The 72,089-nt window shown below is 42.9% G+C and overlaps 1 protein-coding gene across 4 annotated transcripts; it reads right to left on the bottom strand.

Moving 5' to 3' along the window:
* Positions 1–12,700: 12,700 nt before the first annotated feature.
* On the bottom strand, positions 12,701–59,700 carry MFAP3L (microfibril associated protein 3 like). 4 transcript variants are annotated; one of them, XM_066387890.1, is made up of 3 exons: positions 59,475–59,700; positions 33,208–33,642; positions 12,701–18,349 (listed from the first exon to the last, which is right to left on the bottom strand). In XM_066387890.1, the coding sequence occupies exons 2-3, from the start codon at positions 33,509–33,511 to the stop codon at positions 17,418–17,420; spliced, it is 1,236 nt and encodes a 411-aa protein (XP_066243987.1). In that variant the 5' UTR covers positions 33,512–33,642; positions 59,475–59,700; the 3' UTR covers positions 12,701–17,417. The 4 variants fall into 4 exon arrangements, with proteins under 4 accessions (XP_066243987.1, XP_066243986.1, XP_066243989.1 ...); XM_066387889.1 differs by having other exon boundaries at positions 33,202–33,642; XM_066387892.1 differs by lacking the exon at positions 59,475–59,700 and adding an exon at positions 32,167–32,296 and having other exon boundaries at positions 33,208–33,340.
* Between the last annotated feature and the right edge of the window lie 12,389 nt (positions 59,701–72,089).

The raw sequence follows: 72,089 nt of genomic DNA on the forward strand, positions 1-72,089 counted from the left end.
GCCTGCATTTTATTTTTAAATCTACAAAATGCCATTGCATATTTTCTTATTATAGCAGGCTCTTAAGGTCCTAATATATAAGGGAGTCCAAGGAAAAGAGGATAGTTAGTAATTCCAAATGTACTGAAAGAAAACATTTGTTACGTTATATGATTATATACAGAGCTATGTCAATCTTGAGCTAAAAAGAACTTTTAAAAATTGCAACATTAATAATGAGAATTGTTCTGAATGTTCTGTTTTCTTTATGTTCTTCTTCCTGTTTCTGCTAATACCACTGTAATTCTCTTAGTCATCTGGGCTTAAAATGTACATTTTATTTTTGGTTCCTCCTACTCTCTTGCTCCAGAAGCAGTCTGTTGCCAAGCCCCTGATGATGCCATCTTGGAAAGCTCTCTTGCATCCCTTCCGTATGACATCCCGTGACGGCCTCTAACCTAGTTCAGACCATCACCAAAGGCTCTGGCTGCTCTACAGAGAGCCTCTACCTTCTCTCCCCTCATCTTTCTAAAGCACAGAGCTGTCATGCTCACTCTCTCCTCAGTGAGTCCACGTCACCCAAGGATAAAGCCTGAGCTGTGCACCCTGGCATTCAAGGCCCCGAGAGCTGGCTCCAACCAGCCTCCCAACCTTTTCACTCCTGCTGCCTCGTGTTCTACATGGCAGTCCGGGAGAAGGCCCTTCATTACCTCTCCTCTCACATCTTCATCTGTTCAAATACTATTTTTCACAGGTTATCTGAAGTTATCTTTTTCTTCACAAAGGTGTCCTGATTTCTCCAAGTCAAAAAGTATGCTATTCCTCCCCTGAATTTTACTAGGATTTCATCTATCCTTGAAGGCATTTCTTAATTTTCAACCATCTATTAGAGTTATTTCCTAATATATTACATACTTTCTAAAAAGGTGAAGTTCTGGAGGACAGGAACCAGGTCTTATTCATTTTGCATTCTTGAAGCCTAACACTTCCTTGAGTATTAGAAACACCCAGTAAATAAAGTTGAATTACTAAAGTGTGATGAGCTTTCTTCTTTTTTTCCCTTTAAACAAAATTTTTATTTTTTTGATTTTATTTTGAAATTAAATTTAATGGGATGACATTGATCAACAAGAGTACATAGGGTTTCGGGAAACACCTCTATAGCCTTTAAGGAGCTGAGTGTGCTGCGTGCCCACCACCCAGAGTCACATGTCTTTCCGTCACGGTATATTTGTCCCTCTTTTTTCCCCTCCCCCAACCCTCTCCCCCTAGTGACCATTTCACTTTTATCTATGTCCATGAGTCTCAGTTTTATGTCCCACCCATGTGTGAAATGATATAGTTCTTAGCTTTTTCTGATTTACTTATTTCACTCAGTATAATGTTATCAAGGTCCATCCATGTTGTCATAAATGATCTGATGCCATCATTTCTTATGGCGAGTAGTATTCCATAGTGTATATGTGCCACATCTTCTTTATCCAATCCTCTATTGAAGGACATTTTGTTCTTTCTTATGTCTTGGCCACTGTGAACAATGCTGCAATGAACATGGGGGTGCATGTGTCTTTGTGTACCAGTGTTTTCAAGTTTTTTGGGTGGATACCCAGTAGAGGGATTGCTAGGTTATATGGTAATTCTAGTCTTAATTTTTTGAGGAACCATCATTGTTTCTTCCATAATGGTTGTACTACTTTACATTCCCACCAACAGTGGATGAGGGTTCTTTTTTCTCCACCGCCTCTCCAACACTTGTTATTACCTGTCTTGTTAACAGCCAGTCTAACAGGTGTGAGGTGGTATCTCAATGAATCCTGTTTTGTGTGTCCAAACCTTATCATCATCTGATTAATTAAAATGTAATACAGTTTTGTAAAAAGGGAAATTCCTTGGTTCAGTTGGGCAAGGGCAGTGAATTCAGAATCACATTAACTACAAGATGGTATAGATACCTTAGTTTTGTATTTCAGAGATATTCTTAATATGAAAGGCTTTGAATATAGCAGGTCTTCGAATTACATAATTTTTTTTCAATTTTGTTTTATGATAACATTGACTGGATGCTGTAGGAACTAAACTCTTATTTATATCAATTAGCCTATGGTAAAATTGATTTTGTTCTGTTATATGTCATTTTGCTTAAAGTCACAGTCTATTGACAATGTTAAATGAGGACTTACTATAACATGTATACTTTAGTATTATTCTCCAAATTTGTAAGTACTTTTTGGTCTTGCATTTGAAGATTATTATTGAACTTTACAAAGGAATGATTGTTTTACTTTGCAGAAAAACACCGCTTTTCAGTGAGCCCAGAGATTGTGTGCATCAATATCAAGACGAAGGACACAGATGCCCGTTTCTTCCCTGGGCAGACCTCTGCTTGTCAAGGTAGTGAAGTGTGGGTCACCTGCAAGTATCACGATGATAGGTACAATTAGCTAGTTCTAGTTACACATTAGCACAAGGGAGATCCTGTTGAACCTTAGGAATCTCTAATCAGCTCGTCTGCAGAAAAACAATGCAACACATGCCCGTGTGTGGGGGAGTTCTGAGAAATACCAAGGATTACTTTCCACATTGTCTTGCCCTTAATTTTTCCCCTGCTATTTAGCTCAAGGTTAGTACATAGTGTAGAATAGAAGTAGATCAGAGGTTATTAAATTAGGAAAACTGTATAGTAAATATATCCTATTCATTTCCATGAACTTTTTTTTTTTTAAGTGAGAGGCAGGGAGGCAGAGAGACAGACTCCTGCATGCACCCCGATTAGAAGTCCACCTGGCAACCCCTGTCTGGGGCTGATGCTCTGCCCGTCTAGGGCCACTGCTTTGTTGCTGGCAACTGAGCTATTTTAGCACCTGAGGTGAGGCCATGGAGCCATCCTCAGCACCCAGGGCCAAATTGCTGGAACCATTTGAGCCATGGCTATGGGAGGGGGAGAGAGAGATAAAGAGAAAGAGAGAAAGGAGGGGAGGGATGGAGAAGCAGATGGTCACTTCTCCTGTGTACTCTAACCGGCAATCAAACCTGGGACTTCCACACGCAGGGCTGACGCTCTACCACTGAGCCAAAAGGCCAGGGCCTCATTTCCATGAACTATTACTTATTGGGTAAGAAGATAATGTAACTTTGCACTACAGTAGGATTACAAAGTAAGACAGATTACAAAGTAAGCATTTCATAATTGGGAAAATTAAATTCCTGAGGGCTTAGCAATAAAAATTAAAATTTTATTACAAAATATTTTTATAAAAGAAAAAAAAAACAACTGGTCCCACTTTCAATCAATATCTGTATCTAACCATTCCTTTATCAGGTGGTGATAAAGAGGTCAAAGAGAGCTCAGAGAAACACAGCAAATAAATAGAGACGAGTGATTTACAAAAAGCACTGTGAAGGATTTCTACCACGTAGTTAAGTGTACCTCGTGCCCAGCCTCTCATGACTCTGCAAATGCTGGCAGAGAGGATTTACAGTGAGGTGGGGAGGGCTGAGTTACATAAGAGAGCAGCAGCTGAGCCACGTGGCCTGGTGCCGGGGCAGCGGACAGCTCCGGGACCCTTCTCAGATCTGTGTAGCTGCCGTGGCTGCATTAGCCCGTTCAGGGGAGTACAGCCCAGAGGCTGCAAAGTGGCTCTAGTAGAAATGTTTGAAATCTGGCGATGAGCTCCACCCTCACCATTGCCTCTGCAATGTAATCTAAACGATAGGATGGGAGGGTAGTATCAGAACCAAGACAGAACTGGATGAGCTGGTTGAATGAGCTTCTGTTTGCACAGTGTCCTGGAGGACGTGAGAGGGGACCAGTAGATTTTATAGCAGATTTCTAATTGTAGAAAATTGTCTCACCGTGACCCAGCTAGAGAGGACAAAAGACTTTGAAACAGCCTGTTCAAACATTAGGTTAAAATACAAAAGAAAAATAATAGGAAGAGATTTGTATTTTATTCTTGAAAAAAGAATTCCACCCAGAAAATACATCCTGAAAATGAGAGGCTTTGTATAAGTAGGGTTTTAAGTTCAAGGGGACTCTTCAAACTGCACTTCTTACCCTTCAGTGGGCCCTATGAGTGAAGACATTTAGTTCCAACAAATCCTATTTAGCTAGAGGACATATTTATTTTCATTCAATCAACTAAAGGCCAGTCATTTTTATGATTCCTTAGAAAGCACTGTGATGACACAGATGTGATTCCTGTCTGTATAGAACTTAACCACCTAGGAGCTGGAGAGGGTCTGGGGAAAATCCCTTAACATTTTGTTCTTTAGGACATGGGATTATTTTTTAGGCTAAACTGCCTATAAAACAAGGAGGAAGAAGGGTGTGTATTGTTAGAAAGAGGAAACCAAAGAAAATGCTTCTGGGTTTACCTGGACTTATCTAAATTCTCTAAAAAATGACAGGAAGTATTACATCCAACTGCTGATAAACAACTGTAACAATCTTGTTAGACTGAAATACAGCACATACAGAGAAAATAGTCTAGCAAAACTTAGGGCATATAAAATAAAATTTGAACATCAGAGTTAGAGATGGTGTAGGTCTTATGCTTACTCCTGACTTTTGAGTGGACAAAACAGAACAACATTACTAATTTGACAATTATGAAGAACATTTTTGAACTTGATAGAGATAAAGTATCCTGGTTAATGTATCATGCTCAAACAAGTATTTAATCTGACTGGTGGTTAGAATGTAGACCTGGAACTCTGAGGTCCCAGATTTGAAACCCCGAGATCTCCGCGTTGAGTTTGGGGTTGCTAGCTTGAGCGTGGATCATTGACATGATCTCATGGTGGCTGACTTGAAGCAAGGTCATTGGCTTGAGCAAGGGGTCACTGGTTGGGAGTCCCTCAATCAAGGCATATATGAGAAGCCGTCAATGAACAATGAAGTGATGCAACTGTGAGTTGATGCTTCTCATCTCTCTCTTTTCCTGTCTATCTCTCTTTCTCTCACAAAAACAAAAACAAAAAAACCCCCAAAGCGCAAGTATTTAAAAGATGCTTCAGTGTTGCTACTTATCAGTCAGTCCTCCACTATCACTGGGAATCACTTCTTAGAAATGATTTAGGCCCTGGCTGGTTGGCTCAGTGGTAGGGTGTTGGCCTGGCATGTGGAAGTCCCAGGTTTAATTCCCAGCCAGAGCACACATGGGAAGCGCCCATTTGCTTCTCTACCCTTCCCCGTCTCCTTCCTCTCTGTCTCTCTCTTCCCCTCCCGCAGCCAAGGCTCCATTGGAGCAAAGTTGGTCCAGGTGCTGAGGATGGCTCCATGGCCTTTGCCTCAGGTGCTAGAATAGCTCCAGTTGCAACTGAGCAATGCCCCAGATGGGCAGAGCATTTCCCCCTAGTGGGCATGCAGGTGGATCCCGGTAGGCGCATGTGGGCATCTGTCTCTCTACCTCCCCGCTTCTCACTTCAGAAAAAAAAAAGATAACTTGATTTTTATAACAAGACACTGCTAATTAGCTTAGACCAAAATGCTCTGGACACTGAGGTTATGTCATTGAAGAGAGAACAAGGACTAAAACTGAAGGAGTTTCTTGACAAGATATTAGATAATGAGTATAATTTTTTGTAATTCCAGTGATTGATTCCCATAAACTAATGATTGAGTCCCACAACCCATATACTATTCTCTGTACTTTTAAAATTCACTGATAACTGAGCACAGCTGGTCCTAGGTGACAGTATGGAGAAGTTGTTTTCTAATACTTCCTTATTAGGCACCTGCTCTTATGCTTCTACATGATCACCATACATGATGCTTTCTGGCTGCTTGGGACCTCCGTCCAGGCCTGCCCTCCAGAAAGTCTTGGAGTAAACCAGTGGTTCTCAAAGTGTGCACCGGGGTGCACTGGTGCACCCTAGAAGATTTCCGGGTGCGCCCTATGGTATTCCAGAGAAATATGTGCCTGTTGGGGACCAAAAAACCAACAGGGTTTTTGGAGTTTAGATTGTTGGGGGACAGAGGTGTGGGGAATTGGCTGTAAACTGACAGTCTGCCCAATCCCCCACCTCACTTGCCTGATTAGGTTGCCAAAGGCTGTGAAGCTGTGGTGCTGGATTGTTTACACTACCCCCCATGTTCCCCGAAAAGACTGGAGGCAAGTTTCTTCTATCCTTTGTTTGGTGTCAAGTTAAGATGATATGTATTGTGGGGGTTTTGGATCAATGATGAACCATTAGGAATGGTCTCTTGAAGCCTTTTGGATTTCTATAAAAGAAGAACATGTGGCAGTATCTAAAAAAATTTTGAACATTTTACTACAATTTTCAACATCCTATTTATGTGAATTAGGATTTTCTACCCTCAACACAATTAAGAGTAGAAAGAGAGGAATTCTTCAACGTATTGATGAGAAAATGAGAGTTTGCTTTTCAAGTGTATGTCCAAACATTGAAGAAATCACTAGGACACATCAGGCTCATGTTTCCCATAAACACAAGAATGAAAAAATTTAACACATTTGTGCTGGGACCTGCCGAATTTACTAAATCTTACTAAGAATATATCTATATATATATAAAAAGATAACATTTTTGTCATTTTTTAATTTTTTAACCCCTCTTTTTTACGAATTCTAAAAAGTGTAACTCAAAAAATGTAACATAAAAATGTTTTTTAATAAATTTAATTATTAAAATTATCAGAATAAATTTAATTTTATTGTATTTGTTTTGTTTAATTACCTTAAAAGCACACTTGGATTATATATTTTTTCTTTAATATTTAACTTACTTATTGTAACATATTTCTCAGAAATTTGTATATAGTGTGTCTACAATTATTTGTAGGATTTTAAATGTGCCCTGGCTTCAGAAAGTTTGAGAACCACTGGAATAAACATTAGTCTCCTCCCTCTCAATGCTCTAGGATGATCAGATTTCAGCCAGTTGTCAGGTAGTCATAGGATTAAACCAGTTCATACTCCGAAATAACAATGCCTGACAAAGGCTAGTTGTGATGACAAGTCTAGTGTATTTGCATAATAAGAGAAAAATGTTCCTCTGAAAGAAGGAATCTTTCTTGGTTTTGTGAGGCCCTTTCCAGACACCTGAGGTGACCCTGTTAAGGAATCTGCCTCCTGCACCTCCCCTTGTGTTGAGGCTCTTTCCCTCCACATTGTGTCTAGTTGTCTTAATTTTTATTTTTGAGATGGTAACTGGCATTAGGTCTTTACTAGAGATTTAATGCTTTTGTAATAGGACATCAGAATTGATAGATACTTGATTATTGCCTAGGTACTGGGCACTTAATTCTAAGTTCTATATATTAAGGGAGAAGAATGCAAGGGTAAGAAAATCACCCGTATCCCAGAGGTGGCTGTTGGAGCCTTTACTCATGATTCTCTACCACTCTGTGCCCTTAGTTTTGGCACTTCTGGATGGGTGGAGAGGTAGTGGGGGAGTGCACTGTCTTCCCTTGAGACTTCTGTAGGCATGTAGAAGACACACCTTTGTTCTATGCTTTGCATCTTTTGGCTGCAAGTGTGATCTGAACATCCAAGACTTCCACCACCAAAACACTATGCCCTCTTGCTCCCTCAGCCCCTCCCTTCTCCAGGGCTGTGTAGGATTTCAGATAGGTGGCTGTACCTCAAGTTTCAGAAATCATCTCTGTCTTCACAGTGTAAGTCCTTCTAAAGTGACAGGAAACCAGACATCAAGAAACTGATAGATTTGTGCATATTTCTATAAAAAACACACTTATTATAGCTGGTTCCAGACAAGCTTCATTTATCTAAGGAGAGTTTACTGATTCAAAAAAACCAAAAGTGTTTTGGGGCAGGAGGTAGGTAGTAGGTGTGTTTATAAAGGAACAACGTGTGGGATCCTTGTGGTGATGGAACTTTTCTGTATCTTGACCGTGGCAGAGGGAACACAAACCTACATGTGATTAAACCATACAGAATGAATTAGACACGTGCAAATGAGTACCGTACATGTGAAACCGGGGAAATCCGATTGAGAATGGGAAATTCTATCAGTGTTGATACCCTGATTATGATTGTGGACTATAGTTCTGTAAGATATTTCCATTGAGGGAGATTGGGTAAAGGGTTCAGGGGATCCCTGTGCTATTTCTGACAACTGCATCTGAATCAACAATTATCTTGAAATAAAAATTCTAATTCGAAATGTTCTAGGCTCAGAGTATCTAGAAAGATAAAATTCATACATGCATATTAGCAAACACATATATTCACCCACAAGTAGTTAAGTTTCAGCCTATGATACACATTTTGAGTACTTATTAGAGTGAGACAATTTTATGTTTAGGTAATGCACTGAAGTCTAAATCCGATGTCATAAAGCACAGCCATCCTCTTGAGGTTACACATATACAGGACAATTGTGACTATAATTTTTCTATGCTGGTGAATGTAAATGTTTAATGAAGAAAAATAATTCAAAGGTTTACAATTCTGATTTTGTATTGATTTTCATATTGAGGTTTTAAAAAAAATCTCCTAAGGAAAATGTTTTAAAAGGCACTCCAAATCTTCATGTAAGGAGGTAGAGCAAACATGTTGCATGTTTGACGTGTCCTTGTGCCATTCTCCACTATATAGCCTGTCATAGTCTATATGGGTAGCTATGACAAGAATACTATAGACTGAGTGGCTTAAATAACAAAGGTTTATTTACTACTATTCTGGAGGTTGGAAATTCAAGATCAAGGATGTTGAAAGATTTAATCTGGTGAGAGCTGCTTCCTGGTTCAGAGTGAGCTGTCTTCTTGCTGTGTCCTCATATGGCAGAATGTGCCAGGGATCTGTGAGGCCTTTGTAAAAAGGGCACTACTCCCATTCATTACAGCTCCGCCTTCATGACCTAATCACCTACCAAGGCTTGCCTCCAAATACAATCAGGTTGAGGATTAGGATTTCAACATGAATTTTAAATGGACACATACATTCAGTATCTTTGTGAGCATAGAATAATAACAACATCTTACCTTGTGTTAGAGCATAGGGCTTCATTTTTAGCTATAGATAAAAACATTTATAGATCACCCAGCTGGTTTTTTTTATAATCGTACTGTAAATCTCTCATCCATTCAGAAAGAGTAAAATGTTTAATAAAGTGGAGCATGAACTTGAATGCAGCATAGCAATTACCAATTTCAGAGGATCCATAGAGAGTAAAATATAATTTAATCCAACCATCTCAATTACTTTGAATGAGACATTAATATAAAGTAGGTAGCAAGACAAAGAATAATATATATTTAAATTTGGGGTTAAATTTTTTAAAATATTAATATGTATCAATAATTACTGCAATAACAAAAATAGGTAGTTATATTTTGCACATTAAAATTTTTAAGCCCTGGCTGGTTGGCTCAACGGTAGAGCATTAGCCCAGTGTATGGATGTTCTGTGTTCGATTCTTGGTCAGGGCACACAGTAAGCGACCATCTGCTTCTCCACTCCTTCCCCTCTTCCTTCTCTCTATCTCTTCTCCTTCCATAGCCATGAGTCTTTTGGAGCTAGTTGGCTCCGGGCACTGAGGATGGCTCCATGGCCTTGCCTCAGGTGTTAGAATAGCTCAGTTGCCAAGCAACAGAGCAGCGTCTCCAGATGGGCAGAGCATCGCCCTATAGGGGGCTTGCAAGGTGGATCCCAATTGGGGCGCATGTGGGAGTCTGTCTCTCTTTGCCTCCTGCTTCTCACTTAAAAATAAAAAACATAAAACTTTTTATCACAGATTCCCATACCTACTATCATTTTTCCCCTCTACAAATAGAGTGTATTTAAATTTTTTACATTTTCTGTCTTAACACTTCCAATTTCTTCTTTAGATGAAGACATTTCTACCAATATGATGCCAGGTCATAACTTGTATAATGTTTTAGGGAATTTTTTTTCTTTTTTTGTGTGAGAGAAGCAGGGAGAGAGAGAGAGAGAGACAGAGAGAGAGAGAGAGAGAGAGAGACCGGAACATCAAGCTGTTTCTGTATGTGCCCTACCAGGGATCAAACTGGCAACCCCTGTGCTTCCAGATGATGCTCCAACCAACCAAGCTATCCAGGCAGAGCTATAATAAGTTTAAACACCACCAGCATTAAAATTTAACTCTTTTATGCTAAGCTGTTAAAGTGTCTACTACTACTTAGATTAGTTTTCTCATAGAATCTGTTCGGTAATCAAGCATTTTACATCATGCATAATAACTTGGTCAACTGGCTGAACTGGCGAGATACCGCCAGCAGGGAAGAAAATAGGAAGTATCATTGACAGTGATGGCATGCTGCACAATTGCTACCGTTTTATCTTTCTTCAGTCAGGCTTGTCATTTTCTCCCCACTTCATGTGAACAAAGTTGATGGTTAGAATTAGGAATTTTCTTAAGGCCTTGGGACAACTTTGTGCAATCCCCCCAAATGCTACGTGGAAGAAGCGTGCAGCACCTGCAAGCATAATAACCAATCAGATTTAAGACCAGATGCACTCACTGATCACTTTCGGGGTCCTCAGTGTGCTTCAGCTTCATTGACTCATGGAAGTTTTCAGGAAACTGGTGCTGTACAGTATTTACACTAAAGAACAAAATGTCCCCCAACTTTGCTAGACTTCTATGCATAGGTGATCTTTTGCATGGTTCTATAATGAACTTTAAAACATGAGGCAATTAAAAGACAATCTACTCCACTGATAGTGAGAATTTTTTTTTTAAATGCATGTTGCTATATCAATCTTCATTCATGTTTTTTAGCTTAATACATATTAGTTATTTAGTACCTTAGGAAAATTGTTATTTCACTCTTGGAGTCCTCCTTTTCCCTAATAAACGCAACTGGTGCTGGCTCTCAAGCAATTGCTATTCAAATATACCTCAATATGCCACTTAACACATATATCCACTGTTACAGTATGTCAGTTCTCATGGTCCTTCCAGATCATAATCACTGAGGCAACTAATCCTCTGGTTCTTCATGCTGTGTTCTGGCTTGTTGAACCATCCTTTATTTAATGAGCTGTAGCCTTAGGGCATCTTGGGGACTGGGAGTGGGGTAAGCACCTGACTTGTGCCTCTAACACCAGTTGGCAGAAACCATTCATGCAAAAGGGTGCACGTCACATGCATGTAATTAATGTAGTATCAGGAACACTTTTGTAACCTTCTCTTTTGTATGAATATGTGTATAATTTTAGTTTTGTCTTGATAATGAAAAGACAATTTTATCACAGCAGGACCAACTCACACTTTCAGCTCCAGGTAGCTCAAGGACCAGTGTGGTACTCCTTTTAAGATTTTGATTCAAAATTTAAAACCTATTAACCATGGAATATGCTGTTGCCTAAGGTAGAGGTCCCCATTTAACAGAGATTTTTCAAGCAGAGTTGACACACAGTAGAAAAGATATGTAAATCAGATAACTTCCTCCTTACTTTCCAACTCTGACTATATCCTTTAAAATTCAGTGATCAACATTAAGCCTTACCTAGCTCCTTTAAGGCCCGTGCAGGATATGGCATTCCAAAACCTGCAAAAATGAATTAGGAACTGGTTGTTCTGGGTCTGGAAAAATGCACCAGTCAAAATTACCTGGTTAGGACAGAACTTTCCTCTTTTCTCTTTCATAAGGACACAATTGTCAATTTTTCCATGAAGGCCAGCATCATTCTCTTAACCCCCTTTCTTTTTTCTTTCTGCTAGAGAGAACCTATGGAAGGTCAGTTCTATGCACGGTTTATTGGATAACTCGCCAATTTCTTTTTTCCTCTTTAGTCTATAGTAAAATGCTGACTTTTTACCCTTTTCATGTGCCTTACTTTCCCGTTTAGTAGTCTCCTTTTCTTCTTCTTCTTCTTCTTTTTTTTTTTTTTTGTATTTTTCTGAAGCTGGAAATGGGGAGAGACAGTCAGACAGACTCCCGCATGCGCCCGACCGGGATCCACCTGGCACGCCCACCAGGGGACAACGCTCTGCCCACCAGGGGGCAATGCTCTGCCCCTCTGGGGCGTCGCTCTGTCGTGACCAGAGCCACTCCAGCGCCTGGGGCAGAGGCCAAGGAGCCATCCCCAGCGCCCGGGCCATCCTTGCTCCAATGGAGCCTCCGCTGCGGGAGGGGAAGAGAGAGACAGAGAGGAAAGAGAGGGGGAGGGGTGGAGAAGCAGATGGGCACCTCTCCTGTGTGCCCTGGCCGGGAATCAAACCCGGGACTTCTGCACGCCAGGCCGATGCTCTACCACTGAGCCAACCGGACAGGGCCGTCTCCTCTTCTTTTGCTTACATGGCCCACAATTTATCTTATCTGAGAGGAACTCAGGTTTCCAAATGTACTGATTGTCAAAGAAGCCACATACTCAGCATGTTCTTAGACTGGGCCTGGATGTAGTGTTGTCTAGGTGTTCCGTGGCAGATTTATTCCTCATGCCCACTTCTGTGGAAAGTGCTGGGTATGTGAATTCCATGACATTTCTGGATTCTCTTCAGTATGCTTGACGTTACATGTCAAATATTATTTCTTGATACAGATAAAAATAAATTGTTATAAAGTTTGTTAGGACAGAATTAAGGTTTCTGAATTTGGAGAAAGTTTGTAGTTTTACATAAACATTATTTCATTTTTCCTCTTTTCCCAAGATATGCTTCAGATGCAAAAGGTAGGGAAAATAAATAACTACTGATTTCTTCTCACTGGAGAGAGGAAATCAGGCCCCAGCAACATGCCCTGTAGGTGAGACACGACACACATTCCACGCACCTGTGCAAACCCTTTATTAAAGCAACAAAATACAGATGAATCACGTTTTTCTACTATAACATCAACTTAAAAATTAGTCATTTATTTCCATATTTAAATTATTTTTTAAAAGTGAACATTCCTAGTTCACAAAATCACCAGTTTGACATCTTGGACCAGGTAAATTTTTTATCTGATTTTCTGATTTTAACAAAAGATATCCAGAATGAGACAGACAGCAAACCAGACAAATGCAAGCATCTTCTTTGATTCTCTAATTCACTGTAGGCAGCTCTATGGTGTCTGAAAGATAATTTTGAAGGCTTTTGTTACTGGTTAAATAAAAAATAATTTATGCCAAAATAGTCTTAGAACTATTTGTTTTCTATCACGACATTCTCTAAAAGCTTCAATCTTGATTGTGGTATTCTAAGTATTAGCCTTTTTAAAATGATATCTATATAGAATCTCAAAGATCACTGCCACCTTCACATGACATTTTCTTGTATAACAAACACGCAGTCCTTTGGAAAACATAATAAGCAATTCTGTTGTATCTGATATTTTTCCCCACCACTGATTTATTTAGTCCAAACCTGATTAATCACTGTAGAAACTCCAAGAAAGTTGTTAGAAAAATGAACTTTGTTACCTACTGAAGGACTTTTAAAGGAATAGGTGAATGTAAAAATGACTAATATCTTGAAGATAGCAGGTGATCAAAATATGTGTGGGCGTATACTATGAAATTTGGTAGGTATTTAAAGAGTACAATAAATTAATTTTAAAAGCAAGAATAGAAACAGGAATGATACTCTTAAGGGACTGCCAAAAGGATGTGTGAAGATAGGTACAGGATAGTAGCTGAACTGTGCTGAGTATAAAAGAGAGTACCCGGAAGAGAAGTTCAACGGTTCATTTTCTTACCAAATGAAACACTGACAGGAAACCCCCATTAACAGAACCATAGAGGGACCATTTGAGTTCCCGCACTGATACAACACTGTATTTCCATTTGTGAATGAAAGGTGTCTGAGTTGCCTTTGTAAAACAGTCCCTCCAGCGGTTGGGATTCGGGTTTCTCTAGTGAACTTGATTTGTGTTGGCTGCATGGCATTGACATTGAGGGTGTGCCTGTACAAAACATGCAAATATTCGTTGTGCCTCACATTTTCTTCATGTGCTAAAGAAGTGAGCAGATCTGAGATCTCTAATAAAGTAACCATCCAAGCGTTAGATTTAAAACAGGATAGCCGTCCATTAAATCATTTACAGAGCCACAGTTCAATTCAGTCTCTATCAAGTTGATTTTTTATCTCACACTTGCCCTTTAAAGGGGAGCTTAAACAGCACAGACAGTTAAAAATGAAGCAAACAATAAAAAAAGAAAAAAAAGGAAGGGGATTCCAGAGTCCATTGAATGGGATGGCAAGCCTCATAGCCTTCGTTTTGAAAAAGAAGGAACGCTCATAAGCATTTGAGACAAATCACTTCCGATGTAATGACATGGCACAATAATGCTTGGGACGGGTGAGAACATTCACATATTTTTAGAGTAATGCCTATACATTAGGTATCACATTTAGTTTCTAGAGATTTTAGTCAAGTAGTAGTATTTATTTTTACCAAGTATGATATACAAAAAAATGAGAAAAGTAGATGTGCCCTAAAGATATGAAAATATAATATATATTAAACAAAACCACTATAAATTACAGATTTTCAGTATAAAATTTTTTTCCATTTAGAATAAATACCATCCAAGTTTGCAGATAATCTAAGTGAATTAAATATGCACACATATCAGAATCATTTTCATAAATTAAAAAAAAAATGCTAAAGATATAACCAAATGACTGATGACTCAGAAACCAGAAATTGTTTGATTTAGAGAATGATGACATGTGACCCAAAGGACAAGGCTTGGGGTTTAGTATTAAGCTTTTAAAACAACCCAAATGAGTGTGACATGAGTGTTGTGCAAATGCACACACATAGAAATATGTCTGAATTCTGTGAAGCTGAACCGTTTATCTCTGAAAATCAGCTGAAAGTCACAGGTCTTCTACATTGCATATTCTAGCAGGAGAACCTCTCTCATTTTGTAAAGAAGCTATAGGGTCGACAGGAAGAGTGTAGACTTTCTGGAAGGAGAAATCTCCATTGTAAGCTAACCTCCTTTTAGGTTGGCTATAATATCAAGGTCTTTTTAATGTTTTAAAGAGGGGGAAACTTTTGAAAATTTACATAATCTTCCCAGTCTAAAGAAACTAAAAGCAAAGTGGAAACATTCTTTGGTCACACATTTCTGCTCCTGCTTCATAAAAAAAATAGCATATTTTAAACTTTTTACCCCGAATTAACATCTACATGAAATTGATGCCTTCTCCTGTAATCTTCATGTCGAACTGTGCACATGAATTTGGGTAGAATCATAACTGAATACATTGAGAAAAAGTTCACACAATAGCACAAAATGAGCTTAATTTAAGTCTCTTGTTTTGGGTGCATCAATCTATGGTAAGAATTTGTTGACCTCCATAACAAGTGAAAAATGCTTATATTCTCAGAGTTGGAGATCAAACTTTTCTGTAATCTCAGTACATAAAATCCCAGCCAAGAGAGGCCCATCAGGAATCATGGTTTCTCTTGATCACTCACTACTAATTCCTTTATCTGACCACCCAAGATACCAATAGTTCATTCCAGACTAAGAGATGTCTGATGAAATTCCATGTCTTGTTAGATTGCCTTCCATATTCAGTTATCTATGAATAAAAAAAACCCCATCAAGGCCATTCCTAAAGCCAAACCCACTTGGCTACAGGGTTAGATACATTTGCTGTAATGTCTGGAGAGCAAAAGCATGCAAAATCATGTACCCACTTTTACTCCTAATATTGCTGTCTCCTGCAGTGGGGGCCACCATTAGAGAGTATAAACTTCCCATAAAGCTATAAATGTCTGAGCTAGAAGAGATTTTGTGACCCATCAGGTATGACCTCTATATTTTGCCGGTGAAAAAGATTAAACCCTAGAATGGGGAAGGGAACTGTCCAGTCACTTATCCAGATAGTGACAGAGTGAGGACTAAATATCTGCATCTACTCACTCATTACCAATATGGTCCAGGTAACCCCTAACATCATGACCCCATCGCTTGATGTGGCCATGACCCTTATAGCTATTTTAAGGGTTAGTGTCTTCCTGCTCCTAAGTGAAAATGAAATAATACCACTCATTTTTACCATGATTAAATCTAAACTGTAGAAGTGGTCTAGATGATTTTTGGGGGTGAGGGGGCGGAGAAGATTCACAACTTGCTTAAAATTTTGTGATTTTTGAAAATCATTGCATTACTTTTAGTAATGCAGCCATGAACAAGGATAGGTGAACCCAAAGATACAAGTAAAAATCTTTGGAGTAACTGTGAAAATGAGCAAGGTTTGGTTTGATTCTGTGAGAGAATGAGCCACTTATAAGGCGTTCAGAGCTCATCTGGTCTGCCCCCTTGGACAGATATGGAGACTGAAGCCCAGACTTGCCTACAACCAGGCAGCTGGTCACTGGCTCGGTCAGGTCGGGGCTGGCCTCTGGATGACTAGTTTTGTGTTTGTCTAACACCATTCTGCCTTGCATATAACTGCTTTCTTGTGAGACCAAAATAGAATTCAATACTTTTGGCATGAAATTTGATGGTACAGTTTCTTATACTATTAGCATAATATATCCTTCCCTGCAAGTCCTTCTGGGTACCCAATAGTCTACAACCGACAGGGATTCATCAAATACCTCTGACTTTGGAAGCAATACATTTCCCAGATAAAGAATCAGTTTGTCTGGAGGAGGATGTTACTTAAATGTAAAAATAGTAGTTTTCATGGGTATTATGGGTATATTTAATCTTTTATAATCTCCCTCCTTCCCTCATACCCCAGTTAAGCTCACCAAAAGGCTCTCAGAATCGGACCGGTAAACATTTTTATTTGGCTATTAAAGTGCTATTCCTGGGCAAAGTTTTTCTCAGTTTCACGTCAGCAGCTTCACTGGAAACAAATAAAAATCAACGTATGAAAACTGGCCTGGCAAATAAAACTAAGGAGCCTAGTAACTACTTTGGAACATCACAGGTGACTTGTGGATACCAGCCCTGGACCCGGTGACTGATACCAAAGCCTCTGAGGTAAATGTTCTAGGGTGAAAATGAAGACAAAGGGGCTGAGCCAGGAAGAGCAATTAGTATTACTATAACGACTACTCCACCGTAAAGGAACAGTGAAAGGAGTAAAAACTGAGAAGAAAGTGCAACAAACCCATATACGTGCATTTGCTCTTGTGTCAGACCTATAATTTTTTTCAAAGAAAAGCAATGCCATGTGCATTGGATAGGGCTCTTGACTCAGGATTTATCTTACAGTAAGTGTACTCTTTGCCAAAAGGGCATCGCCATTTAAGGTATTTGGCAGAGAATCGTCTTGAAAATTCGTATTTACTTGGACAGATACCTTCTGTCCAATATTATCAATTCTGCACCCTGATGTTTCCCACATCCTTTTCTTCTGGTGAAGTTCCAGTCACACCAACTGCACGCAGGTGTTTCCCCCTTTTAAATGGCATCACTCCTACCTAAGGGAAGAGAGTCTCCTGGTAAGGCTTAGCGGCAAGTGCGTACTACAAAGGACTACGAGGAGCAGCCCCTGATTTTCTTGATATGCATAGCTTTTCAGAGTTGATATTAGACATGGCTTTCATAAATAATGCAGGTGTTTCTGTCATGTGCCACTGCCAGCTCTGTAGTTTCCAGGTGAGCTGGTGGCAGGACTCTATCTGATACCTCAACAGGCGTGGGCTCTTCAGACGTTAGCTCCGTGGATGTCACATCTGTAGAAGGCTCTGCAGTTTCTGGGGAATGTTCAGCAGAGGGTTCTGTCTCCTCTTCATCTTTGACTTCAAACTGGACCCCCTCTTGGTCGTCCGCCTGATCTTTTTTGGACTGTGGATGAACAGACACCTTGATGGCAATCTGCTGAGGTTGTTCATGCAGCGAGGAGGCGTCCGAGTCGTTGGTGGGGGAGTCGCTCCGCTTCAGAGAGTTTGGGATTGTGTACACCTCGTCCCTGTCCGTGGCCTCCTGGCCTTCTGGAGTGTGCCGCACAAAATTCTGCCCCTGCTCCTCCAGCCCGACCACTTCCATGATCTCCTCCATGATGGTCCTGCAATTCATAATGAGCGGGGGCAGAGGCACACTCCGGGCAAGCTCTTCGATGTAACGGGCGAACTCCATGGTTTTGAACTGGGTGACTTTGGCAAGCTCTAGAGTTTTGGCTGAGGTGATGATGGGGATCCGCTTGGCGATCTCAAATGCCTTCTGCAGCTTCTCTGCACCCTCTGTCCTAAAGAACTCATTGATGGCTTTCTCGGTCTTCTTCAGGTGGCTGCTCATCATGCACAGCCGGGTGATGTTGAGGACCATGACGATGGTGAAGGCCACGAGGCAGACGACCATGTAGTAGACACCCATATCTCCAGAGGTGAAGATGACTCGCAGGGTCACCGTGTTGTTCACGGTGCCATAGACATTGGAAGCAACACATGTGTATTTACCTCGGTCTGCGAAAGACACCCTGGTGATGTTCAGAAGGCCGCTCTCATCCATCTGCCATTTTCCTGTTGGAAGGGAGAGAAGTAAATTCAGAAAAGGACATACAGTTCTCATCAATATGACTACAAATCTGCAGGTTACTAAAAACATTTACTATCAACAGCAATCAACAGTGAACATTTACTATGTGCCAGACATTGGTGTAGATGAACTCATTTTATCTTCACAACAATTCTATGGGGTAGGCACTGATACTAGCCCCATTTTATAGGATGAGAAAACTGAGGTACAGTTAGATTAAACCACCTTCCCAAGGTCACCAGTTTGGAAACAGTAGAGCTAGAAGGTGAACCCAAGTTCAAGAGGCGTATTCTTAACCACCAAACCAAATTCCATATCCTAGTGAAAAATAAGAAAAATAAACAATCTGGAAAATACTGTGCTCTTACTAGAGAATTCCTTAATGATGGCATCTGATGTTTTAACCTGCCTGTGAGCATGATTCTATTGAATATATCTTCACTGGGGCCTATAATGTCTCAGAATATAAAACAGTTTAGGACTAACATAAAATCTGGAGTAAGTCAATTAAATTATAATTGTTTACTTTAGTTGCTCATGTTTGACATTGAAGTTATCCTTGTATGACCTCAGTTAATTAAAGCATAATTATGCCATTAATTTTGAGAATCAACGGTGAATTGTCTATACTACTTAAAGTTACAAGCAAACAAATGTGAAGATTCACAGGCTGGGTATGAGTTAGTACCAATTTGTTTTACCTTTGCAAATAAATTACAGACCCAAGAATTGGAAAATAAGCCTCATACAACAGAGAATGCCTGTTGATAACAGCAATTATTCTCTCCCCCCCCCCCCCCAGGCCTCATAACAATATGAGGGCATATTGTTAAACAACATGCCCTCATCCCTTGATACTGATTGCAAACACAGCTAAAGGTGAACTTGAAGTACCTCTCACTCAAAGACGATTCCCAGACAAATCCAGATCAGGAACCCAGAAAAACAGAAAAGAGATGGCAAATAAATGCACAGAAGTGTGATATCAAGTACTGATGAAAACAATGGGGATAGGACAAGGTATATTGGTTTGCTAGGGCTACCACGACAAAGTACTACAGATCAGGTGGCTTACGTATTTCCTTACAGTTCTGGAGGCCAGAAGTCAAGTTCATGGTGTCCGTGCAAGGTGAAATTGTACACTTTCAACTCCACAGACAGGGTCTCATTGAAAGCCTCCCCCACGGCGTAGCAGGTGTACACACCCCCATCTCCATTTCTGTCTGTCTGTCCCTATCTATCCCTCTTTCTGACTCTCTCTCTGTCTCTCTAAAAAAAAAAAAAAAAAATTACATATATATAGTAGATGGCTCTGGCCGGTTGGCTCAGTGGTCGGGCATCTGCCTGGTGTGTGGATGTCCCAGGTTTAATTGCTGGTCAGGACACACAGGAGAAGTGCCCATCTGCTTCTCCACTCCTTTGCCTCCTCTCTTTCTCTCTCTGTCTTTCTCTCTCCCACAACCATGGCTCAATTGGCTCGAGCGAGTTAGCCCCAGGTGCTGAGGATGGCTCCATGGCCTCCACCTCAGGCAAAAAACTAGCTCAGCTGCTGAGCAATTTCATTCACCCTGACCAGGATCCACCCGGCATGCCCACCAGGGGGCGACACTCTGCCCACCAGGGGGCGATGCTCTGCCCCTCCGGGGCATCGCTCTGCCACAACCAGAGCCACTCTAGCGCCTGGGGCAGAGGCCAAGGAGCCATCCCCAGCACCTGGCCATCTTTGCTCCAATGGAGCCTTGGCCGTGGGAGGGGGAGAGAGAGACAGAGAGGAAGGAGAGGGGAAGGGGTGGAGAAGCAGATGGGTGCTTCTCCTGTGTGCCCTGGCCGGGAATCCAACCCAGGACTCCTGCACACCAGGCCAACGCTCTACCACTGAGCCAGGCAGAACTGAGTTAGGCAGAACTCTTTAGTTGGGGTTAGTGCTTCGTCTGCCTGTAGGACCCCTGGACAACATACTAGGTTTGGCTTGTTGGTCTTGGGTCTGAGCCCTTCTGTGATCCTACCGCCTGCCTCCCTAAACTGTCCTGTAGAGAATGGAAGGTCCAGATCAGGCTTCCTGAGAGTTCAAAGGAACAGAGCAGGCAGCTATTTCTTCACAAAAGCACTCCAGTTCCCTAAGCCTCCTAGAGCAGGGGTTGGGAACCTATGGCTCGCGAGCCAGATGTGGCTCTTTTAATGGCTGCATCTGGCTCGCAGACAAATCTTTAATAAAAATAATAATAACGTTAAAAATATAAAACATTCTCATGTATTACAATCCATTCATTTCCTACCGCTCATGTTCATGGTTGCGGGTGGCTGGAGCCAATCACAGCTGTCCTCCAGGACAACACCAAATTTTTACTGGATAATGTGTAACGTACACGGGACATTGTATGGCTCTCACGGAATTACATTTTAAAATATGTGGCGTTCATGGCTCTCTCAGCCAAAAAGTTCCTGACCCCTGCTCCTAGAGGAACCTCTCCTGAGAGATGGGACAATTTAATATGTAGTTCCCTTTTAAGTATCTACTATTTCATTGCATTTTTACTTATTTCCTCATTGCATTTTTACTTATTTCCTTCCTCCTGGCAGATTTCTAATTCTAATTAAAAGTCGAGTATTTCCCAAAAGGAACACCTGCAATGTTCCTCTTTTAAAGTTGTGAGCACATACATGACCCAGGTCTCAAGGGACAGAGGAATGAAACAACAGAGTGCCTTCTCCATTTCAGTGTCGTTCATGCTGCCGTATGGCGACTGCGGTCCTACAGACATTCTTGAGGAAGCTAGTCAGAGCAGTGCGGGGCCTCCGGGGCCTGCCGTCCCTCTGACTCGGGGCAGTGCAGGGCCTCCAGGCGCAGTGCGGGGCCTCCGGGGGCCGGCTGTCCCTCTGACTCAGAGCAGTGCGGGGCCTCCGGGGCCGGCTGTCCCTCTGACTCGGGGCGGTGCGGGGCCTCCAGGGGCCGGCTGTCCTTGACTCTGTAGTCCAGCCGGGGTGAATCTGGCAGGATGCCTTTGGTAGATGCTGTCACATTACTTTGCTTTCTGAAAGAACATCTGTGAAGAGTGGTTCCTGGTGTCCCTGAGTAACCCCCCCCCCTTTTTTTTTTTTAACAATTCAGCCAGTGTATTTTCCCCAAGAGTAGAAAACACTTGTTGGGAAAATTTAGTGAATTTTCAGTCTCTGTGAATGTGCCTGCATAAACAAACCTAGCACGGGTCTGTGACATTTTCTCTCATTCAGATGGGGCAGGGGCAGGCCTCTCCAGCCCTCTCACTCCCTCAGCCTGAATTGTGATACTTTTTACCGCAGCTTTATCCAAATATATAATAATATGAGGCCAGGGAAATTATGAATTTCTTTTCTTAAAATGTGTATGTTTCATAAAAGTAGACTACAGCAGGCATGGCGGAGGGGAATCTGGTTGGTTGAAAGTTTATTGTAGATATGGAAGGTATTGCGCTCCAGAGAATTATACACACTATACTGTGGAAGTTTCTCGTGTTTACCTTCCATCATTAGTAAGAAAACATAACAGGAAACGGGGTGAGAGAGGGTGAAAAGGTGAGGTTATTTGTATGGGGATTGCTTAGGATCAATTTATTCCTGTCCTAACCTCCGCATTGTCGCTCTTTTTACGGAGGACTTAATCTGTAAATACAGAGGCAGAGCAGTCTGAACTAGGGTGCAGAACAGAGGCAGAAAAGAACTCTAGTCTAAGCAGGCAGGCATCTGGTGGCCCTATAAACAAACTTCTTCTCGTTAGTAATAATAGTATTCAGTCATGGACAAATGAAATGTAAAACAACACATATCACAACATACCAATGGTTTCTTCTGTTTAAAAATGTTTCTGAACTTAAATTTTATACTTATTTTCATGCACATTTGTAATTGTGGACTGACATGGGTTTATCTATTCTGTACCCAAGCAATTCAATGCTGATTAGAATTTAGACATTTCAGAAGTTTTGTATCACATTGTGAAAAGAGGCAGAGTTTGGAATCAAACCATGTTACATGATACCTGTGGCTTGTTTGGGGGAAAACGGATTTTCAGCAGATACTTACTTAGGGGGCATATTCTGCTTCTTAGCCCAGGATGGTGGGTCCTTAGACTATCTTTTATATACTTTGTCCAATCACTAATTTAGTTTGTTCTTGAATTCTGAAGCCCAGCTATGTATTTATAAAGTGACAATACTTGCTTAACTATAAATGACAAAAATGATTCTATGTTATCCTAAAACACCTGGATTATTACCTATGATCTGAGCCACAACACCCTAGTTAAATGACTAAGACCACATCTCTGCCAGCAATTTCCTGTTTCCAATCAGACAAGGACACCAAGATACCTATTTACTTTTTGGTTCATTAATAGATTCCTCTGGAGACAACCATCATATTTTATGGACTGAGGTAATAAGAATGATGTTTAGCCTTCCTTTCAGGAATGATATAGTAAAATGAATGTGTGACCTGGGTTAAACATTCTATTATCAGATCACAAAGCAAGTCTTTGGAAGCCAACACACACACACACACACACACACACACACACACCTTAAGGACTATAATGTCAGAAGAGCTAAGATTTTAACCTCAAGGGTGATATGCTATATGTCTGTATGCTTCATTTTTTAAAGGCTGATGCATTCCTTCCTTCCTAGGAACTAACACTCTGAGTAATGCCTCTCAGCCTCAGCCTGGTCTTTGACTAGTGATAAAAATTTCTGCATATGAACCCATAAAAACTATGAAGATGGCGCAAATTCTACTTTGGGCGTCCTGCCACTTCAGTTTCAAGCCTGGGCTAGTGCAGCATCTGCACAGGGCACCCGACTAGCCAGGATCATCTTGAGAACACTGTCTGCTGCATGTAACCATCCACCTCAGTCTATAAATTTCCCATCCCAACACTCATTCCGGAATGGTCCCAACTTCAGTTGTCAGAAAGTGAAAGAAGTAAAAACAGCCACAGTGCTGTACACACGAGTCGGGTAAACAGAGCCCTGTTTCCATGTATTATAAATTGTAACGGAGTGGGGATGTCCAAGTTATATACTGAATTTTCATTAAGCTGCATCATTTCAGCACAAATAAAAACCTAAAATGTCGGCAGCCAATTCCAAGTCAGTTCTACGTGCAATGATTTTTGGAGGAAATAAAAAAGAAGCTGTTTAAAATGATTACTTTCTGTCTATCATACGAAAGATTACAGATAAAATGGTTCCTGAATGCTCCTGATGGTATAGTTCACTTCCACACTGAGCCTTGCTCAGACTGTCGTTCCCCCTTTGGAAGGCCTTTCCTCCAGCCCCTCTCTTCTCACTCTGGCCCTGTAAGGTGACACACACACATCTGATGGATTCAAGCTATAATACTGCTGCATGTGACAGTCTACTGGAGACTAGAGTTTTTCCAAGAATCTGCCCGTCTTCCTCAAGAAACTCCAGGCACAGGAATCACACGTGAAAATCACCCACGTGTGAATATAAGTGTTGTGGTGACAGTCCATCCTTTGCAAAGAGAAAGGCTAACAGATATTATTTCTTAGCTGTACCATGGTGTGTGCTATGCTGCACAACACAGCTGACATTTTTAGAAGGGCAGTGATTTTTTTTATCTTGTTCATGCATTCGGTCAACAATTACTGAATAAATTGTCTATATGCCAGCTTTAACACCAGACTGTGCAAACACAAAGATGATGCCTGACAGTGAAAACCATCCAGGCCAAAGAGGGACACAGACTCCAACGAATAACTGAGGGATCACAGGGCAGTGGGGGTGGGGTGGGAATGACAAGGCCAGGCTCCTGAGAGAGGTGCGAGGTCCTTGCTGGGGCCAGGATGGGCTGGAGTGGCGCTGGCAGGAAGGAGAATGAGGGTACAGAGAAAGGACTTTTTATTTTTAAGAGAGAGAGATGGACAGACAGACAGATAGGAAAGGAGAGAGATGAGAAGCATCAACTCATAGTTTTAGCACAACTAGTTCATTGATTGCTTTCTCATATGTGCCTTCACCCAGGGGGCTCCAGGCCAAGCCAGTGACCCCTTGCTCAAGCCAGTGACCTTGGGCTTCAAGCCAGTGACCATAGAGTCATGTCCATGATCTCACGCCTGCTCAAGCCGGTGACCTTGGGGCTTCAAACCTCAGTCCTCAGTGTCCTCGGTTGATGCTCCATCTACTGCACCACTGCCTGGCCAGGCCAGAGAAAGAATTTTTAAGGCCAGAGGGGGATGGTAGGTGTAGGTGGGAGGTGGGAGCATATGAGCAAAAGAAGGAACCCAGTGTATGCTCCTGTTGCTGACAAACCATTTTTAAAATTAAGAAGGGTCAGGGCAGAGCCAGGCTTGAAAGGGATGCCAGGCCAGAATGAGAGCTTAATATATGATATATCCTGCAAGAGAACAGGAGCCCCTCATTGCACAGGATGGTCCCCCTGATTTCATATCTAAGGTTCCTTGGACCATCCCATAGGCTCCCCTCTGCCTGCAATGCTCTCTCCCGTCCCTTCTCCAAACCCCGCCTCACACATCCTTAGCACAGTTGAGACACCACCTGGGCACTCCCCTTGGTCCCCCAGAATGCCTTCTCTGACCCCTGATTAAAATCGGTGGAGAAAACCTCAGTGCAGAAAATTTATAAATAAGGAAGATGTTATTTCAAATCAGTGAGGAGAGGATATTAGGATAATTGACTACTCATTTGAAAGGATAGTTAAATTCTTACTTTATGTGATATGTAAAAATAAATTCCAAGTACTCTGAAGATCTAAATGTAAAATTAAAAGTATAAAATTAACGGAGGATATTAAAACGTTTTTTTATAATCTTGGAATAGGAAGGCTTTTTTTAAGCATTTCAAGAATCCTGGAAACTGTAAAGAAAAGCAATGACAGATCAAATTTCTCCCAAATTAAAAATTTTTATACTTTAAAATATGTCATCCTAATGTTAAAAGCAAATGACAAAGTGGGAGAAAATTCTAGACTATTTGACAAACTCTTAATAACTAGTTATAGTTATTTTACATTACATTAAAAACTCTCACAAAAAGCCTGACCAGGCGGTGGTGCAGAGGATAGAGCGTCAGACTGGGATGCAGAGGACCCAGGTTCGAGACCCCGAGGTCGCCAGCTTGAGCATGGGCTCATCTGGTTTGAGCAAAGCTCACCAGCTTGGACCCAAGGTCTCTGGCTCGAGCAAGGGGTTACTCAGTCTGCTGAAGGCCTGCGGACAAGGCACATATGAGAAAGCAAACAATGAACAACTAAGGTGTCACAACGAAAAACTGATGATTGATTCTCATCTCTCTCCATTCCTGTCTGTCTGTCCCTATCTATCCCTCTCTTTACTCTCTCTCTGTCTCTGTAAAAAAACAAAAAAAAACAAAAAACAAACAAACAAAAAAAACTCCTACAAATCAAGACAACCCAAAAGAAAAAAAATGGGAAAAATATTAAATGTATAAATCACAGGAAAAAAACAAAACGCAAATAGTATCTAAGTGTAAAAAAACCACCAAAATTACATTATAATTAACATTTAAAGGAACCAATTTTTTAAAAACATAACTTTTTCATATTTCAGAGTACCAAATAAAGGGGGGATAGCATTGAGGATATATTGTGTTTCCAAGAGAAGGGAGAAAGGGACACTCCCACACACTGCAGGTGGGAGTTGGGTTGGTAAAATCTTTGGAAGGTTGACTTGAAAGAATCACTCAAATTTTAAAATAAATGGAATCTTTGACCCACATTTAGAGTCCTTGAAAGTTTTCAAATCAGGCAAGCCTAGACTGACTGGAGAGATATTACTGAATGTAAGAGAATCAAAGTAGTGAAAAATATCTTTCCAGAATAGTTTTTCTCTCCAAGGACATAGTTCTAGAGCTTTCCTCCCCTACCAACCTTCTCTGGGAAAAGCCATAACCTCGGTCCCAACCAGAAAGGTGGCCGACCTGGTACCACTGTGCTCACCATGGGGCATGCACGCACACGTGGAGGGGAAGTCACCAGAGCAGTGTCAGGAAGCCTAGCAATTAGAGAGGTGGATCAACAGAATAGTACAGCTACAGTGAAACTTGTAAACGTCAAGAAATTCTATAGGACAGGGGTTATTGTGACTCAACGTGAAACCGATACATGGCACCAGACCAGAATTATTGCTCACGCAAACAATTTCTGAACAAAGTAATGGTGTTTAGAAAGGAGCTGCATCCATACTTTCTGGAACCGAAGAACCACAAGGAAAGTGAGAGCACAACCTAGAAAGACACTGTAATTACAGCTCTTTTCCAAATACCACGTCTAAGGAAACCCTAAATCTTCCCAGCTTTCTCTGAGGATCACTGGGCATTAAAAATTAACATTACACCCAAGTGCTAAGCTCTCAGACACTCCCTCAAATTACTTATTAGGAGAAAAGGATTTCATTTGCCTTAGGGATTTCTGTGCATGTGTAAACAAACTGATGTATGGTTTGTCTATATCCCCAGTGAGTGAAATAAGAAGATTAAAACTCCGTTCACAACCCAATGAAGATGTTTAGGCTCTTAAGCTCCTCACACCCATGCTTTTCAAGAAGGAGAGTCCAATCTGCCAAAACAAGTAGGATATTTTCCTGAAACCAACTTAAATAAAAATGTTCACGTGGTGAGAATTACAGTGAATGTTTCTGTAAACACAAATGAAATACAACATTCACTTAAATGAGTGTCACATTGAACTGACACTCTTCAGTGTGGCCCTTATTTTTCCACTGTGAAACAGGCTACTGAAGAGAAAGGGTCCATGCCTTCTTACAAAACAGAATTGAGAACAGATTTAGTGCTGCACGGCTGCACCTGTCACAGGACGGCTCCTTAAAGCCACTGCAGAGAGTCAGGTTATAAACACTGCGAGCCATAAGGGCTCTTGTGCCCTCTCTCTCCAGGCACCTCTTCAAAGTACTACGAAAGCAGCTCTAACAAGTGAGTCCCTATGTCCCACGGAGCCAGGGTGGCCGGGCTAACACAGGCTTAGCTCAGCTTTCAGCTCAGGAAGATGGGGGTGGAAAGACTGTGCTGTTCAGAGCCTGCACTTCTGTTCTGCTTAAAGGGATGAGTAATAGCTGAAAAGAACCTATATTTTCATTTCCCGGTAAAGGAAATATATGATGCTCCAGCTAATTTGATCTGGTGATCTGAATTTTTAAAAATTTAATTTATTTTAAAAAATTTATTTATAAATGTGCCAAGCATGTAATTCATTACAGACTAGCAAGAGTCTTTTCTGACAGTTCCTGTAGGTGGTCTTCCAAGACAAGAGCACCCTACACTAGATTCATAGAAAAAGATTACATTTTGGGGATCTCAGCTGTCATCCTTATCTGAGAAGGATCTAGAAGGGTCTTTTCATGACTAAGACTAAAGCAGTCTGGGCTCACATCCCAAATGGAGCAGAACTCATTTAAAGAAGTGCTATATAAGTGGTGGTTTGCTACCAACTTGGCCCTTCCTGTGACTCAATTTGGAAAATGATTCAAAGTACCACAAAGTAAACCACTTTAATGGCAAAATACATTATGGGTTCAAACAACTGACATCAGGATCCACTTTGCAATGATTCTTTAGGTAGATTCTTTGGGTTAGACCAGGCTTTCTCAACTTGGGTACCACTGACATTTTGCACTGGATAATTCTTTGTAGGGGTTTATCCTGTGCATTGTAGAAAGTTTGACAGCATCCCTGCAAACACTGCGTTAGGTAAATGTAAAGTTTATTACAAAGTGTATTATTACCCGTGGATAATACACTTTGCAATTTCCACATAAACTGCTTTTTCAGAGACAAAAGCATTGGATGACAATGGGCCCCGTGCACACAAAAGTAACTGTTAGGAAAGGGGAAGGCTCTGATGGAGAGAGGACTCCAAACTTGCTATCATGGCAGTCACATTATTTTGAAATTTCAAATAACATTTAAGGGATATAAAATTTTTGTGTGTTTAATTTTTATTTAAAAAGTTCAGAAATTAAGGTGGAGAATAAGAAATTACCTAGAAAATGACTGCCTTTTTTTTCTTTTTTTTTTTTTTTTACAAAACACACTGTATTATGAAACAGAAAATTTAGGTGCTTACAATCTATGATTGTGATGATATAGGACAATATTGCCAATAACAGCGGTTGCCATGTAGTGATAGTTTGGTATGTTCCAGGCACTATACTAAGCATTTAATACACCAGTGTTTGAGTCTCACAACCTCGTGTGGTAGTAAAAAGAATTATCTCTATGTTATAGATAGGAAAACTGTGACTCAGAAAAGTAAAGCAACTTGCTCAAAGAAACACCATCACACACTGCTTCGGAATTTCCAATAATATATTCATAATTCTGTATGTTTCGATGGATGCCTTTTTGATTTTAAAAATCTCAAATATTTAATGTACTAAAAGAGGAATTCAGTATACTATTTTCGTTAGTTAACACACTACTTCATGCTGATCTTAGAAGCCAAGGACAATTCACCAGTAATGCTGTGGGAACTGACCTCCTTCTATATAGTACAGTAAGTAGGCAGGTGATACATTGCAGTCCTAAACCTTGGCTGGCACAGCTTGTTGACATCCTTTTTCGAAGCAGTTAAAAGGCAATTCACAGTCTATTCAAACGTGTGAAGAGCAGAGAGATAAAAACAAAACAGCGATATAAACTAAATGCAAAATGCGTAATGATGAATGCCACAAAGCCAGAGTGGTAGACAACGGTGGCCTCTGTAGTCCAGCCCAGCTTACCCTGCGTATGTTTATTTTCAAAGATAATTCTTAATTAGTTTTGGTGACAGAACACTATAAGAGTAAGGAAAACAAATCCACAGAAAGGTCTAAAGCCTAACTTTAAGGAAGATTTTGAATCAAATTGTTAACAAGTCAGACAGGTTTGCAAAGGCCTAGCTAGACTAGCTGACTTTCTTGAAATGCTTGTTTTTTTGTTTTTTTTTAATCAACTGATAAAGGTGCTAACATTCATTTAAGTCGTTTCAAGTCAGGGAAAGAAGCAACAGCAAAAATGCACTGGGTAATTTGTACCTGAAATAACTCGGACTATTTTATAATACTTTCTAACAACTACGCATTTTTTCTCACCTCTAACGAAAGGAAAACTGAAACCAGCACATTGCGTGGCCATTTGTGGATATTCACGTTATCTGAATTCTGAGTTATTTTTGTAACATGGTTGGTGCGTCACCCCAAACCCAAACACGTCCTTTGGTGAAAGATCAAAAAGAAAAGTCTTCCTCCAGAAATAGAGTACACATTGGTGCCTCCTGATCGTGCAGAACTGAAGTGACAAGCACCAGGAAGAAAAGCAGAACAGCTATGCCCCCGCCAATGGCAGGAAACAGCCCGTTCTCTCTAGGACTGGCATGCAGAGCAGCTATCTCACTCTTTCAGCATCAACAAGAAATGAAATTGTTCTTTCCCCGGCTAATCACAAAGCACATGGCTGTGTGCTCCCGGAGCAACTTGCCAGGTGACTCCGCAGAGATTTCTGTCTATGCACATGTGAGAGCATGCCTCCTAACGCTGCCGAACTGTGGTGCTGGTGGTTACAATGCCTTTTCCATCCAGGAGGGCTTCACTATTCACTCAGTCTGGACTAGACACATTTCTCATCTACCGAGACCTGAAGGACGAGCGGATGCTGGTTGGGCACAGAGGGAGAGTCAATACCAGCTTGGCCGCACTCTGCTTGTGTAATTTCCTCTCCACTCACCTGGTTCCTCATCTGTACACATGAGGATTAATAATACTGAACCATCATGCTTATTGTAAGGATTTGAAATAATGCATGTAACATTTGCTGTACAGGGGCTTAATCAGTGATAGTGGTTGTTAATCAAAATTACATTAGTTCGTTTGGTTTTAACAGTAGTCTACTGTATCTAGGCAATGTTCCAGGATATTAGCATCGTTTTTCATTCTATATTCAATCAACTCTTTGTTGAGTTATAAATGAAACACTGCTCCATTTAAACTTCTAGCCTAACAGCCTGAAAACTAAAATCTATGCCCATGTTAAAATATGGACATTTTTTTTCATTATAAGTGAAGGGTTAAAGATTACGGGTCCTCTAATAGGTCATTCAAGGACTAAAATTCTGATATTTTATCATGAAACATGCTGTTTCTACTATTTCCTATGTTTTGCTTGGTTTTTAGATTCAGTGTTTTTATACTGCCCTGTGTGTGTTATGTTCTGAAATTACTATTATTATGCACTGTAATTGTGAAAGCTGAGCTAGAACATCAAGTACTAGTATTACAAGTTCTTTATTAAAAAACACACACACACAAAAAAAACCCCAAAGTACATCTTCCTTATAAGATTTATCAGCAAGGCCACTGGCTACACACATGACGACAGTGCTGAGTTCGGATAGAGCAGTTACTTCTCTGTGCCAAAGGCCTTCCACTGACTACCATGGTTTGGGGGTCACTGACAGGCTCCTTCTATAGGCCACCTGAGCACCCACAAAACAGAAGAATATTGAGCTAAATGTAGCTTTCATTGAGTTCACAGATGATGAAGACAAGGTACAGAGTTGGCTTGCCAGGGCTGAGTCAACACTTACAAGGACCTTTTCAATTATAACATCACATGATCTCTTTAAAGCAGTAAGGTACTACTTCAGGACAGCACTCAAGATGTTGCAACTAAGATTCAAGTCCCAGGCTCTGGCCGGTTGGCACAGTGGTAAAGTGTCGGCCTGGTATGTGGAAGTCCTGGGTTCAGTTCCCAGCCAGGGCACACAGGAGAAGTGCCCATCTGCTTCTCCACCCTTCCCCCTCTCCTTCCTCTTTGTCTCTCTCTTCCCCTCCCCCAGCCAAGGCTCCACTGAAGCAAAGTTGGCCCACGTGCTGAGGATGGCTCTATGGCCTCTGCCTCAGGTGCTAGAATGGCTCCAGTTACAATGGAGCAATGCCCCAGATGGGCAGAGCATCACCTCCTGGTGGGCTTGCTGGGTGGATCCTGGTCGGGCACATATAAGAGTTTCTCTGTCTCCTTGCTTCTCACTTCAGAAAAATACAAAAAAAAAAAAAAAAAGATTCCAGTCCCAATACCAGGTTGATCGCACAGTTTTCTTCCTTTCTAGGACTTAGGGATTCAGTGTCTCAACCCCAACTCTTTAAAACCCAGGGATAACCTTTGCTCCAAGGTCCATGAGAAAGCCAGACTCAGGTTTGAGCCCTTGCTTCCCTCACTCCAGTCACCGGGATATTCCTTGACCTGGTCGAGCCCTGCAGAAAGCCCTGATGAATTACAGAGACCTCAGTGTATATGTGTTACTATGGTTATGCCCCTCTTCACAAGTGTGATGTCGCTTCCTTTTGCCTTGTAGTCTGGGAGGAATGGTAAACCAGATATGGGCTGGGGGTGGTGGTATCTCATCTTTCCACTGTCAGTAGTGAAGGTTCTAGTTATAACCACCTAATGACATCAGGACCTTGGGAGAATTCGAGTTAAAAGAGGGATTTGGATTACATTATCCGAAGATTCCTTCTAATTTAAAAATTGTGTGGCCCCCAGTAGGGAAACTATTTCACTTTTCAAGGTCAAACAGACAAACATATGTATGATGCCTAATATATATTTTCATTAAGGGGAAAAAGCTTTTTTATGCTGTGCATATCCTCAAATGCCTGACCAAAAGAAAGCAATGGAAGTTAGAGCATGACGCTGAAACCCCAGTCCCCGGGACTCAGACTACCCGCCACCCGAACCGTCAGGAGCACAGCTGTGAATAGGAAGTGTGTACTTACAAGAAAACTCCGTTCACTCAGCTCCTAAGGAGGCGTAAGGCATTAGCCTCTATTCTTTTTCAGAGCAGTGAAGGTAACACGAGGGAAAGAGGTTAAAAATGTAGGTTCTCTTGGAGCAGACAGTTCATGGCTTAAAGGATTGTGGGACGGGAAGGACAATGTGAATGAAAGGGTGACAGAAACTAGTAAGCTGCTACTTCAGAACAATGGTCTCTTTACTTCCAGGCTCCCGACCCCCTACCTGACTTCACAGTAAATACTTGGGAGAGCATGGTAATTTCTTCAGGTCAATGGGATCAGGTTTGGGTTTTCAGACAATTATTGCTCACATTTAAAAATAGTAATGTACTGATTCCCAATGACTCAATCAATCCTTTCTCTGGCTGAAGTAAGCTCGGTGCTTAGGTAGGTGATTCATACTTTTCGGTCAGGAAGTCATTTATTACAAACCAAGTATCCCCCTGTTAACACCTTGTACTTCTTGCCATTGCATTCTTTCGTCCTCGGGGCCTCAGCTGCAACAGACAGTCTAGAAACTTCAGCCAGGTCCCCAGGAACACAGAATGATCTCTATTTGGTGGTTGAGAACTTGCACAGAGACTTCTCTTAAGAAATGTGGTCACTAAATCCATAGTTCATGGATTAAACTGACATTTAACAATCAACTGCTATATTATTTATTTGAGCCAGTTCCATGAAACAATATAAAACTCCCTTATAAATGGAATATATACATAGGGAAAATCTATTTTACCTTCATCCCTATAAAATTTTGTATTCATGAAATTATAAAATGCCAAGAGGCCTTTTAAAAGACTCTAATGTTAGCCCTTTGTCTTCTGAGTCAAAGAATGAAAAAAAAATGAATTAATTACTATTCTGAATCCTTAAGGATATATATTTCATTCTCTTGCCTCAAAAAGAAGACCAAATGAAATCTTTAAATGACCTGAATAAGAACAACTCACATTCAAGGTGCTGGTTCCATAGTCCGGGTTTGTATTTTATGACATTTGATACAACTTGAAAGCCTACCTCCACCTCTCTCCTTCTCCTTCTCCTTCTCCTCCTCCTCTTCCTTCAGCAGCTTGCCAATAGAATTATACCACTTGAACTGTGGATCAGGGATGCCATTAACACTACAATTAATCAAGGCACTATTCCCTTCCTTGACGATGATATGGTCAGTTCTGGCAATGATTACGGGCATGAAGCCCAAGACCACGTCAGTGCCATTTAAAGTGCTGTTAGTCACACTCTTTGCAGTCGCTAGAGTGGATACTAGGATTAAAAAGGGCACAGAAGGTAGAAAGCACACAGGCAGATAGCTCTTCAATCGATCCATCTTCTTTGCTTGCTCTGTAAGGCAACAGAGACAGTTTGCCAATGGAATCGTCTACCGGACAGCAGGCTGTTCAGAGCAGGCCATGGGACCAACCTGTCCTGGATCCATAGAGTTGGTTCTTGATTAAGAACCTGGTAAAACAAACAAACCATACATACATACATATTAGCATCCATACTTCAACAATATTAGTATTTATAAAATGTTATAAACCCAGCTAAAATACAAATCTACATAACTTTTAGACAACACACAAATTCCGATGTTCCAAATGTTGTTACATTTTCCACAGAAATCATAACAAATAATTTTGTTATTTTTTTCTTATTGAAACATATAGCTATCAGTAGGAACAAATATATATTTCTTATGTTCAATTTATCACATTACTTCAAATAGTCCTAAAACTGCTTCAGGCTTCTTTTATTTAGCATGACAAGGTCTCTCCGCCCCACCCCCTTTCTTCACTGTGGCTGACCTGACTGCTCTCCTGGGGTGTACCTGAACCAGTTTTCTTCCAGTGAGAACACCTTCCTGTTCCGGTGGCCACAGCTCTGCCAGCCTGGGGAAGGGCTCCACCAGAATCAGTCTGGCATTCTCCTAAGTCCCCACAACAGTTTCCAGAACACTCTTTCGCTTCCATGCAACTGCCCCTGCTCTTTTGAGCTTCATGCCCTCCACCTCTCTGTTTCATGTAACTGTCATCTGTTGACTCCTGATCACTCACTGGATTCTCTTGTTTCTTTATCTGCCTCCCAGGTGCTGGGTGAACGTCAGTATGTATGCAGTGACATGGGTGGGTGTACTTCCATGTTCAAAGATCTAACCTTCACCTATATCTCTATCTTCTGTTTCACACACTAATTGTAAGGCCACACTCTAGACCTTTATGTGCCCAAATTCTAGATTCTAAAGTGATTCTAAAGTTCTAAATAACTTTTTTTCTTTTTTTTTTTTGTGTGTGACAGAGACAGAGAGAGGGATAGATAGGGACAGACAGGAAGTGAGAGAGATGAGCAGCATCAATTCTTCATTGCGGCACCTTAGTTGTTCATTGATTGCTTTCTCATACATGCCTTGACCGGAGGGCTACAGCAGACTGAATGACCCCTTGCTCAAGCCAGTGACCTTGGGCTCCAGCTGGTGAGTCTTGCGCAATCCAGTTGAGTCCGCGCTCAACCTGGCAACCTCAGGGTTTCGAACCTGGGTCCTCCACATCCTAGGCAACACTCTATCCACTACGCCACCACCTGGTCAGGCCTAAATAACTGTCTTTAATTGCACCCTACTTTCCTCCAGATCTCTTACTGCTACTGCTATCACTGGACTTCCTATTTTTCTCAGTCTCTATTTCCCTCCCCACCCTCTAATTCTATCTCAGTCTAGACCCAACCCCTCATATCCTCATTCACTGTTCTCTGCCCCCGTGACTCTGCCAGCATATCATGGTGATGAGACTAATCACCTGTCCTGGCTCCTACACTCAGGAGGCTGGAGCTCTACTGGAGAGAACTGTACAGCCATGTTATGGCCAGATTAAAGAAACTATCTCAAACCCTAGCCAGCTCTTTGATGACATTTGGCAGTCTGGTTACTGGGGTTTGGTTGGTTTGGCATCTGCTTTTCACAATGCTTGGAGAGCTTCAGTTTTCAAATCAAGCACCTTAGCCCAGTGCGGTTCCTACCGTTCTCAAAAAACACCCTTCTCCTACTATGACTTGTTGGCATGAATTCCCACTGTCTTTTAAAACTCACTCTATGGCTCCACACTGCTCCTCCTAACTTCTCTCAGTATTTTTTACTGGTTCATCGTCTTCCCAGTCCTTGAAAGTTAGCGAACCCCTAGATCCTCACCACGGGCCCTCCTCTTTTTACCCACAGCTCTTCCTCAAGTTCCGTTCCTACGCCTTTACTACCACCTCCAACCTAGTAACTCTCAAATCCATGTTCTCATTCCTGACACATTTCTAGGTTTCAGATTTATATTACTGTCTGTTGGACAGCTCTGCCAGAATGTGCTGAATGTAACTCAAAATGAACATTCCCAGACCAAACTCATCTGTGAAACATGCTACATTTCTTGGGTTCCTTATTTCAGATCAAGGCAGCACCATCTACCCAGGTATGCATGGATATTAATCCTCAACTTGACTGGTGCCCACACACCCTCCAAACGTCAGTAATTACATGCTGTTGATTCTACCTCTTAAATGCTGCCGGGATTGTTCCATCCTTTCCGTCTCCTCTGAGAGAGCCTTAGTTCAGGCCTCCCTATCATCTCACCAGAAAAGGGTGGGCGCCTTCTACAGGACCTGCCTTCAATCTTTGCCAAGTCCCCAGTCCAATTCCTATAACCATTCTACAGCAAAATCATATGGTGCCATTCTTTACTTAGCAACCTTCAATGTTTCTGCACTAATTACAGAATCTGAATTCCTTACCCTTTTTATTCACTCAAAAAATAAGTAGTGAACACCTACTTTAGGCAGATACTATTCTAGTCTTAGAGATATCAGAGTAGAGAAGACAGATTTTTCCTGCTATGTGGAGATTATATTCTCATGGCGAAAAGCAGACAATAAATACCATGTAAATAAGAATTTTAATTACTGATGCGTGGTTTGAAAAACACTCTGTGATGCACTCAAGTGATGGGTTAGGCAATCTGGAGAGCTTCACTGAGGAGGCAGCCCCTGATCTGGGTGCTTTAGGAATCAGCCACACCTAAAGCTGGGAGAAGAGCTTCCAGGAAGGAGGAACATCAGAGGTGACAAGCTGGGTCAGACAGGTAGGCCCAGATCACCTAGGGTACTGCAGGACAAGAGTAAGGAGTTTGGGTTTCATCTAACATTCATTGAAATCTTCCAAAGAATATAATTTATTTTTTAAAATCAACTCTCCTGTAATATAATTTACCAATAATAAATGTATACCCATTTTGGATATACATCTTAATGGGTTTTGACAATCTACATACCCATGTAACTACCATGATAAATAAGATGTAGGACATCTCTATCACTACCAAAAGGTCCCTCGTGTTCCTTCCTACTTGTAGTTTTTATAGTGATCCATTCCCATTATTTTTGTGTATGGCATGAGGTATGGATTGAAGTTCATTCCCTTCTCCCTAAATATCCACTTGTTTCAGCACCGTTTGAAAAAAGACTATCCTTCCTACAACGGGTTATTTTGCTTTCTTGCCAAAAAAACTTAAGTCTATTTCTAAATTCCTTATTCTGTTCCACTATTGATTATGTCTATCCTTATTCCAGTACCGCACTGACCATACTGTCTGCCTCATTTACCCTGGTATCTGCAGGGTCTGAAGTTGTCCCTGACACTTTCGAAGCTCAGTGAATTGCTGAATGAGAAAATCTCTCTCCAAAGGCAGAAATTATTGTTCCAATCCTGCAGACAATAAAACTGAAGAGGTTGGTGGAAGAGGGAGTGATAAGTAGCTTCAGACCATAGATTAATTCATTGGGAAAGACAAGAGTTTCTTAGTGTCATAGACTTCCACACTCCCCCCTAGATTAGAGTGCCTTCCTGCCCCAGGAAGGCCAGCACATTACTCCACCCTCAGGAATCATGTGGCCAAGGCAGATAGCACAGGCTCCAAGGGCATGACAGATACCCTGCTATGACTTTGTAAATGTTTCTCTTTACTTGGCCAAACGTGTGGTGTCCTTTTAACAGGGAAGTTGTAAATGTGATCTATTCAATACAGATGATTGTTAAGCGCATGGCCTCAGGATTTAAATAGACCAGGTCAGGATTCTGGATCTGACTACCGCTACTGGCTGTTTTTTTCTGGCCAAGTACTTACTAAGTGCAGGACAATTATAATGATCCATGACCAAATATACATTAAGCATTTACATACTGCTCAGCTCAATAAACAAGAATTATCAACATAGTGTATGAAGCACCCTTTATTGAAATTATGCTTCTCAAGTTGATTTTTATGTTATCCTTCAAATAGTATAATTTAAAAGACACACCTTGTTTTGGGTTTTGTTTAATACATTATTGACTGTCATCCTACCACCAGAAATAATTACAAATTTGATTTTCGCACTGGGTCCTTTAGTGGGGACTCAAACCTGAAAATGCATGAGTTGCCCTGCTAGGCAGAGGCTGCAGTGGGCAGTAGCTGGGGTCAGTCATCTGGGACTCTCTGGTGCCCAAGTCAGAGCCAAGGCCCAACTAAACACCTTGGGAGAGAATGAGAGACAAGACAAAGGTAGCGGATAGGTCTAATAAATACGTGTAGTAAATATACTGTAGCATTTTTTTTCACAGTTAAGGAGAATGCAACACATGCAAAGATAACGGAGTTTTACAATGCATAGCTCAAGAGCCATTTGCAAACTAAGGCCAGCCACACTGGTGTTCTACTTTCAGACACATTGTGCTAGCAAGAATCAAGAGAAGCCGGTACTTCCTTGCTGTTCTAGTGTATTTTAATAATATCAGTAGGAGCTCTGGGCTAGAAACATAGTAACTGTTCAGAAGCTGCATCTACCCCCTTAGAGACCTTGAGATGTAGAAAGGTTTTCACCCCCATGCAGGAATGTGCGTTTGCAAACTCCTTTTTCCCTACCCCCATTCTTTCTCATCCTTTCTCATTTTGAAAAATGACTAGGATATAGAAAACATACTGTGTAATTTATAGGTTGTTTGTATCAAAGCACTTTTATTCTACAACTCTACTGTGAACATTCATTTTTGAAAATCAAGCATTAAATTACCAGTAATAAATGAATCATTTTTAGTAAGACTCCACTATATCTCACACCATACCCTTTTCAGTTCATGTTATTTTTTTTTAGGTATTTATTATGTGCTAGGCACATTGCCAGAGGTTTGGGGGAGGGGTTCTGGGTCCTACAAAGCTCAGTTATAGGCTATGGCCACTTACAGTCTAACAGGGAGGGAGGAAGGGAGGGAGAGGGAGAGAGGGCTCAGTATGTTCTGCAGGTGGTAGAACCTTTGAGGCGGGTAGGTTGAAGGAGCGCCGGCTGGTCTGGGTGACCCTTACCCAGCATCCATTCCCAATTCCACCTTCCCCTTCTCGCGAATCCCATAGCTCAGAGGCCTTCTAATCTGCATGGCACTGGCAGCTGGCATCAAACTTCGGATACTCCTGCCCTGGAACACGGGCTTGCACTTGCTGACTCAGCTCTGTCCTGAGGAGTCATCTCCATTACAAGGATAGTTCCTTGACTTAGAATTTCCTCAATACTGGGTGGCCACAGGCACGCTCCTGCCCTCGCTGTGAGAGGCCACACTCCATGTGGAATCTGATGGCAACTGTTGATGAGTACAAGTCACAGCGAGTTACCGGAGGAACACAAAGACATCATGTCACTTTGGACATTGGGGAAATACTCCTCAAATGAACTTTGTTCAGCTTGTCAGGTTTCACAGACCGCATTATGAAAAGTTCAGTTAATAAGATTGTGTAACATCGTGAAAGACATTTTAACCACTGCAGAATAAACTACAAGTACTATAACCCAGCAGCTTAAAAATGGAGTCCTTCAGAATGCAGGAACAAAGGCCACAGCTTCCAAAACAAGGGTTTAACAGAAGCAACAATGGACAAATTGTTAAGCTTCACGTGTTTGCTCATGGCCTTTGGCAAAACTTTTACAGAACATTGCTCTAAGTAAAACAAAAGAGAGAATATTTAGCAAGCATCAAATGTCCTTTCTTTAGCTTTATCCCTTCCTTCCCTCATAACAATTGTATTTTATCTAAAAATGTTTAATAATATGTTTTGTTGAGTCTTACTTTTTTTGGTTTGCTTCACTGGTAATAAAACATTGATCATGTATTTCTGGAGTTGGGAGGAAAGAGCCTGCTGTTCAAGGGTGTTTTGAACTAAATGAATATACATTATTGTTTTCTCTTGGCAGTGTTCATGCTGGCATTTTCCCATCAACTGGGATGGGTAATTTTGTAGTTACACAACTGGATTTTGTCACAACATCTCATCGACTGAGAGTTACCATACATAAACGACGCCACAACCACAAGGCTGCCTTTTAGTTTAAGACATTCCTGCTAGGGTTCTACTCATGAACAGGAGGGGAAATCCCAACTTCATGTGAAATAGAGAGAGGCACTAACTTACTTATTATATCATAAATGCTAACTTCTCAAAACTGGTAGCTGGCAGAGACCATTTTAGTTACAGAAGTATTTCTGCAACTTCCTTTCCCATGAATCATAAATGATGAAAAATATACACACCAGTTTATTTTTATAAAAAGCATTTTGAATGATTTCCTTTTGTAATTTTTAAGAAAAATTTACCAACATTTTCACTAGCCCATTCTTTCAAGATGAACATATCTTGAGTTTTGAGGTAGTTAAGATGATGTTGAATGTGGACTGTGGGGACCCAAAGTCAAAGGCCAAGAAATGCACAGGAGAAGAACGCTCCTAGAGTGGTGACCGCAGTCTAGAATCAAATCACTTCAGTGCTGGATCAGCAAAGTGTGATCTCAGTGCCCGAAGTCATCTTACAGAAAGAGATTCTCTCCTAGCCATGTTCAAGAATCAATTTGTGCAGAGATTCTTTTTTTTAAAGTGAGAGATGGGGAGACAGAGACAGACTTCTGCATGCACCCCTATAGAGATCCACCTGGCAGGCCCCTACCAGGTGATGCTCTGCCCATCTGGGCCATAGCTCTGATGCTCAGCAACTGACCTATTTTAGTGCCTGAGGCCAGGCCATTGAGCCAACTTTAGGACCTGTGGTGAACTAACTTGAACCATTCAAGCCATGGCTGCAGGAGGGAAGTGAGAGAGAGAGAGAGAGAAACAAGAGGGGAGGTGTGGAGAAGCAGATGGTTGCTTCTCCTGTGTGCCCTGATTGGAAATCGAACCCAGGACTTGCACACGCTGGGCCCATACTCTACCACTGAGCCAACTGGCCAGGGCCTGTGCAGAGAATCTTGATGCCTCTAACCACACAAATGTAATTCCTGACTTAGGTGGCAAATATGATCATTACAAGAAAATATGGAAAAGCATCATTTTTACTTTTTGAGCATCCAGACAGATCAATTCTATCCAAATCAATACACATTAACAAAGAAACTTCCCAGTGCCGGGGGTGAGGAGCACAAAGGTAAGGCATAGTCATCCAAGAATTGAGGAGGGGAAGAGAGAAAAGTACAACAGTCATAAAAGTGTGATAACGGCCTCATCAGAGAGGTGCCAAGTTTCCATCACGGCACAGGAGAGAAAATCCAAGTGGTCTAGGGTCCAGGAAGAACTTTCTAGAAGAAAGTAACCATTTAGTTTAATTATGAAGGGGTTCACCAAGTAGGCTAGGGAAGAGAAGCTAACCCAAAAGGAAGAAGAGCGTATTAAAAAAAATGATGCTTAGAGAGAACGTGGCACGACTGGGGAAATGTACGTAACTGGGCACCGCCAGGGGAGTGCAGAGGGAGGGGGTGGACGGGGGCACGGGACGAAACACCAAGTACCGGCGCACCCACAGGTTTCGAAAGGAGGTAGTGGCACGGCCAGTTTTGTGCTCAGAAAGATCACCTTGCTCATAATGTGGCTGACGGTGTAGGGAGGGCTAAGCAGCCCATTACAACATCCGGGAAGGGGAGAAAGCAGGGCCTGAACTAAAAGCAGTGGGCAGGAAAGAGGAAGGCAGACCCAAGAGAGACACGGCAGTGAGAACGTACAGGACTGAAGGACGGACTGACGCCAGAGCAGGTTAAAGTAACAGCAGCCCTCCCAAGCCAGACGGCCGACGGCGATCCCACGGCTCTCTCAGAGAACGTGTGTCTCGTGTCAAGAACCAATGCCTGGCACTGCCAGCAGAATCCACACAGATACATGAATTTCAGCTAACAACTCCCTTGGGCAGCATGGCACACTCGCTGCTGTGCTCGGATGAGGGCCTGTCTGCTGGCAGTGGCCAAACGGAGCCCCTCGTGGCTCCTGCCTGGTCCACTCACCTCGCCTCCCAGCTTCACGCTCTCCGCTCCTCTCTCTCTCTCTCTGAGATCCCCCAGCTAATGGAAGGTACCGTGATGACAAGCAGCAGCAGTGACTCTTAAATGCATGAGCTGTCACAGATTGAGAGCTATATGGCAGGAGGCATATCATGGGAAGAATTAGGACTTGTCTTATGAAAGTAGTCCCTCCCTAGGAGCAAGAAGAGATTAACCCTTTGAGTAGTACGAACCTTCATGTCCGTCCTCGTGCCGTCTGACCAAGCAGAGTCTGATTGTTCAAAATTTTTATTTAAAACTGTGTGAGGCAAATTAAAAAAAAAGACAAATGTACGTTCTTCTTGTTTCCATAAATTGGTTATCAAACAAACATGATTTTAAGATAATAAAACTGGAACTGGAACTAATTTCATTTTCTGAAAAAAACTCACTACTCAAAGGGTTAAGGCAGGGGTCCCCAAACTACGGCCCGTGGGCCACATGCGGCCCCCTGAGGTCATTTATCTGGCCCCCGCCACACTTCTGGAAGGGGCACCTCTTTCATTGGTGGTCAGCATCCATATCCTGTGCTCCTGGAGTACTGTATGTAGCAGCGTCGCTCACGTACAGTACTACTTCCGGTGACGCGGGATGCACGCGTCCCGGCTCCGGAAGCGCGTCATATCACTTGTTACAGCTAGCAGTGACAAATATGGAACCGGACATTGACCATCTCATTAGCCAAAAGCAGGCCCATAGTTTCCATTGAAATACTAGTCAGTTTGTTGATTTAAATTTACTTATTCTTGCGGTAGAGCGTCGGCCTAACGTGCGGAGGACCCGGGTTCGATTCCCGGCCAGGGCACACAGGAGAAGCGCCCATTTGCTTCTCCACCCCTCCTCCACGCCTTCCTCTCTCTCTCTCTCTCTTCCCCTCCCGCAGCCAAGGCTCCATTGGAGCAAAGATGGCCCGGGCGCTGGGGATGGCTCTGTGGCCTCTGCCTCAGGCACTAGAGTGGCTCTGGTCGCAACATGGTGACGCCCAGGATGGGCAGAGCATCGCCCCCTGGTGGGCAGAGCGTCGCCCCATGGTGGGCGTGCCGGGTGGATCTCGGTCGGGCGCATGCGGGAGTCTGTCTGACTGTCTCTCCCTGTTTCCAGCTTCAGAAAAATGCAAAAAAAAAAAAAAAAAAAAATTTACTTATTCTTTATTTTAAATATTGTATTTGTCCCGTTTTGTTTTTTTACTTTAAAATAAGATATATGCAGTGTGCAGTGTTCATAGTTTTTTTTTATAGTCTGGCCCTCCAACAGTCTTGAGGGACAGTGAACTGGCCCCCTGTGTAAAAAGTTTGGGGACCCCTAGGTTAAGGGAAGGTGACCTCATGGCATTCTTGAGACACTCTTTGTTTAACTGCGATATTAGGATGGTTTCCAACAACTTAATGGGCAGAATAAAATGTATATACCCTGACTTGCTGGACTGTTGTGAATGACCACCAGACGAGCTCTTTTAGGCTCACTGAATAATTTAGAAAGAGCTAGAACAAAAGGTCTCATTCTGCTCTATCAACTACATTGACGTGAAATCATGTAAAGAATTTTATGCTGTTATTATTTTTTTGATACACAAATGGAACATACTTTTTAAAAACAGGTCTGTTTTGAGTCGTTTTTCAAACCTAAAAATGAATGACAGGCCCAGATATCATCTTTGTAGTACTTAGTTTTTGATGGTGCAAAATAAGTTAGAAAACCATTCTTGGCTCTCCAATATGTTTTTTTCCATGTGGTATGTTTTTCTGATTAAAAGTTAGAATGATATAAAATAAAGCTCTCAGAAATAGCATCACTTTTTAAAGGAGAAAGAGAATATGATATTCAAGGCTTCCTCCTCAGATAAAATGATTATCATTACACAAGATCAAAACAGGTCTATCATAGATACCTGTTTACAGAACTAGAATTTTAGATCTGGAAAAAGCTGGATGTCTCTTCACAGAGGTGCTTCTTTCTACATTAGAAAGGAAGGCCCGGGGAACAGAAGCGAAGACCCAGAGTCACACCGTTTAGTGGCTTACAGCCAGGATCAACAGCTCGTGCCCAGGCTGGGTCTGATATCACATTAAAATCTCTTGCCATGTAGGCAATATTTAAGTTGTTCTAGCAGTTGAGACATGCAATGAGGGCTATTTTAATCACAGGTATATCTTTTAGAAGAGTTTATTGATGTTTTAGTGTGTATTTTTTTGGATTCTTACCTTTTTGAGTTTACTGGGGTGATACCAGCTAATAAAATTACATAGGTTTCAGGTGTGCAATTCTGTAACACATCATCTGCTTATTGTACTGTGTTCACCACCCCAAGTCAAGTCTCCTCCATCACCAATTATCTCCCCTTTACTCTCTTCTACCTCCCCCTACTCTTTTCCTCTTGTAATCACCACACTGTTGTGTCCATGAGTGTTTTTTTTTTTTTCCTTTGCTTATTTTTGGGCCCAATTAGTGTAAATCCTTAGTTGATCAGAGAGTTGTTTCCTCAGAAATCTGATGGTCCGGGGAATACACCAAACCTGGGAACTGAATACAAATGGACAGATGCACGGGTGGATGGTGCCTATCTGTTGCCCAAGCCAATCCCCCAAACACATTATGATGCTGAGAAGTGGGTTAGCGGGCTATCTTGGCATTTTTCTTTAACCTTTGATACCATCATGATCAGATTCTACAGTTGGATTCGAGCTGGTTCAGGAGCATCTCTAGCTGTTTCTGTCTTGCTCTGCCAGTTTCTACCACTAGATAGTTTTTCCAGCATTTCCCCAGACCCTTTAAAAAAGATGTCCTTTCAAAACATTCTCTCAATTCAGTTGGAGTGTGTGTGTGTGTGTGTGTGTGTGTGTGTGTGTGTGTATACACACTCACACATACATACACAGAGATTACAATTTTCCTTATAGTCCAATTAATTTCTGTTACCTGCTAACCTATGGCACTACTTCTACAAACTTTCATTTCTTCTTGTGTTAATTTCATCGCAAGCCCATTTCCTGAGAAGATCTGAGGTATTTAGTACATGAATGCCTATGTCCAGAGTGAAGCCAGACAGGAGTTGATGGATACCTGGAAGCTGGTGCACCGCAACGAGTCCGCACCCTCCTCTGGCCTGGAAAGACGGCCAGAGAAGCCCGTGCAACAGGGGGCTGTGGTACTAAGGTGCTGGCCCCTCGCTGCCTGTCTGCAAGTCCAGGTGGGCCAGCGGTCTGCCCGGATGGAGGAAGCAAACGCATTCTCCATGCAGCCTGCAGAACTCCCTGGTCTATAAATGAGAGAATATTCTTAGCATTCTCTCCTATATCTGACTCATGGCCTGAAGCAACTGTGAGTTTACATTTTCTTGTGGATTCTGGCATGCTTTGTATACCCTTAAGGCCTAGATAGTGAAAATGCCTTTCTCAATTCTCCCATTTCATTATACACAGATGGCTTCCCAACTGGCCAAATACAGTTTACTTGTCTGGAACTGGGAGAGCTGTTCTTCATAGAAACAATCTTATCAAGGTTGGTTATTTTGTGTTGGGACCACTCATGGTGAAGCTATTTAACTCATTATTGAGTGTGAAGGAGACTATTAATAAGTGCCTAACTAAGAGAGAGAGTAACAATAGGAGTACATCCTGTGTTCCAGCTGCCAGCCACTGTGAAGAGGACCTCCTACAGGTCTCCCTGTGGCCGGGGAGCTGCGATCAGGATTAGGATGGAATTAGGCGCCTGAGATATAAAATGGGATGGGTCCTGAGGTTAAGATTAAGAACAGAAATTTGGTGGAGAGGTATGAAGAGAGGGCCAGTTTAGTCTTTTAGAATTAAGACCCACAGACTGGGAGGGACACACTAGCCCCTTCCTCAGTGTGGCCATTTGCCAGTCGATGACGTCTGACAGATCCCTCCGCACCACAGACCCCTCTGAGCCCTCCCAGATCTATCATTCTGCGACCACAACAGCCAGGGCTGTGACTGGAGCTGGAGAAGGAACGAAATGGCGAGCTGAGGGGAGAAAAAGGAACAAGCAATGGGGTTGTCCGTGTACAAATGAAGATCCATTCCACTGCAGGGATTTCAGCCAGGGCAAAGTAGTGTGATTGCCAGGGCATTTGTGACTTGCTGGATGGCAGCTTGTACACCTTGCGGTACAACGGAACTTGTTCTCCATAGAAAATTTGCCTTCTTGTGTGATCCTGGCATCGTGGACAATATGATGAGGGAGAAAACAGACTCAAGCTCCAAAGTCTTTGGACCCCTCCCCATCCATGACCCCCAGCTGTCCTCAGCGGGCTGCAGAGGTGGTCAGCTCTGACCGCTGTAGGTTTACTTTAAGGTAGGCAGGGTAGGCCGGCTGGGAGGCTGCCAGACAGGGATGCTCCTCACGGCCAAGGGGTACAGGCTTCTCCCTTCAACCCCACTCTTGGGGCAGCTCAGTACAAGGACTGAACCTTGCTGCTCTTACCTTGCTACCTGGACTAATAGTGATCACCTGAGCAACTGTGGCCATGCCACTGACCCAACCTTCTCTCTTCAGGCCAAGGACCACCAGCTATGTAAATCTGTGCTGTACCGCTGAGGGGCTGATGACTATCACTACCCTCCTCTGGGGCCTGGAGATCTTCATTTCACGTGATAATTCACTACAGAGTGGTCTTGTGTCTGCTCCTGCAACATGGGGTATAATTTTTATCAGGAAGCATCCCCAATAACAAAACGTGGTTGGCGCTCAAACAGTTGTTGACAGTGCTAGGTGCCAGGCATTCATTACCTTTTCTTTGTTTTTTTTTTTTAACTGCGCATGGGGAATACTTCAAAGAAAATTAAAATAAAACATTAATACTCTTTAGTTATTACAAGGTACATTTGCAGGGGTTCCTCATGCAAGGGTAGAAGCTAGAGAAGGCCTTTCCATGGCCTCTGTATTTGGTCCCTGGCTGCCTCGCAGTCTTCCTTTCTGACTCCCCGCCAGCCACACTGTGCTCTGCTCATCCCGGAATTGGCCACGTGCACTGGAACTCTTGCACTTCCAGGTCCTTCGATCTGGAAACAGTTCCCTGGGTCCTGATAAGACTCACTTCCACTCTTCCTTTCTGACTCTCAGACCCCTGCTCGAATGTCCCCTCATCAGCAGGCCCTCCCTCATCATCTTACATAAAATAGTGCCCCCCCCCCCCTGCTGTCCACCTCCACCCTGCTCCTTCCTTCATAACATTAACTACTGTAAAGCCAGTAGTCATGGCTGCCACTATCACAGCAGCCTGGCCCATGCAGGTTCACATTGGATTCGGACAGTCGGCAAAGAATCAACGGAGCCAAAAACTGATGAGCCATAGTCTTTAATCCTAGCTTGTACCTGGCGGGCAAGCAAAAAACACACACTGGGCTCCAAAACCCACTCACATTCAGTGCTCACAAAGCTACTGACTTATCCGAGTTTCCTAGAATCAAAGGTTTCTAGCTCACCAGACTTATTCACCTCTGTTCCCCATCTCCTTCCTTCTCCCTGTACAAACTCTGCACAAACTGGCTTCTCACTCAACACTCTGCCATCTTGGCTGCTTCTCCTGGCCTCCTCCACATGGCCTCTTTCTGCTCTCCTCTCTGCTCTCTCCTCTAATAATAATCTCAGGAACCAAGAGAGCAAGCTCCTGTTCTGCCCCTATTTTATAGTGTAGAAATCCAAACCTTTAATCCAATATACAAAATAGGGAAGTCTCTAATACAATCACTTATCTGGGGCATAATGGGATTGTACCACCCCACATCAAAAAGGGTGGGAAAGGCTTAATCCCAAAACCAAGCCCCAGGCTCCAAGGATCCTGCCTGCCCACAGCTCACAGAGACACACATTAATATCACCTGGGCAATGGCTTCCACGTGGGCAGTGCCATCTTTAACAAAGTGAGCATAATACATTTTATCTGCCCAACAACTACCATCTGTGTGTGCGCGTGCGTGTGTGCGTGCGTGTGTATCTGCTCCTCTTAAGGGACAAGCTCCCAGAGGGCTGGGCTTCTGTTGTGGACATTGGCCACTGTTGTAGCCCCCACACCTAAAAACATGCTTCGTGGGTAGTCAAGCAACTGAATGTCTGCTTGGTGCATTTACATTATTTCTCTGCCCTTTCGTTTACACATATTAGTAACTTACTGGGCAGTTACATTTGCCCTGCATTTCCAACAAAGTCCACCCTTTTCTTTTTTTTTTTTAGAAGTTCTAGTTAAATATATCTACTCTTTATCACAAAACTAAAATATCCACAAAGATGTCTTTAAAAGTCAGCCTTTGGAAACACATCCCTTCTTAACGAGATGAGAGGCTGTGGTGCTCCGAGCATGGCCCTGGCAGCAGACGTCAAGGGACCGTGGAAGGAGGCTGAGGGGATGTGGTCTGTTGGAGGGCCTGGGATGTCCTCTGAGATGAGTGAGTTTTGGCAACTGTTGGTCAAGTTTGTAAATACGATGTATATGTTTGCTCGCTTATAGTTTGCATTGGGTGTGGGGGACAGGCTGTAAGCTGGCAAGGTCCTTATAGCCTAAGGCTTAGTTTTAAGACTAAGCCTTTCCCACCCTTTTAATTCTAAAATCTTTTCGAAACTAAGCTTTCCCCACATCCTTGACCGTTGCATGATGTGGGGTGATGCACTCTCATGAGGAATCCCATTTATGCCTCAGATAAGTGGCTATGTACCAGAGACTTCCTTATTTGTATATTGGCTTAAAGACTTTAATTTTCTACACTATAAAATGGAGCAGACTGGGGGGCTCGTGCTTGCTTGGTTCCTGAAATTAGCATTGCAGAGGAGAAGCAGCCACGATGGCGGAATGCTGAAGGAGAAGCCAGTTTGTGCAGAATTTGTGCAAAGAGAAGGAGATGGGGAACAGAGGTGAATAAGGCTGATAAGGTAGAAACCTTTGATTCTAGGAAACTCGGATAAGTCAGTGGCTCTGGAGGCCCTGAATGGAAAGGGAAGTGTTTTTCCACTGTGTGTATTTCTTGCCCGCTGGGTGTGAACTAAGATTAAAGGTAATGGCCCACCAGTTCTTGGCTCCGTTGTTTCATTACCGTCTGTCCAAAGCAAACGCGAACCTGCACGGGCCAGGTGGCTGTGATGGTGGCCTTGACTACTGGCCCTACAGGGACTAATTTCTATGCCTGTGTACAGTTCAGAACAAGTTGTCAAGTTGCTGTAAGATATGCCACTCTGTTAGGCAGGAAGAACCTCTGGCCTTCCCCCTTACTGCCTAGAAGAATGTAAGACAGAGGACCTGCTCCAGGAAGGGAACTACATCATAGATAACTCTAGTTTCATCAGATCTAGGTGTGGTGGACAGGGAGGAACCTAGCAAAGCCCACTTCATCGAAGCCCTCCCTGTGTCGTGGATTCAAGAGAGCCCAACAAATGCTTGCTTACTAAACATTTAACTCTTTTCATCTCCTGTGAATGGCTTAACTCCTTTTAAAGTCCTAGACCCCTACTTTACCCTCCTTAGTCCAGAGGACATCTATATCTAATTTTCCCTTACTGTCTCTGGAATTTTCATGCTTGTATGAATTTCCCATGTGCATGTGTATTTTTTTGTGGTCAATTATGTTTTCCCCTTTTTATTGAATTTATTGGGGTCACACTGGTTAACAAAATTATACAGGTTTCAGGTGCACAATTCTATAACACATCATCTGTACACTATTGTGTGTTCACCACCCCAAGTCAAGTCTCCATCCATCACCATTTATCTCTCCTGTACTCTCATCCACCCCCCCCCCCTTCCCTCAGGTAATCACCACAGTGTTGTCCCTGTCCAAGAGTTTTTTTCTTTTTTGTTTGTTGGTCAAATAAGTTTTTAAATATGACATATATGTTTGCTTACCTTGGGTGTGGGAGACAGGCTGTAAACTGGCAAAGTTATTATAATCTAAGGCTTAGTTTTAAAACTAAGCTTTTGCCCGCACCCTTGACTGTTGCATGATGTGGGGTGGAATGAGGAATGTGTTGCATTATGAGGAATCTCATTTATGCCTCAGATAAGTGACTTTGTATCAGAGACTTCTCTATTTTGTATATTGGATTAAAGGTTTTGATTTCTACACTATAAAATGGGGACAGACCAGGGGCACGCTCTCTCGGTTCCTGCTATCACCATTGCAGGGGCCTCCCTGATCCCTTGCCCTCCAGGAGAAAAGCAGGTTTTCTGCTTTTCCCTTGGCTTCTCTTGTGGCTTGCCTGTCTTGGTGAGACTCCAATAACCAGAATGGCCCACCATCCTCCGACTCCACCATTTCTTTACCGTCTGCCCGAATCCAATGGGAACCTGCATGTGAATGGACACGATGGCGGCTTCTGGCCATACATTGTTCAATCCCTCCATCCCCCACCCCCAAAGCTGTTAGCCTGCTCTCTCTGAGTATTTTCCTTGGTTAGTTCATTTAGTTTCTTAGATTGCACACATAAGTGAAATCACATGATTGTTGTCTTTCTCTGATTGGTTTATTTCACTTAGCATAAGGCTCTCCAAGTCCATCCATGCTGTTGCAAAAGGTAAAATTTTCTTCTTTATAGCCAAGAAGTGTTCTATCCCTGTGTACACTGTTAAAAGTTTTGTTTTTCTCCTGTTAACATGCCTTATGTCATTTTAATTATTTAACCAGCCAGAAGAACTAACAGAGAAGGAAAGGGGAAAGTTTTCCTATCCCCATCTCCTGAAATACACACATCTTCTTACAGATGAAATGAAAAGCAACTGCCTGCCTGATTTAGATTTCAAAATGTCAGAACCAATCTTCACTCCTTGTCCCTTTGGTTGTCTCACTAAGGCCATTCAGAGCTGCAGTGCAGAAGTGGGTCACTCGAGGCTCTCACCTTTACCGGAGTAAAACTTCATCTATTTGAAAAAATATGCTCTGTAACTGGAGAGGGTAGTTTAAAAAAACTTTAGTTTTCCTAGTTTCCTTCCTCCTTTGCCAGCCCATTATCACAAAGTGGAATTGCATAATGAACATTTCTCTGAATCATTCATGCCAAGTGCTTTTAATAGACTCTCACTAAGAACTGGATCTTAGTGAAAAAACACCCCAGAAGAGACCCTGTAATTCCAATTCTGCTTGATTTAATTCATATTAAACACAACGATTATGTCCCTTATGTTCACCTTGCATTTCTGATTTACAAAACACTACCACAGAAGTGATCCCAGCTGAGTCTTATCACTCCCTTAGGACGTGAGTGCCTCTGTCCACGCTGACACTCCGAGAAGCAGAGGCCGGGCCACCAGCCCTCGGAGAGACGCTTCCTGACTCAGTGCAGGGCTCCAGGAACCTGGACACACTTATCCATGAGGGATACCACAGCTTCGCCGACAGTCTCAATGCCACCAGCGTCCAAACTGTCATAATTATTATGTTAAAATAAGAATAATTTTAAAGTACTATTGTGATTATTTATTATTTTAAAAATTATTATTTTAAAATTCTGTACATAAGAGCAATACTTTAGTGCCTAGGCTAAGATCAATCTTTCCCCAAAGTCAAGTGGTTTTCAATATGACAAGGGAAAATAAACTCAACAAAACACCAGAAAAAAAGTTGAAAATATGGGTTCAATGGTTTCCACAGAGAATTTCTGAAGGATACTTTGCCTTTTTCTCACTTTTGATGGGAAAAGACCCGGCCAGGCCGGGCACACGTTCCAGGTGTTCTTAATGATTTCTCAGCTGGACAGTCACTCATTTAGCAATAAAAACAATTAGGAGCCAATCATATCAATTAGCTGAACTCAAATTATTTATGAGGCCAATATTTTCAATTTAGTACCAATTCCTGTGGGGATTAAAAAAAAAAAAATTTAAGTCCAGGTCTTTACCTTGAAGGTGCTTGATATCTGCATAGAAAGTCATACATGATTAAGCACCAAACTGGGTAAGTACCACAGAAATGCAGTGGAAAGTCAGCTGGAAAGGTCACAGAACGTTCCCTGCAGTGGGCCAAGTCCTGGAAGATGAATAAAAGAGACAGGACAGTTTCCCAGCAGGAGTAACTGCTTACTTTAGATAAGCAGGGGTGGAAATAAACATGGCACACAAATTAAAACTAAAAATCTGTCCCAGTGTGTTTTAGCAAGGCCCATCTCTAGAACTCCACTGGATGTCAGACACTTCTCCAGAAGTTCTATTAATAGGAGAATCGATAGAAGACTTTGGGATGGGTGGTCCGTTACCTGGGATGTAAAAACTACCACCTCGGCAAGGAAGGGAGTGGGCCATAAATGGAGGTAGGCAGGAGGAGCCCTAGGAAGGCGGGAGAGGGTCAAAGGCCACTAGAGGCCTTGCAGATACGGGGGAGAAATTCTAGGCCTCCAGTCAAGCAAAGGGTGGGTAACACTCAAATACTTAAAAAAAAATTAATTTCAAGTTCCTCAAGTGTTTTAGAATGTAGGAAAAGCTTTAAGAGCTCTACCACAGCCAGATTCACGCAAAGACCAAGTAATCTAGGCGAGCCTCTGAGAAAACAGCTGGCTGCTGCTCCCTTTGGGAGGCCTCCCATTGTTACAAAGACAACAGAGCTCTCGCTAGTTTCAGCCCTGGTTTCAGGAGCCTGTGGAAAAGTATGGCCCCAGGAGCAGAAGCATCCCATCTGGTCTAGAAGAGGTACTGCTTTGATGAACAAATCAGAATGCTGTGAATGAGTTCCAGGCTGGGCTCTCTGGCCTTGTTTGAACTGGATCAGTCCCTTCAATGGGTCATTCAAGAGCCCTTGACTCTTGACATCAACTTAGTTATTTCCTTAAGAAGCAAAGCCTTCCCTTACACTCTTCCTGGCACCAGGAGCCAACTCAAATCCTCAGTGGAAGGAAAGAGCTGAGATTATATTTTAAAATCTTCTCAGCCAGCTTCCTCTTTCCCACTGATGACAGTAAATCAACTTCAGCCCAGGCTCTAAAACTGTTACGTTGTAATCCAGAATTAGGGAACTCACCCCACGCTAATTTCCTCTCGGTCTCATTGGCAGACCCTGGATGCCTCTGTGCAGAAGCTGGAGAAAAACCAGGGAATTAATTCCTTCTTCACTGCCTTTCTTATGAAGTCTGCGCCCTGTGGTGATGGAGTTTTGACTCCTGCCCTCACACACAGCTGGGTGCTCCCTTCCCTCACTTCAGGTTCCCAGGTTTAAGCAAACGCAGTGGGAGTTAGTCTCTCTGGGGACGCAGAGTCTTGCACTTGGCAGGAGAGCCCCTTGAGAACTGCTCCAAGCCCGGAATCCCTTGGGAGGGTCTGCCTCCCACACTGCTGTGGCACTTGACACAGATAATCCAATTACATCCTTTCCTCTTGTGGCCACATGGCTCCGGTTCCCAGCTTCCGAGCTCGCCATTTCCGACTGGCGTCACGGGGTCGAATCCTTCCTTGCTGACCTGCCTCTAGTCTTCCCTGCCTCCAGTTCACACACCATATTGCTGTGGAAGTCAGCTGACTCTCAAAGGTTTTATTTAAAACATATTCCATGTATATTCATTTTGTCAGTAACATAAAACTATATAGTCCTTGGCGGGATATACATGATCCTTCCTGGCCTGATTCTCATCCATCTCTTTAATCACATCTCCGGAGTGTCCCTTCCCTCACCCCCATCATATCCCCTTTCCTGAGTACCCAGAACCTCTGTGCCTTTTACCGCTTGGCCTTCCATAACCCTGCACGTGTGGTGAACCCTATGTACCCTTCTGGCCACGGTTCAGAGGCGCTCCAGAACACCCCAGGCAGTTCCAGGCACCCTTTCTCTCACTGTCCTTTATCCATAGCTTCATATTTTTACTGTAATTGGGGTTTTTTTTTTTGTGTGTGTGTGTGTTTGTTTTTGCACATCTGTCCTTGGCTCCATTCCTTGGCTCCACTAGATTATAAGCTCTCAGGTTATCAACATTTGTTGAATGGATTGATGAATTAATTAAGGAAGAGGTAAGAGAGGCTTATCTGAAGATACACACTTGGAGACACTGGTGTACGGGTCACTGACACAGTCATGAGGAAAAGTTAAATGACCCGGAAAGAACACAGTGGGCCACAAGATGAGAAGACAAAGGTTAGAACCCAGGGAAATTGGAAAGACAAACAGTCAGAGAAAGAGTAATTAAAAAAAATGCATTGGCCAGTTGGCTCAGCAGTAGAGCATCGGCCCAACGTGTGGAAGTCCTGGGTTTGATTCCCGGCAGGGCACACACGAGAGGTGCCCATCTGATTCTCCACCCCCCCCCCCCTCTCTCTTCCCCTCCTGCAGCCAAGGCTCCATTGGAGCAAAGTTTGCCAGGGCGCTGAGGATGGCTCTATGGCCTCCGCCTCAGGCGCTAGAATGGCTCTGGTTGCAACAGCCCAGATGGGCAGAGCATCGCCTCATGGTGGGCATGCCGGGTGGATCTTGGTCAGGCGCATATGGGAGTCTGTCTGACTGCCTCCCTGCTTCTAACTATAGATAAATACAAAAAAAAAAAAAAAAAAAAAAAAGAACAAAAAAGAAAAGAAAGAAAAAGAAAAAACATTAAAACACCGAGGGTACATATCCCAGAGAGTAAAGCAGAAGAGATTAAAAAACGAGAAATAGTTTACACCGAGCTCTTCCTTTGCAGGGGAAAACAATAACCACTGCGTCATTATGCAAACAAAGCTCCACAATACAGATATACTGTTTGGTTCTCATTAATATAAATCTTAAGTCTTACTGTTCGTTCTAGCCCAGGGCTACCTTTACCAAGTTGTCTGAAAAATTTGTTTTTCTTACTCATTTTTTTCTAACATAGAGTTCAGTTTCAATTCACTAAGGTAGAAGATTCCTTCAGTTTAGGTTCTCCAGACACAGAGATGTCAATTCAACAGGACTGTAAGTTTTTAAAGGACAGATATTAAGTCCCCGAAACAAAAAAGAGACTGAATAAATATGTTTGGAAAAAAATGACTAAATTCCTTATGTATTATTTATTTACTTATTTTTAGCACGAGGGGGAGAAAGATAGGTACTGAGGAATAGAGGTGAGAAGCATCAACTCACAGTTGCGGCACTTTAGTTGTTCATTGATTACTTTCTCATATGTTCCTTGATGAGTGGGGGGGAGGCTTCAGCTGAGCCAGTGACTCCTTGCTCAAGCCAGCAGCAACCTTGGGTTCAGGCCAGTGACCTTGGGCTTCAAGCCAGCAACCTCTGGCCTCAAGCCAGTGAGCCCACATTCAAGCCAGAAGAGCCCGCGTTCAAGCTCGCAACCTTGGGGTTTCGAACCTGGGACCTCAGCATCCTAGGTAGATGCTCTGTCCACTGCACCAGCACCAGCCAGGTGATATTCCTTATATTTAAATACAGAAGTTAGGTCATCTAGTACTATAGCTATCACCCATCCCCTAACAAATATGGAGCCCCTGGAAAACACTGTTAATTGATTACGGCAATTCCTCAGTTGAGCGTGTATAAGCCCACAGCACTGCAAGCAGTGAATGCCAACTGGTCAGAGTGGGCTCAGCTGACATAACATCATTCTCAAGTTGACTATGTTAAATTTGAGCTTTTGCAGCACTCCGCTCAGGGCTGCGTGGTATGTAGCCAGCAGAGCAGCTGCCTGTTAAGAGGACAATGGGCAGAAACAGGCAGTCAAATGCGACTTGACCTTTCTGCTTTACTTTCTGTGTCCTTCTTCTATTAGGAATTATAAATAAGGCCTATGAATGTCATTTCAGATCAGTTCAGAGAACCAAACATAACAACCTGGCTCCATATTTCTAGCCATCACTGACCACCCCTGGTTAGACATCCTTTGTCAAACTGCCATGAGAAACTTGAGATTTAGCTATACACTGCTTTTTTAGGAAGATGATCTGGTGGCAGTCTGGTTATTGCCCCTTCCTGTTTAAAAATTCCTTGCTGGTGTTCCACTATTTATCTATAATAGGGTAAAAATCCAAACTCCTTTGCATGACATCGAATTTCTCACAATGAAAGGGCCACTTCATTCCCCTTCTCCTGCTCCTGCTCCTGCTCATTTATTCCACCACACCAAATCCTTTAGCTTTCTATCCTGCCTTTCTATGGCACTTAAGTCACAATCTTAATCACTTAACACACAAATTTATTATCTTTCAGTTCTGAGGGTTAGAAGTGCAACATGGGTCATAATGGGGAATCATGGAGCTGGCTGGGCTATGTTCCTTCTGGAAGCTTCAGGGGACCATCTGTTTCCTTGCCTTGCCAGCTTCTAGAGGCTGCCCTCATTCCTTGGCTCATGGACCCCTCCCACCTTCAAAGCCAGCAATGGCCAGTCAAGTCTTTCTCACATGGCATCACCCCAATGCTGACTTCTGTTTCCCTCTTTCACTTATAAGTATTCTTGTGATTACACTGGTCCCACTGGACAATCCTGAAAAATGTCTCCCATCTCAAATTCCTCAGCTGAATCACATCTGCCAAGTTCCAAAGTCAATATCTTTTGGGGGAGGGGGGCTGTCATGTTAACTACCATGATGGTGTTCCTTCTGCCTGGAAAGTCTACTTCTCTGCTTAGAAGACGCCTACCCAGCTCCTTAGGCATTCCTTAGAGCCTCGTGGAAATGCCGCTATATTCATGAGGCTCCTCCTCCTCCTACCCAAGGGGCTCCTTCCTAAGTCTCCTCAGTTCCACGTACAACCACTTCTCCTGCAGCACTTTGCCTGTCTCTCTGACTGGACTCTGAGTCACTATGTCTTATACATTTTTGTAGCCTCGGGGGCCTAACTGTTAAAGATTGTAGGGAAGAAAAATGAATGTGGTATTTTAATGAGTAAAGACCTCAGGTGGAGGCAGAGGCAAGATAAATAAATTCACAGGACTTCTATTTTTAGTACAATTTAGAAACTAGTTCTGACAGCTCTTACCTGGTCATTATCCCATAATCAACCAAACTCCTTAATCCTTTAACCATTCCAGGGAGGTATTAGAGCATACTTAAAACCAAATATTTGCATCTAATGCCATTTTCAACTTGAACACGATTAACTTGAATGTTATACAAATGTTGTCAAAGTTTTAAGTGTCCTGAGCTTGGCTAGGAAGGGACAGGCCACACCCCAAGTGTTTGGTTAGATGTTGAGTTAGTGAAGATATTATCTGCATGATTTATGAATTAAAAAAAAAAATGACACTCATCTAACAAATCTGACTGTACTATGCTAGAGATTAAAAGCAACGTTGCCACAATATTATCTGGAAGTTCTTGCATTAAAAACAAACAAACAAAAAACAAAGTTCAAATTAAGCAAATTTAAATAGCCTCAAATATTTATATTGCAAATCAAACAAGGAGATGAATAAATTAAGGTACTTTACTGGGGAAAGATCTGTTTTTAAAGGCAATAGTTTGCAATGAATAGCTAATGTCACTAATAACACTTATGCAGTACAGAAATCTAAAGACATGAAAATAAAACAAAAAATTATGTGCTTGGCAGTTGAGCTCAAGAACCCAAAAGTTAAATGCAAAAGAAAAGAAATTATTACCTGTTTCCTCATTTGAATAGAAAACCTACCTTGCTATTTTCTCTTCATTAGCAATGACAAAATCCCTTTTCAATCTAAATCCTGGTGATTTTGTTAGTGTTGGGTTAGGAGAACATGGAGTTCTTGAAACCAAGAGTGGTGCTTATATATATCTTTTGTTAAATTCCATTGTCTTTCCTAACTTAAAAAAGATGTACATACAGGGGTTTTTAGATCCGGAAGTAACCTATTGATCTGTATTAAACCTCACATTCACAGAGAAACTAAGGCTTGGTTGCATCCTCTAGCCAGGAGATACCCAAGGGTGAAGGTACTTCCACTTGGGAATGCAGCTTGAGAACACCACACCGACTGCAGAGGATAAGCTGTACATATACACAGTACTTCACAGCAGATCTCTAACCTGATGCATTTTTATAGAAAAGAAAGCACAGTTTCCCAATATTTGTATTGGGTTTTTCAAATGTCTAAATTTTTCTGTAAATGTATTTAGAAATGCATTTGGGAGCAATGAACAACAAACTATTCAGCTAAAATGGAGGACTACAGGCCTCACTTGTAGAAATAGAATCATGTTGTTTCTATTGTCTGGACATTTCGAGACTTTCCTGTTGTTAAGTCTTGGTTATGTACAGACATAGCATAGAGCCCACTTGGGGAAACCATCCAGGGTAGCTCGAATTCCAGCTGGAGCCACAGCAGGCAAGAACATTAAAAGCTATTTCACAATCCAATGAGAAGTCAATGTACCTCCAAAGTCTATTAAGGTCTATCAAGAATGCAAACAAGAGAACATGTTGACCGTTGCCACAGGGAAAGGGGCTTGGAGGGGTTGGGTGATAAAGGTGAAGAGATTAAGAAGTACAAATATTGTAGTTATAGAATAGTCCTGCGGAGGTAAAATACTGCATAGGGAATATAGTCAATATTCTAATAATTATGTATAGTGTCAGATGGGTAAGAGATTTATAGGGATGGTCACCTAGTTAGTCATATAATGTCTAAGCACTGAGGTGTACACCTAAAACTAATAATATAATATTGTATGTCAACTGTAATTGAAAATAAAAAAATAAAAAATGTAAAAGCAAAATAAATAAAACCATAAGAAAAGAATGCAAATAAGAAGTTTTGTAATAAGATTAATAAATAAAACAACAGAACTCACGAAGTGGTACTTATGGAAATAGGCTTTAGAATACAACTTTAGTTAGATGTGGAACTAGTTAACACTAAAACAAAGATTGTTTATCTTGCTCTTATTAGATCCAATAACCCTAAGAATGGTACTGGTACTAAACATTTTAGGAAGAGCCAACAGTAGAAACTGCACTGGGATCTACAAATTCCCTTTTCTATAAAAGTAAAATGCCAGTAGAACTACATTGTTCTAACTTACTCTTCTAAAAATAAATCTTCCATCCTGCATTTCATCTTGAACAATTTTACTATGTTCAGCATAGTAGCAACTGAAAAAAAAATGTTTCATCTAGAAACAAAAGTGAGAAAACTTAACAAAAACCATTGCGTTTCTGTAATACGAGGCTTTCAATTTCTTAATATGAAGCTAAGATAAAACAAAATAAAGACTGCTACAGTAACCAAACTTTTCCGTAACAAGTATCCTTAAAAACACTGGCAATTCAGCCATAGTAGGCTATTTTCTACAGCGTTGAGTTATAGGACCTGCCAACATTCTTTTTTTATGCTAGTCTGCTATATAAGTCTTGCAACTTGCAAACTCCAATTTTTTGAAGGAGGGTAGGTTAATGGCCTACCGTAAAATAAATCATATTTGCAATTACTGGTTTTTAAGCCTATGATGCAGGTTTCCCTTTCCACGCCATGAAGCAATTCGATGTCAACTTGCTATGGAGTCAAATGCGACAAACTCAGAGAGCTTCAGTCGCGAGGCGGCGGCTTGAGGCACCCACAGCTCCCCGCACTCCTGCAGCATCAGGACAAGGCGCTCGGCGGTTTTCCGGGTCCGAACCCGGAACCCAGACTCAAGAGCTTGGGGGGCCAGGACCGTACACCCTACCCTCTATTTCGGAAAAACTGAGGCACGGTGACCGGAGTGACCTGGAGTCAGGCGAAGGCTCCCGCCGCACCTTGGCGTTCCCTTCTCCCGGGAGACCCGGGAGGCTCCTCGGTGGCATGCGGTAGACACCGCGTTCCCCACCGTCAGGAGGCGTATGACACAAGCTTGAGAGGAGGCTGTCCCATCCATCCGCCCCCGGGTCCCGCCCCGCATGGATACTGAGCATCCTGCGACCCCCAGGAGCCCGCTGCCGGGACCTCGCCGCCTCCCGCCGCGCAGCTGCGTAGTGGGCTCCGCCAGCTTAGGCTCCCGGGAAAGTTCCGCGGCGGGAGCCGCAGCCGCGACTTGATTGCCCACCGGTGCGGGGCTCCTTGCTGCCCGCACCCCGCCGCCCGGTGCCCCAGCTAACCTGACGCCGCCGCGCCACTCAGGTGGCCGCCGTGCGCTCCTCGCCATGGCCAGCCTGAGAGCTGCCGCTGCGCCCACTCCGCGCCGGATGCCCGGCAGCGCTACTGCGGAGGAGCCGCCTCCGCCAGCTCCTTGCGGCGCTGCGGGATGCGCGGCGGGCAGGCAGGCAGGCAGCCGGGAGTGCGGCGCTTCCCACCTCCTGGAGCCGGAGCCGGCCGGTGCTGAGCATGCCCAGTGCGGCTCGCCGGGCGGCGCGGTATCACCGCCGGGTTTTCGCAGCAGCCACGGCGCGGGGGCGGGGTGGAGGGCGGGGCGGGACGAACCTGTAGGAGCCGCGGGTCCTCCCGCGGAGGAGGGGACGGGCTGAGTGTGCCAGGGAGTCCCCCATTCACTCCAAGCAGCTTCTAGGGCGGGACTTAGTGTCCCCCGGGGGGCTCAGCCGCAGCACGTCGGGATTATTACCCGAGCGGAGGGCGCTTATTTACGAGGCTGTCGTGCTTGGGCAGCGTGACTGATAATTGAGAGGCAGGGCACCACTAGGGCTTCCACTACAACTTTCCCGAGCGTCGGGGCGCACTGTCGTTAGAGACACCCAGGAACTGGTTTCTTAGCATCCCATCCTGGGACACGGGAGAACTAGCCACACAACCTCTGAACATACCCCTTCTCCAAGGCCGCGTGTCACGCCACCTTGCGATCAAAAGCTTCGCAGGGTGCCTCTGCTGTCAATTCTAAAACCCACACAGAAGAGGTTGGAAGAAAACACGCAGGACGTTCACTGATAGCTTCTGAGTGTTATGGATCCAGGAATTTTAAATTTTCTTATTTTTTGATTATTTGTAGTTTCTAAGTTTTGTGTTTTTTTTTTCTAATGTACAGTATGATGCTTTGTAAATAAGGAAGATGGGTTAGTCTAAAACACCTGCAGAACTCTGGAAGCACGATCCTGCATTGTAAGCGCCTGCGCCCTCCCACTTTTTTTGGCTCGCCGGGGACTGTCAATTTTAGGGGGAGGGCAGGGTAAGGCCCCTCTCCCTGGCTCTTCTAGGCCCGCCCCCTGGCCACGCCCCAAAGCCCTCTTACTCCCATACCTCCCGTTTCTCTTACGGTTGCTGCCAAAACCCGGAAAGGTGGAGTTCCCACACTGTCGCTTGTAGCGCATGCAGCCAGACTGCATGTTCCCCCGCAGGGTCTGGGACTGCTGTCACCGAGAGAGGAGGCTTTAAGCAATTTCCAGTTTTTCTCCTCCTTCTCTCGGTCCCTGGCAAACGGGACAAAATAGCGCCGCAGACCCCTGCCCCGAGTTCAGACCCGCAGAAATGGGTCAGGACCTGACTGAGCATGCTCTGGGCAGTGCCAGGCTGCTGCACGCGGCTGCATCGGGTCGCCCAAGGTTGATGTAGCTGCGTTCGCTCATCATGACATGGAAGGTCAGGAGGCCGGTGGAAGCGGGGCCCTAGAGGTGCTCGATGCCTTCACATGTGGACAGGTCACCCCTGCTAAGGCCCCTGTTGGAGGCAAGAGTATGTGGTATTTGATTTACAAGTGAATCAAAGCATGATTTCCCCCTAAAAGACTGAAATTAGAATAATAATTTAACATTTTTTATGGCATCTCGAATAACAACACGTGTATTTTAGCTCTGAGAACATTTCAGTCTGGTTTTCTTTCGGGAAATGTAAGCCTTCTTTCATCTTTTCCAAGTATTTAATAAGCATTCTATACAGTTGCACCCAAACACTAAAATTTCACCTTTTTTATCAAAGATTAAATCTTTGTCCTTACTCTCAAATAATTCTGTAATATTATATTCCTTTCCTTTAAATTCAGGCTATTCTGCATTCCTTTCGAATTCGCAGAGGACCTGCAGAATGTTCTCACACTATTTTTGATACACTTGAGTCAAGTGTGGACAACTGGTTTTTAATCCTCTGTTACAGTAGAGAAGATTGAAATGGAGAAGGCTTACAGGGAAGAGATTTTATAATCGTGAGATAAACTCAAGAACCTAGAGAGCCTTGCATTCAGCCCAGGCAGGTGGGTGGGATAGTTGTCTGTTTTACCTGGAGAGGGGGAGGATGGGCGGGTGTGACTGTGGGAAATACCCTCAGTGAGGGCTGCCTCCATTTCAACCTCTGCGCCTCCTACAGCCCCAGTTCAGCTTAAGAATGGCTGGAGACACCATCTTTTGTGGAAGGTCATTTCTGGGAAAAAGAAGTTTACTCGACTGCTTCCCTCAGCTCCTAACTTGTGCTGGAGTCATCCTCATCCCAATGAAGTTTTCAGACTTCGTTGTTACTGGTACCTCTGAGGACTGCTTTTGAACTTGTCCAAGTCCCCACAGACACCTATATCATAAGTAGTCTAGCCTGGAAATGAATACAGTATTGACTTCTCTTCAATAATGCACACTACTACCCCTCCCCATCAGAAGCTTTCTGGTCCCCCATGTTCTGTGACATCTCTGACAGTTCCTTCTCAACTTCCTTCTCCAGGATTTTTTTCTTTGCACCCCCCCCCCCCCCCATTGTAAGTGTTCAGTCCTGTAGCCTCTTCCCTTCTTGTCTCTCTGAAGACTCTTATCCACTCTGATGATTGTCAGGACCCAGGTGGTGTTCAGCTGGTATGTGCACATACGGCCAGGCTACTTGTTATTTCTGGGATCCTTGCTAGTCCATCAAGCACCTATTCTAATCAGTCAGTGTCTATGCCTGACTGTTGTTCATACCAGTTGTTAATATTATCCTTGCCTCAGACCATAACTTCTTTTACACATCTACCCATATACGTGATTTACCAAATATTTTCATTGCTATGACTCTCAGAAAACTTGGACCTAAGTGTCTCAGACAGAACTCAGGAGCTATAGCTGTTCTTCTGCCTGTATGTTCTAGCTTGTTTACCCTACCTTCTCAGCTCTGCACACCACAAGTATGGGTGTTATCCTAGATTCATCCGTCTGCCTTTCCGCTATCATCTAGCTAGTCACTGGCACTGTCCAGCCTGCCCTTAGATTTATTTGAATACAGACTACTTCACCTTCATCTTCCCTTCCAGAAATATCCTCTCACTGTGTTCCCGCCAATCTATCCTCCATGCTTCCTCAGATTTTCTTTTTAAGCAAATTATATTTCAATATGTTTGCTAAAAATACTTAAATGGATTCATAATGCCTTCAGGATAAAATCTAAATTTCCAGCATGAACTGGCCTCTGTCTCTGTCTCCAGATTAGGCTCCAGCTAATGTCCCATATTCTAGCAACTCAAATTACTTGTCATGCAAATTCACGCCTCTGTGTTCCTTTAGTTCTCTCTGTCCTTTCCTCTTGTTCACCTCTAGACAAACATTGTCTTCAAGACTCAGTTCAGGCTGGGTGCCCTTTGACCTCTCCAAGGTGACTTCCACTGGAATATTTCCCCTGTATCATATACCTTGTCTCCATTTTGACACCTAACCCTGATTTATTTTCCTTTGTCTTCTCCGTTACATTGTAGGCAAGATGACCACCAGGGCCCCTCTCAACAACCTTTGTATCTTTGTTTTCAGTCCTCAATAAAAGTTTACTTGATAAATGAATAATAGACATATATGCCCATGTAATATTTAGAGTTTATTAATTTTTAAAATTCTTCTTGAGAATTGTAAATAGAATGAAAAGATAAAAACACCAGAGCCATCACATCATATACAACCTGCTGAATGGTTATGCTCCTTTGAGTAATATAAGTGAGATCTTAGATTTGATCATAAACCCAGTGATTTTCTTTAGCTTCAGAAATCAGGAAGGTTTTTTGTGAGCCAGCCTGATGTCCTCATTTTAGCAGTCTGTAACTGCACAGAGCTCAGCATTGTATTGCTGATTAATCTACGAACTCAGTGGTTCTCTCTTACTGTGTTTCCTTCCATGGGGCAGTTATAACCTCCTAATTATATGGTTGCTTTTTAGAATAGATTGTGTTTATTTTTTCTGTTGAAAGTATGGCATTCTGGAAGAGCAGATTAACCATTTAAGAATGAACATGCCCTGGCTGGATAACTCAGTTGGTTAGAGCAACATCCTGATGTGCAGAGGTTGCTGCTTCAATCCCTGGTCAGAGCATAAACAGGAACAGATTGGTGTTTCTGTCTCTCTCTCTCCCTTTATCTCTCTCTAAAATAATCAATAAACAAAAAATGTTTTTAAAAGAATAAACAAATTGTATAGTTCCACTGGTTACCATTGTCTGCTGAGGGCACCTATTAACTTTGGGAGGATCAACTGCTTCCTTTAGGTTACCCAGGGATGATGAATTCATTCTAGACCTCCCGAATAGAGTGGTCCAGGGGCAGTGATTTTAACAGCCCCTCCAGTTGATTCTGCACAATATACTTGAAAAATGCAGTTTTAAGTCATATGGATAAAAGAAAAAAAAATAATAACTATTCATCTAGATCTTCATGTAGCCCTTACATAGGTTTTCGTTGGCAGAAAAATATATGTAAGTGAAAAGAATGTTGGTCCATTTGTTAAAAGTGCTATTCATGTTCATGCTTATTAAATAGCCTTGGCTTACTTTAGAGCAAGTGTCCCCAAACTACAGCCCCGTGGGCTGCATGCGACCCCCTGAGGCCATTTATCCGGCCTCCAACGCACTTCCAGAAGGGGCACCTCTTTCATTGGTGATCAGTGAGAGGAGCATAGTTCCCATTGAAATAAATACTGGTCAGTTTGTTGATTTAAATTTACTTGTTCTTTATTTTAAATATTGTATTTGTTCCCGTTTTGTTTTTTTACTTTAAAATAAGGTATGTACAGTGTGCATAGGGATTTGTTCATAGTTTTTTTTATAGTCGGGCCCTCCAACGGTCTGAGGGACAGTTAACTGGCCCCCTGTGTAAAAAGTTTGGGGACCCCTGCTTTAGAGAGTCCAGAGACTATAGATGGGGGGGGCGTGGGGGTTACTTGGTGACTCATTTGGTCTGGTGTTACTCTCTAGCATCTCTTTCCTAAATTCAGCCTCCTTCGGCAGAATGTAAACGGGACAATGCGGGTTCTGACCTTGCTTCCTCCCGGAAGAGGACAACCACAGGCGTATGACCCTACATTCGTCTTTTTCTTGTTTCTGGCAGTCTGAAACAGCACACTTAGGAAGGCGGATGGGGGTGGAATGAAAGGAAGCAAACACTTCTCTATGATCTTGTGACTGCTGAGCGAACAAAGCTCTTTAAACAGTCTGAGTCAGCATTAGGAAAATATTCCCTTCCTTATTATGGCTTTAGACTGAGCATTGATGTTGGTCCTTTGGAGGTGTGGATGCATGTGTGTGGTCTAACCAGTTAGCCTGCTGCAGAAGTCAGGAGAGCAAATGGAGTGCCTGTAACTCACCATAGGCAGAGGAGCCAGCTGGAAGAAGCACACCCTTCCTGGACCTCCCTTTACGACCATGCCAAAGCCCTGCTCTCCGGGACAGTTTCCCAACCTGGGACATTAAGGGGCATTGCAGCCACATCTCCCTCACCTCAGGGCTTCACTGCAGACAGTGATACAGATTTCAGGATATGAATTACTGTCAGGAGAAGAGATGAATCCAGAAGTCACCTCCGGTGTATAGGGGACTTCCTGGAAGTGGGTGGATATTTGCACAGGAAGGTGAGAAAAAGGACTCTCCTTGTGAGGGAGGCCTGGAGAGCCTGACTGGGCAAATGGGTGAGTCCCAGAGGGGCACAGTTTGACTATGCAGGTGCTTTACCTGGGATTCTGGGAAAGTTATGTCTTATACATAGCTTGAAGGGGTTTGTTTTGTTTGTTTTTATTTTGTTTTTGTTAGAGCGAGAGAGAGAGGGAGAGAGATGAGAAGCATCAACTTGTAGTTGCATCACTTTAGTTGTTTAGTTCATTGATTGCTTCTCATATGTGCTTTGACTGGAAGGCTCCAGCCAAGCCAGTGACCCCTCACTCAAGCCAGTGACTTTGGGCTTCAAGCTAACCACCTTTGGGCTTAAGCCAGCGACTATGGGGTCATGTTTATGATCTCACGCTCATGCCAGCGACCTTGGGGTTTCAAACCTGGGTCCTCAGCATCCCAGGTCGATGCTCTATTCACTGCGCCACCACCAGTTAGGCATTTTAATTTAATTTAATTTTATTTTATTTTTAGTTTATGGTATAAACTAAAAAATATCCACTTTTGCACCGCAGGATAGAGGAGGTCAGAGTTGGCTGACATAGGTAATCAGACAAACAAACAAATCACTGGTTAACAAGAACGAAACAAACACTCAGAGAAGTCGACACGATCTTCAGGAGCGTGGCCCACAAGGACAGTCCTTTGTCCCATCACTCGACAAGGAGGACCCAGCATCCACTTTGCAACACTGCTCAGAACGGAGGGCCGCTCCAGTCCAGGTGAACTTCTGCAGCCTCCCTGCGACCTCTGGAGAGGGAACCTGAGAAGCCTGCAGGGTGGGGACAGTCCGCAGTAAACTGAGAAATTGTGATTTTCTCTGCTGGTGATTTCCAAGCTCTTTTATGAGTGGTTATTGATTAGAATGAAGAGGATAGAAAGTTTTCTGGTTTTTTATTTTTATCCTGTGGCAGTGACAGGTGTTGACTCGGGGCTCTTGCCAGGACAGAGGCTGGGAAGAAGCCCTGGTCTGTGGCCAAGGAGGGAGGTCAGAGAGCGTGGGGGATGATGGCGGAGGGCCCTTTGGGGGGTTTAGGAGACTGAGCGAGGCAAGAACGATGAGACGCTAGCCTGGCCGTAGGTGGAAGGAGCTGGTTTCCACTTGGGAAGACTTGAAGAACACTCGGAGGCTTAGGAACCCTGTTGTATGTGGAGGCCCAGCCTCTTTTCTTGGTCCTTTCCCTCTGCTAGGTGAGCATTGGTCAGTCGGGGAGCTGCTGTCCAAAGCCCAGGCCCTGCCCTGAGAGACCACACTGTGGGGAGCATGAAGGCCCTGGACACCCACAAGTGAACTGTCACCATGCAAAGGACTAAAGTGGGGACTAAAATCTACTTTCAGTGCTTGTACAACTGTGGCTTGAGCCAACTCGAGGAACGAAGTTACCTAACACATTGAAACCCCCCTTCCCCTCACAAAAGACACAGTCCCAAGTGGGCTCACCCTCACGGTGGAAGGTATGATCCTGCCTTCCACCTCCCAAATCATTGATGCCGTTTCTACCTGTAATCCCAGGAACCATTGTGTTTGGCTTGTTATTTGCGATGAGTGTGCTTATGGGCAGTTTCCCTTCACTTGCGGACCATGTGGTGGTTTTAACATGACTGCATTTCTTCGGCGGAGGGAGTAGGATTCTTCCTTTGGACCACTCCTGCTTGCAGGCATTTATAAGCTCTGCAGCTTCTCTTCAGGAGTCCTTTCAACTTAATCCAGTATAGATTCTAGCACATGTAGGTGCTAGTACATTTTATTGAATTACCTGCTGGAGATTGGTGTTAGAACTACAGGCTGGAGAATCTTGGAGGCGGGCATTTTAAAATACAAACACTGTCAGTCACTTGGTTGGTCTGAAACGCCAGTTGGACTTCAACCTCAGTCTGTAGTTTACTGATTCTGCTTTTCTTTCTGAAACATATGTTACCCGCATTTCCCCCTGATTTAGTGCAGCCGACAAGAAGGCAAAGCTGATAACAAATGTGGATTAATTGGCCAAATGCCTGAAAAAAATTTGAAGGACAAGATGAAGGAATGGTTAGTGACTATTTTTCGGCAAACGGTTCATGGGTTCTCTATTGTAACGGAGCATTTCTGCTATTAAGATAAATTTTGCTTGAAAAGCTTTCCTTTTTTCTTTAATAGGAGTTTTATTTATTTATAATTTTTTATTGAGTTTATTAGGGTGACATTAGTTAATCCGAGTATACGGCTTTCAGGTGCACAATTCTAGAATACATCACCTGTATGTTGCACTGTGTTCACCACCCAAGTCAAGTCTCCCTCCGTGTCCCTCTCTCCCCCTCTACCTTCCTCCGCCTTCCGCTTCCCGCACTGCAATCCCCACCCGCTGTCTGTGTCTAGAACTTTGTTCTGTTTTTCTTTTTCTTTTTCTTTTTTTTGTATTTTTCTGAAGCTGGAAACAGGGAGAGACAGTCAGACAGACTCCCGCATGCGCCCGACCGGGATCCACCCGGCACGCCCACCAGGGGGCGATGCTCTGCCCACCAGGGGGCGATGCTCTGCCCCTCCGGGGCGTTGCTCTGCCGCGACCAGAGCCACTCTAGCACCTGGGGCAGAGGCCACAGAGCCATCCCCAGCGCCCGGGCCATCTTTGCTCCAATGGAGCCTTGGCTGCAGGAGGGGAAGAGAGAGACAGAGAGGAAGGAGGGGGCGGGGTGGAGAAGCAAATGGGCGCTTCTCCTGTGTGCCCTGGCCGGGAATCGAACCCGGATCCCCCGCACGCCAGTCCGATTCTCTACCGCTGAGCCAACCGGCTAGGGCCTGTTCTGTTTTTCTTTGCATAATCCCTTCACCCTTTTCTCCCAGCTCCCTGACCCCCACCCCTCTGACAGCTGTCAGTCTGTTCTCTGTATCTATGAGTCTGTTTCGATTTCATTTGTTAGTTTATTTTCTTCATTTGATTCTACATATTAGTGAAGGCGTATGGTACTCATCTTTCTCTGACTGTTTTGAAATTAACCGTCCCTAAAACTTGAAGAATATTGTGATTATGTTTATGAACTAAAATGGGCCAGTTTCCTTAAACCGAATAAAGATTACAATTTGCTGCTCTCAGAGTATGGCATGTAGGGTGAGGTGACTCAGAAGTGCAGCTAAGAATTGCTATAAGCATAATGGCATTGGCTAGCAATGACAGGGAGGAAACGCAGTGGACCATAAAAGGATTCTGCAGCTCCGTCTTGATGTGATTGACTTCAGTGACTCAGTGATTTATACTTCTGTCTGTGTGCTTTGTTTGGCCTGTAGTACTAATTACTGAAAATGGACTAAATAGAAAGCAGACTACCCAGCCTGTCTTTAGGAATCTTCAATTGTTACATGAATATTACATTTAATTACATTTAAAGTCCTCTATTGCTTATTGCCCATAAGACACACAGTAGGTAATGAGTTCACTTGGAGCAGAACCGCCTGTCATCTCTTAGGCATTTATTTACCAGCTCATCAGTCACCTTGCACTGGACCCCTATTCCTGAGGGCGCCAGGAATGCAGGAGAACCAAAAAACAGTGCTGAAGCTGTTAGTCTTACAAAATAGCCATCCCTGGGCAAAGCACACTCCCTCGCCCTGCCTCACACTCATCTTTCAGCGTGGTGGTGCTGGCATGTTGAAATTCCTGTGGGCTTTTTTTCAGCACTAGGTGCTTTGGTTCTAAAGGTTTTATTTGGTTTTCTATCTGTCTCTTATTTTCGCTTCTGTTTGCTCTCACCCTGTTTATTTTTCTTGAGACTGTTATTTGCTTTCCTTTCATAATATTATGGGAAGACTTCTCAGAAGACCAGCGGGGAAATGAGGAACCGAAGTCATTACTGGCAGGATCCGAGAGACTTGTCAGAAGCCACGCTGTAGCCCTCAGACAGCGTTCCTGTTGGTGTGACTTCCAGGACAGTTCCCCAGCGCCACATGCTTGAATGGTTGCACTGATTCATTTCTTGTAAGATTCTGACTCAGGCCTAGATTTCCTTCAAATAGTAGGCATCTAACCTGATTTTTAAAAATGTGATACAACAGGCAAGTCACAGAAGTTATGTAATTGAAGGATTGCTGACTTGTTAACACCAGCATTTTGTATGAAAGTACTCTTTTTTTTGTGTGTGTATTTGTGATATCTACTTACAAATGCTTTTAATTGTAGAAACACATTAGCAAATCAGTATTGTCAGCTTCCAAGAGGCCTCTGTACTGACAAATGCCTTCGTAGGCTTTCCTGGTTCAACTTTCCCCAGTGACACCCCCGGCCCCCACACCCTCAGAGTCTCACTTTATAGAGCAGAAGGCCATGGTCTAAGTGGACCTCTCTGCAGTCAGTGCCTGGGGGCCAAGAGGGTGCGAGGATCTTCTGGGTACCCAAGGTCACCTTGGATTAAGAGTGTTCCATCCTACTTTATGATCTGGCTATTTTATGGTTCTTGATTACTATTAGTGGGGTTGAAGGTGATGGAAGAGTATAGTGGTCATTTACCACCGCCTTAACTTCCCTCTAACCTCCCAACCCCTCATGGTGGCACCAGGTTGAAGCCTGGTATCGGGGCTGAAATGACTCCTCCATTGTCCTTCCATCATCTCTGCTTCATCAAGCACCTGCTACTTTCTGGTGCTCAGGCACTGTTACCCTTGACCCGGTCCTGCTAAAGCTACCTGGCCTCCTGTGGACCACTGCTGTGGATCTCTTCAGAGCTCCTCAAAAGCCAGGAGGCCTTTCAGAGTTGCAGCTCTGTCTGGAGTTACAGTTCGAGCCATGAGTTCCTTGAGAGGTGGGACCATGGAGCGACAGGAAATGGGAATTTAAGAAGGGGGAATGTGTATCTTCACTTCATACTCTTGTCAGCTGAACACAACTTTGAAGTGAAATCAATGCTTTTAATATCTATAAATGCATATTGATAGTTTTAGAGAATATTTGTCATCTGTTGCATTAACTGTCAGCCTGTGTCGTCCTATGCATTAAGATGACTGTAGGTCACCAGCACTCCTGTGATGAGGTAGTAAATCAGGCAATGCTCTATGAGCTCCAGTCTGGTTGGCTCTTAATGTCATCACAAGAAACTAGCCATATAATTCATGAGGTTTCTAATGGATTAGATGCAGTATTTTTGACCAGTAAAACTATTATTGAAAATAGGATGGGAAAATCAAGTCTAATGCATACATTTTAATTTCTTGTAAAATAAATATGTCAGATTTGTTTAACAATTTGAGAACATTGCATAATTTATTGTGACAGTTCATTAACGAAAGAACTAGGATACCTTTTTTTAAAACAAAGCTATAAAACAAATGGGAGAATGATTCTTATTCCATGAGTTATTTATAGTGGAAGATTAATACAAACATTGTGCATGATGAATGAATTATCAATGACAGGATTATAGTAGGAATAAATATCAGCCACAATAAAAATATAATGAATTTTACATTTTAAATCAGTCTGAAGAATTTCATGAAACAGCAAATTAAGCAATTTTATTTTTATCTGGTACATTAAAATAGTCTTATCATGTAGACTACCTTTAACATCCATTGCCTATGTTCCCAAACTAGTCCAGACCCCTTGAGGATAGAGGCCACATCCAACCTCTGTGTCCAGGGTATTATTCTACACATAGTAGGAACTTGCTAATGTCTATTGAATACAATATGAACATCATAGGGATTTATACAGTTTTCAGATAAACTAATCTATGGTAGGGAAGGAATGACTTCACTTTGAATCATTGTTTACCAAAAAAATAAATAAATAAAAGAATGAGTATTTGGTTGGAAGCAAGTTGGTATTTGGAGAGGTAGCTTCTCATGTAGGGTTCGATTCTAAAATTAGTGTGTAGTCAAAATTAACTGAGAAAATCCCCCACATTGACCATAAAATTTAACACTATACTGTTTGAGTATATAATCTATTTCCAGAGGGAGGGATGAAATGAGAGTCTCTTTACAACTCCCCGGGGAGTCAGATCCATCTGTTTGAAGGTACTGATCAAGATCCCAGGTGAAGGGAGGCTATGGAGAGACATCCAAGAGTTCCTGTTGCCCACAGGATTTCCTCCATTCTGTCTTAGTGGTAAACCATGAACATTTTAATGCATATCTCTACGCGGGTCCAGCCTGATAAGGAATCATGTTTTCTCTATCCTATGCAGCAGGGTAGGGTCAGATGCTGAAGTCAGAGAGCCCACTGCCTCTGTTACAGAGTTTCCTTAGGCTGTGAAGGGAAAAGCCCCTGGCAATGCTCTGATGCCATTGGATGATTTGAGAGTAGCTGGAGCTCCACGTTGTACCCATTGTGGCATGGGGTTGGCACGGAGGGGTTTTGATTCAGTTTGAGTTGTCTGAAGAAGGTCTGCTCGGTTGGTCACTGCTCTAAGATCACAGTGCACGACAGTGGGACAGTAAAACCAAGATATCCTTTATGTTTGGAATTTAATCTCACTTTGTTTTGGATGTAGAAAGACTGTCTAACTGTTCTAAGATAGTCTCACAAAACAGGTTGCATGAGGCATAGTGGATTAGCGCAGCTTGTCATCATTTTCAGAAAAAAAATGTGAAGTCTGGTGGGCTGTCTGAGGTTGATTACATGTCTGAAGTTCATCACTAGTAATGGTTTGGGGCAGAGTATTTAGTGTTTAGCACTGTACATTTCTCAGCGTTTCCTTCGATAATATCCTTACTAATATAAGTGCCAGGCCTGTTTGTAACCTGCCTAAAGAACCTGGACGATCAAAGTGCTGGCAAGGTTTATCCTAAATCAGCTTGACAGTTTAGATGCAGGAAATGCTGACTTAAGTTCAGGCTCAAAATGTCAGTGGTCATGCTGGCTTATTCTAGAGACGAAATTTACTTCTGACAATACTATAGAGAGCTTTAGCCACAGAATAGTTTTATGGGGGTCACAAGAACACGATACTTGCCATGTGGCTGAGTAAAGACTGAATGACGGAG

This window comes from Saccopteryx leptura, chromosome 1 (genome assembly GCF_036850995.1).
Source record: "Saccopteryx leptura isolate mSacLep1 chromosome 1, mSacLep1_pri_phased_curated, whole genome shotgun sequence".
NCBI lineage: Eukaryota > Metazoa > Chordata > Mammalia > Chiroptera > Emballonuridae > Saccopteryx > Saccopteryx leptura.

Excerpts from the sequence above, each read along its gene's own strand:
- MFAP3L (XM_066387889.1), bottom strand. The coding sequence starts at position 33,511 with ATGGATCGATTGAAGAGCTATCTGCCTGTGTGCTTTCTACCTTCTGTG. Across the intron at positions 18,350-33,201 it reads GGAGAAGGAGAGAGGTGGAG|GAAAATGGCAGATGGATGAG; the intron begins GTAGGCTTTCAA and ends CCCTTCCAACAG.